The sequence below is a fragment of the Hibiscus syriacus genome, unplaced genomic scaffold (genome assembly GCF_006381635.1).
Source record: "Hibiscus syriacus cultivar Baekdansim isolate YM2019G1 unplaced genomic scaffold, ASM638163v2 tig00112289_pilon, whole genome shotgun sequence".
NCBI lineage: Eukaryota > Viridiplantae > Streptophyta > Magnoliopsida > Malvales > Malvaceae > Hibiscus > Hibiscus syriacus.
This window is the reverse complement of record NW_024063295.1, coordinates 1,978,174-2,050,262: the sequence shown is the minus strand read 5'-3', so window position 1 is coordinate 2,050,262 and position 72,089 is coordinate 1,978,174. Positions and strand designations below refer to the sequence as shown.

At 33.3% G+C, this 72,089-nt stretch overlaps 3 protein-coding genes, 3 long non-coding RNA genes and 1 pseudogene across 7 annotated transcripts; 5 read left to right on the top strand and 2 right to left on the bottom strand.

Moving 5' to 3' along the window:
- The first annotated feature begins 5,986 nt into the window (after positions 1–5,986).
- Positions 5,987–8,475, top strand: LOC120177524. The gene is made up of 6 exons (XR_005521420.1): positions 5,987–6,035; positions 6,283–6,354; positions 6,464–6,535; positions 7,088–7,159; positions 7,263–7,334; positions 8,400–8,475. It is a non-coding gene; the product is annotated as an uncharacterized LOC120177524 (long non-coding RNA).
- A 665-nt stretch (positions 8,476–9,140) lies between these two features.
- Positions 9,141–10,089, top strand: LOC120177525. Its single transcript, XR_005521421.1, has 2 exons — positions 9,141–9,610; positions 9,903–10,089. It is a non-coding gene; the product is annotated as an uncharacterized LOC120177525 (long non-coding RNA).
- Positions 10,090–10,388: 299 nt separating this feature from the next.
- LOC120177523 lies at positions 10,389–13,999 on the bottom strand (annotated as a pseudogene).
- A 5,236-nt stretch (positions 14,000–19,235) lies between these two features.
- Positions 19,236–32,258, top strand: LOC120177478 (protein OS-9 homolog). 2 transcript variants are annotated; one of them, XM_039183614.1, is made up of 8 exons: positions 19,236–19,349; positions 20,434–20,510; positions 21,280–21,483; positions 21,622–21,693; positions 31,152–31,258; positions 31,432–31,498; positions 31,582–31,684; positions 31,982–32,258. In XM_039183614.1, the coding sequence occupies exons 3-8, from the start codon at positions 21,304–21,306 to the stop codon at positions 31,990–31,992; spliced, it is 540 nt and encodes a 179-aa protein (XP_039039545.1). In that variant the 5' UTR covers positions 19,236–19,349; positions 20,434–20,510; positions 21,280–21,303; the 3' UTR covers positions 31,993–32,258. The 2 variants fall into 2 exon arrangements, with proteins under 2 accessions (XP_039039545.1, XP_039039544.1); XM_039183613.1 differs by having other exon boundaries at positions 31,582–32,258.
- A 5,183-nt stretch (positions 32,259–37,441) lies between these two features.
- Positions 37,442–38,191, top strand: LOC120177442. Its single transcript, XM_039183590.1, has one exon. It carries the CDS (start codon positions 37,442–37,444, stop codon positions 38,189–38,191), a length of 750 nt encoding a protein of 249 aa, XP_039039521.1.
- Positions 38,192–45,034: 6,843 nt separating this feature from the next.
- Positions 45,035–66,779, top strand: LOC120177490. Its single transcript, XR_005521416.1, has 3 exons — positions 45,035–45,063; positions 48,894–49,045; positions 66,768–66,779. It is a non-coding gene; the product is annotated as an uncharacterized LOC120177490 (long non-coding RNA).
- LOC120177489 lies at positions 46,331–49,129 on the bottom strand. The gene is made up of 9 exons (XM_039183619.1): positions 48,897–49,129; positions 48,599–48,801; positions 48,226–48,407; positions 47,852–48,136; positions 47,715–47,773; positions 47,595–47,631; positions 47,428–47,499; positions 46,954–47,278; positions 46,331–46,825 (listed from the first exon to the last, which is right to left on the bottom strand). The coding sequence occupies exons 1-9, from the start codon at positions 49,012–49,014 to the stop codon at positions 46,457–46,459; spliced, it is 1,650 nt and encodes a 549-aa protein (XP_039039550.1). The 5' UTR covers positions 49,015–49,129; the 3' UTR covers positions 46,331–46,456.
- Positions 66,780–72,089: the final 5,310 nt, after the last annotated feature.

Genomic DNA, 72,089 nt, shown 5'->3' with positions numbered 1-72,089 from the left:
GGGGCAATACTGATCTCTCCAGAAGAAATTCAATATCCATTTACCAGCAGACTGAACTTCGATTGTACCAATAATATGGCAGAGTATGAGGCTTGTGTCTTGGGAATTTGAGCTGCACTGGGGCAAAATGTAAAGACCTTACGGATATACAGAGATTCAACATTAGTAATCTATCAGCTCCGCGGAGAATGGGAAACCAAAGATACAAAACTGATAGAATACCGGAAGCTAATACTGGATCTTCTTGAAGATTTCGATGAAGTCACTTTCCACTATGTGCCAAGAGAAGAGAATCAAATGGCTGATGCTTTGGCTACCTTGGCAGCCGCATTCAAAGTTGGCAAGGAGTCTGATATGATGCCAATTTACATGCATTCGTATGAGTACCCGGCTCATTATTACCAGATTGAAGAAGTAAAAGACACAAAGCCTTGGTACGACGACATTTTGCAGTATATCAAACATCGAAGCTATCCAGAGGAGGCAACTGAAACCGATAAAAGAACCATTAGAAGGATGGCAGCTGGATACATCCTTGACGGAGAAGTCTTGTACAAGAAAAGCCATAATCAAGTTTTGTTAAGGTGTGTCGATGCTGAAGAGGCAAAAATGATAGTGGAAGAAGTACATGACGGAGTTTGTGGAGCACATGCAAATGGACATATGATGTCGAGACAGATAATGAGATGTGGATATTTCTGGTCCACACTGGAAAATGATTACATCAACTATGCTAGAAAGTGTCATAAATGTCAGATTTACGGAGATAAAATAAATGTTCCACCACATCCGCTTCATGTCATGACGTCACCATGGCCTTTCTCTATGTGGGGCATGGATGTAATTGGAAAAATCCATCCAAAGGCTTCGAATGGTCATCATTTCATCCTTGTAGCTATTGATTATTTCACTAAGTGGGTAGAGGCTGCTTCCTATGTCAGTGTCACTCAATCTGTTATCTGTAAGTTTTTGAAGAAAGAAATCATATGTCGGTATGGTTTACCTGAAAGGATCATTACCGATAATGCTACAAACTTGAACAATAAAATGATGAAAGTTGCTTGTGATCAATTCAACATAAAACATCACAATTCTACTACCTACATACCAAAAATGAATGGTGCAGTAGAAGCAGCAAACAAAACATTAAAAAGATAGTGGAGAAAACAACCGAGACCTACAAAGACTGGCATGAGAAGTTACATTTCGCTTTGTTCGCTTATCGAACCTCAGTACGAACCTCGACTGGGGCAACTCCATTTTCACTAGCTTATGGAATGGAAGCAGTACTGCCCATTGAAGTAGAAATTCCATCACTACGGGTCTTGACAGAAGTCAAACTAGATGACGCAGAATGGATGCAGTCCAGATACGATCAGCTTAATCTGATAGATGAAAAGAGACTGAAAGCCATTCACCATGGTCAAATCTATCAAAAATGAATGATTCGAGCACATGACAAGAAGGTACGCCCAAGAATATTCCATAAAGGAGATCTGGTGCTAAAAAGAATTTTGCCAGTTCAGAAAGATTTCCGAGGAAAATGGACGCCAAATTGGGAAGGACCCTATATCATGAAGAAGGCCTTTTCCGGAGGGGCCCTTGTCCTGGCCGAAATGGACGGACTTGACCTGCCACATCCCATCAACTCAGATGCAGTCAAAAAATACTACGCTTAGGATGAAAACTCGAAAGGGCGTCCTAAGTAAAAAAAAACATTTAGGGTGAAAACCCGAAAGGGCGCCCTAGATAAAAAAAAGAGCAAAAATATGGGTTCAAGGTGAAAACCCGCAAAGGGCGTCTTGCAACCAAGGATGGATCCAAGTTGAAAACCCGAAAGGGCGATTTGGATAATTCAAGAAACCCAAACATTTGAAACTCCCGGGCATCTGAATTTCCGTAGACTCAACGAGTCAGAGAAAGGTTGCACTCACCTGAAGATTGTCTCATTTTTCAAAGATCCTTTGGCAAAGGCTGTATTCAAGGTCACCTAACAGATTTTTAGCTCAGAAGTGCCCACATTATTGAAATCTAAGACATTCATTTATACCTCATCATGTCTTCATCTTCCAAAATGTTTGTCATGTATTATTTGTTTCTTTTTCCCTCATGAATGAAAGACAATCCTTTTCTCTACACCAATTCCTTTTGAGCATCTTAGATTCAGCTTAAACTTAACGATTTATTCATTCATGCAAAATATATTCGTATATTACTGCACAAAGATTCATTGAAAAGTACAGGTACTCGGAAGGTGATCAGGGCTCATGCATATACCTGAAATGGTCGAGAAGCATTTCTCGGATCAAGGATATAAAAACAAACATCAAATTTGAACATTTGAAGAATTCAAGACCAGGGGTCAAAATCTTCAAAATTCCATACAGGCCATCGAAGATCGAGATTTCTCTCCACATCACCATAACTTTTTCAAGTTTTAGCCAGAGTCAATTTCAACTTCGCGACGAAGGATATTGAACTCACAATTTGCTCGAGAATAGATTTCAACTTCATGACTCGAAGCCAAACATCCACGATTTTAACTCCACCATTCAACACAAGTTCAACTTCACGACGAAGGGATGACTCAGACACAAGTTCAACTTCACGACGAAGGGACCACTGGTTGTCAACAACAACTTCCCAATTTCAGAGCCAATTTCAACTTCACAACGAAGGATATTGGACTCCAGACAACACAAGTTTAACTTCACGACGAAGGGACCGCTGGTTGTCAATAACAACTTCCCAATTTTAGAGCCAATTTTAACTTCACAGCGAAGGATATTGGACTCCACACAACGTAAGTTTAACTTCACGACGAAGGGACCGCTGGTTGGAGCCAATTTCAACTTCACAGCGAAGGATATTGGACTCCATACAACGCAAGTTCAACTTCACGACGAAGGGACCGCTGGTTGTCAACAACAACTTCCCAATTTCAGAGCCAATTTCAACTTCACAGCAAAGGATATTGGACTCCAGACAACACAAGTTCAACTTCACGACGGAGGGACCGCTGGTTGTCAACAAACAAATTCTCAATTTCAGAGCCAATTTCAACTTCACAACGAAGGATATTGGACTCCAGACAACGCAAGTTCAACTTCACGACGAAGGGACCGCTGGTTGTCAACAACAACTTCCCAATTTCAGAGCCAATTTCAACTTCACAGCGAAGGATATTAGACTCCAAACAACACAAGTTCAACTTCACGACGAATGGACCACTGGTTTTCAACAACAACTTCCCAATTTCAGAGCCAATTTCAACTTCACAGCGAAGGATATTGGACTCCAGACAACGCAAGTTCAACTTCACGACGAAGGGACCGCTGGTTTTCAACAACAACTTCCCAATTTCAGAGCCAATTTTAACTTCACAGCGAAGGATATTGGACTCCAGACGACACAAGTTCAACTTCACGACGAAGGGACCGCTGGTTGTAACAACAACTTCCCAATTTCAGAGCCAATTTCAACTTCACAACGAAGGATATTGGACTCCAAACAATGCAAGTTCAACTTCACGACGAAGGGACCGCTGGTTGTTAACGAACATTTTCCCAATTTTAGAGCCAATTTCAACTTCATAACGAAGGATATTGGACTCCAGACAACACAAGATGAAGGATATTGTTCTCATAGGCTTCCAGTTCAACTCGACCTCACGACGAGGGAGTCATTCCATATTTCAATCCATATGGACAAATCAATCTTAATATCGGATTTCAACTCTACAACAGGGGATATTCGATATAAACAAAATTTGTGTCTTGTAATCTTTGCTCCATTTTTGTTACATGACAATGAGCAAAGAGGGGCAGCTGAAGACATCAAATTTTGACCTTGGATGGTCCAAATGCAAGATGACATGGCCCAACAATGGCCCAAATATAACTCAACTGGATTAGGGTTTGAACAAAAACCTAGCAAACCTTCAACTCCCACACTGCCGTTTCCTCTTCGAGTTCCACAGCCACACACCACCCACTCCGAAACATTCGTCACAAAGATCATCACCAACAACCAACAGAAGACAGAGTTGATTAGGACTCAAATTAGTTTAAACTAGCATTTTATTTTATGTATAAATAAGCTTGTAATTAGAACACACGGATGGGGGAGATGCAAAAAATACTAGGCACAAAATACTAGCAAAAATCGACCGAATCACTCGAAGCATTGTAACATTTGCGAAAGGAATAAAAAGGTAAAATTTGTTACCTTACTCGCTTCATCGCCCTTGCATGTTTGTCTTTCCGATCTGAAAACTCAAATGCCGATGAAAAGGAGGGATTTTTTTCTTCTTTCTTTCGAAATATTTTTCGTTAGATCTACAACTCCTCGAGGCACGTTTTGAAAAACAAGTGTGATTTTTTAAAACTATACGAGAAGAGCTTTCTAAAAAACTAAATGTTTTCTTATTCGTCGCCGATGAACGGCGGCCGGCAAGGTGGCGTATGGCCTGAAACTGGAAACAAGCGGCGACGTGTTCTTCTGAATGAAGAACACACGAGAGGAAATTAAGAACAGGGGGGTCTCTCTCGGTTTGAAGCATGCAAATGAAGGAAATTAAATTTTTTTTTGAAATAATGTTGGCTTTTATACTACCCGTTATGCGACCCGTGCGACCCGACCCATCAAACCTCAGATCCGAGTGTTTTCACGCGATAATAGGGTAAACTACAATTCCAGTCCCTATGATTTTAAAACGATCCTTTTGATCCCCAAAATCGATTTTTAAACTCCAATTACCTTTTAATTTGGCCACTCTGTTTTCCTTTCCTTTCAATTTAAGCCCTCTTTCGGTTCAAGATCTGGATTTAATTTTAAATTGACCATTGAATTTTTTTTCTTTTGATTTAATCCTTTATATTACCATTTTTAGTACTTGTTTTTTTTTTAAATAATACTTTGCTTATAAGTTGCTATGTATATATATATATTTTTTAAAATGACTACTATTATTAGTGTTTTGTTATTAACGTACAAACATATATATGTATATTTACTTTTTTTTCTATTTTCTATATTCCTTTTTATTATTCTTTTATTCATTTTTTATATATTTATTATTCTATTATTATTATTCCACACATTTTACATTTCATCTTATTTTTTTTATTTTATTCCATCTTCTAAACCCTTTTTCATGCATATCCATTTTTACCTAGTTATTTATTCTCTCATTTCATGTTTCTATTTTTTATGTTCGCATGTGTATGATATTAGTATTATTGTTATTTTCTTTTTATTCTCTTATTTTATTTATTTATTTTACTGTCTTTATTTTATCTATATCTTTTTACTTCTAACATTTTCATCTTTTAAAGGCATTTTCAATCGATCAGAGGTAAGTAATTTGGGTCGTTATTTTTACTTTTTAAGTTAAACTTACAATTTTCTTAATTAAAGACAACTGGAAGTTACACAGTACCGAAAGGGCAGTTCAAGGGTGCTAATCCTTCCTTGACTGTAACCGACTCCCGAATCCGACATATCTTTGGTAAGACGCAGATCATGTAAAAGATAAGGTATCCGATTAACCTATTTATTTTTAAATAAATAATCGGTGGCGACTCCAATCTACATTTTTCAAGTCGAAGCCCAATTCCGGAGCACAACCGAAAGACGGTTGCGACAGACTCCTATTCAAATTAATTCAAAATTCTAATTTTCTTAATAAAATCATAATTGTTTTTTTTTTAAATACCAAAATTTACAAAAATGGTTATGACAGTTTATATTCATTGTTCTTGGTTTCAGTTCCTAATACATGGAATGCCACATGATTAATACATCTTACCTTTTAGGTCGTAATCTTCAAGGGTCCTAGTGTTGACATCTTAATCTTCTTTCCCGTTGTGTCATGTTACTTGTTATTACGAATATTCTATTATCTTAATAAGACCAGATGATATAAAGAAATAAACATATTATGTTATGTACATTCATGGCAGGTTTGCACAAGCTTAATATGTAGAATCTGGAGGTATGTAATGTTACTGCTGCATGCTTGGATTCCATCTCTGGTATGTTCTCATTACTTACCTCCATTGATAGTATAATCGTAAATTTTGTAGCTGTTATACATTGAACATGGTTGTGCCTTCAGATGTAGTGATATGTAGTTCATGGGGGAAACTAGTAGGTGGACGTAATCTCTTAAGCTTCTTCCCTGTGAAGGGGGGATTGGAATTGTAATATGTTATTTAACTAGATACCAGAGAACATATATCATGTTCGGTTAATACTAAAAATTATTTATTCTATGTGCAGCTCTTGTCGCTTTGGCATACTTAAATCCTGGAAGATGTGGCCTAACTGATGATGGATGTGACAAGTTTTCTGGTGAGTTGTGTTTGAATTCTTTTAATCCTTTGATTCTTGAACCATTGTGTAGAACTACTACATTGCAAAGTATAGTTGGAATGTTTACAGTATTTACTACCATTTGCAGGACTTAAGAATTTGAAGGTATTGAACCTGGTATTTAACAATATAACAGATGCATGCATAGTGCACCTAAAAGGTTCTCTCTCTCTCTCTCTCTCTCTGCCCCCCCCCCCCTCTCTTCCAAGTTGCCACTACGTTGTGGTCCTTTTGTTCGACTTGTATTGGCAGGGGATCTGCAATCTCTCTTTTTCTTTTTTTTCTTTTGGCCTTGAGCAACCATTATAGTTTGTGTGAGTTAATGAAATTTTCTAGGTTGTCTTATTGAATTGCTCTGTGACTTTCCATAAAATATGGTGATTGAGACATTCCTATTGTTAAAGTTTGTTACTGTTGATTTGGCACCTAGCACACTAAGGTAAAACTATCCTATGAAACTGTAATGATGGTATTTGCAAATTTAATATTATGTTTTTGGTTTTGAAAATTACTACGCCATTGACTTGAGATCACTAGGTGATAGTTAATGATAGTGTAGTGAGATGATATATAGTTCTTTGAAAGCTTCGTTGGTAAAGTTTAAAAATCTGAAAATAAGTTCTAACTGATTTCTGGTTTATTTTATGTATGTGATTTTGGTGACTTTGAGTAAGTGTTAAGTTTGTTGATCTGGTATATCTTTTCTTTCCAGGATTAACAAATTTGGAGAGCCTGAATTTAGATTCATGTAAAGTTGGGGATTAAGGCCTTGCTCATTTGACAGGTTTACATATCATGTTTCATTTCACACTAGTTAAACTATTGGAGAATCTCCCTTTGCTTTAAAAATTTTCATGACTGAGTTTTATATTGCGATTTATTTTCAGGCCTGTCACTCCTCAAAAGTCTAGAGTTGTCCGACATTGAAGTCGGGAGCAATGGGCTACGGCACCTCTCTGGTTAATAATCTCTATCTTATCATCTTGGACCTCTGTGACATTTTTGGTTCTGAATTCTTGATGTTAGCCACAAACATCATTCGAGTTCAGTGATACATATATTTAAACATATCCTCCCATTAGGTGTGCTTCATAAGGAACATCGTTTGCAGGTTCCTTCAAGATGCTTTCTTAATTGTCTTGTCCTTTTTATGAGTTAACTAGTTCCTAATGAATGTGATTTTACGTGTTCCTTTTTTTTAATTCATTAAATAATTTATTTTTATTTCATGTAATTAATGGAAAGTAATATTATTCTGATTGCAGCACATAATTGAAATATATTAACTATTTTGATAATTAAAGTATGACAACAGTAAAATACTTCAAAGCATTTTGAATGAAAATAACAGTGGAATTCGATTTTTTATCAATTCTTTTGGTTACTAGTTGAATGAAATTGCCTAAATGTTGAATGTTAGAGCATCTATTTTATATGGTCAACGTTATATTATTAAAATATCTGTAAAAGTGTAACTCTAAATTGAAGAAGTTAAATCATAGTGCAAGTGTAATCTAAATACGGATACAAAGTGTAATTTCTGCTTTAATATTTTTTTATTATTCAAGATTTAATAATAAAAATAAAATATTTTTCTAATGTCAAGGTTATAATAAATAATAAAGGGTATTTTTTGTCAGTTCAAAATTTTATCCAAAAATATATTTTCATGCGCGTGTGTGTGTGCGTCTTAACACATTTTAAATGTTTATTTATCTGGATTTCTTTGAGATGTATTGCTCCACTACTATTGCCGTCTGCATATGATGATAATTTGAAGGAGAAATGAGATTTTTTCCCTACTTTCATTTGTTCATTTGTTGCTGGAAGTGAATTTATGGCTTACACGATGACCCTGAAAGCAAGTTGAATTTATATCAGTGGATAGAATTCATTACAGATTTTGGGGCAGTCATATCTTTGTAGTGTTTGCTTCGTGAATGATACTAAAATTACCTATTTCTGAAATATTCACTGCATTAAAATGTGAATACATGATGCTGACTTGTTTCTGCTTTTATTAGGTTTGACTCATCTGGAGACCTTGAATCTGTAATTCACTTTAGTGACTGATAGTGGTCCAAAAAAGTTGTCTGGATTAACAGCTCTTATTTATGGCTTTTGAAACTGGATTTTGTATCTTTGTTGAAGCAGAAGTCTTCTTGCTGGTTTTTATGTTGTAAACGGATGCTGAGGTTTTTTCCCCTTGATTTTTATGTTTACTAGGATGTCTACACCCTGTTTCTTGCCTTGTACTATTAGATAGCCATGTTTGGGATCATAAAATTTGCTGAGCTTTCACCTATGATCATATCCATATATATGAAAACGCCTAATCTTTAGATAAATATATTTAAATAAAGAATATAACTTCAAAGGTGTTCAAACAGATCCTTCATTATAACTTTACTTGTAAAGAATAACCAATGACCTAAAATTCCCATGGTTTCAATTCGTTCTTTTTAGTTTTAAGATGGCATAACACCATTTCATCTATGGCTCTGGGTGTATAGTTGTGCTATCATATGGAAACCAATTTAGTGGTGTCATTCTCCAGTTAGGATGGTGTATCTTTCTGTGATTCATTAAAAATGCCATACCAATTAGCTGCGCAAGGATGTCTTATTGGCTTGATTTATTTTCCCAAAACCAACTCAAAGTGGCTCCGAATTGCTGATGATCTCAATCTATAGATACTGGTGCATCTAGATCTCTTTGGGGCTAGGACTTTAGACAGTGGAACAAATTATTTGCGATGTATGCCAGAAGTATTGACATGGCTTAAGTAACTAAAAATCGAAAGTTGCATGATCATTGTAGCCGTTAACCTATGTTTCCTAGATGTCCTTATTTTTGCTAACTTGGAAAACTTGATTGTTTTGTTTTGCTCATTGGCTCATGAGGATTGATAGAGTTCAGGGGTAACTGAGAAATATAAGTTCCTTTAGATAATGTATTGAGGTGCATATCTCCAACGGTATAGAGTTCTTATGATCTCTGAGTTTCATTGTAGACTTTTCTAACAGTTTTAATGTGTTTATTTTTGTCTTCAAATATTCTTACACCTGCCATTTACATGCTAAAGCGGGCTTCAAGAACCTCCAATCCCTCGAAATATGATGCGGGGGTTTAACTGATGCTGGTGTGAAAAATATCAAAGATCTCCGCTCGTTAATACTACTGAACCTTTCACAAAACTGCAACCTGACAAACAAATCCTTGGAGTTTATTTCAGGTATATTTTGCTTCTACGTCTCAGGGTTTTGTGTTGTTCGTTTTCACCCCGTTTCTAGAACAGACATTACCGTGTTCATACAGAATCCGATACAGTGATGTATACTAAATATGTCTGAAGTCTTTAAGTATACAAGATGAATGGCAGGTCTGAAAATTGATTAATTGAGAGCTGATTTGGTACTGCTATTAGTGGCTACTGGAAGTGAAGATATTCTTGTCGTTTGCTGCGTTCTCTGATGAAGTCACCGAGCTCTTCTGCTGATCGTTCTTGCATTATGTTTTGAATGCAGGATTGACCGCATTGGTGTCGTTAAATGTTTTGAACTCCAACATAACTAATGACGGTTTATCATATTTAAAGCCTCTAAAGAATTTACGGTCGCTATCTTTGGACTCGAGCCAGGTAACCTCCGCCCAAATTAAGAAGCTTCAGTCAGCGGCCCTCCCTAACCTCGTGAGCTCTCGACCGGAATAAAAGCAGGGGGAGGAAAAGTGCAACGCATGCTGTAATTGTAGATAGCTGCTATCAGATGGGGTTAGCTTTCCGGACTACTAGATAAGTGTGTATATTGAAACGTGAAAAGCTGCTTTTGCAATACAAGAAAAAATAGGATCATCATCAACCGAATACAGAATTGTCTTCTTAAAGTTCTTAGTAAAACTACCAAGTTCTTAAAATCAAAAGAAACTTCTGAAACAAACTATAAATTACTGCAATTTAAATAATGAATCCAGCATATATTCTACACTTCTTTGAGGTTGGAGGAAACTGATGAAGGCCAAAGCAGAAACCAACAAAAACACTTGAGATCCCTGCTGCTGCTGCTTCTTCTGCTTCTGCTTCAAGTCATCCCCAAATACGTATTCATAACCTTTTCTTGAAAGGGAATCGCACAACTTCCATGAATCCAACAGTTTCCTTTGAATCTGAAAGTTTAAGGTTGATGTTTGATGTAAAAGAAATAGCAGAAAAAAGAACCCTGCACAAGGGATAATCCTATGCTATTCCTGGAAATAACCGCATACAATTTTCCGAAAACATGGTAAGGGAGGTGAATAAACATGTAATTAAATGTCACAAACCAGTTTAGCAAAGGCATAATGATAAAAAAAAATATCTCGTATTTAATTAAATAATTAAAAATAATCTTTGTTTTTTTATATGGAGTATTCTGATATCTAATGTTTTATTTTAGAGCAAAAAGGCTCTTCTGTGAAATCTGTGGAGGGAATCGTAATCTTTATTTTTTTTTCTGGGGAGTATTTTGGTCTCTAATGCTTTATTTTAGAGCAAAAAGGCTCTTTTGTGAAATCTATGGAGAGAATCATTAATCAACAAACGGTTAACGTTTCAAAATAGGAGATTTTTTGTCTTAAAATAAAACGTTGATGGTTAAAATGTCTAAAAAATAAAGATTAAAATAATTATTTAGTGAGATATTTCTTAAAATAAAATGTCAAGAGAAAATATTTTTTTTAAATAAAGTAGAAGTTGAAACATCTATTCCATTAAAGTGAAAATTTCAAGTGCATGATATGAATTGCAGCAGATTTTATCAGTCTTTTTTTTAACTACAAAAAGAATCAACTTACCTAACTATAATGCAATACTATATCTCACTTCAAATAACATGAACTTAGATGTCTTTTGACCAACTGGAATCCTGGAAGATGCCACTCAAAATCAACATGCAACTCATGCATGATAAATTTTCAAAACACGCCTTCTAAGCAACGGTTCTAGTCGACACGACCGAATCTTGTTCTTCCACTTTTTAGCTTCATACATCTCATTCCATGCCTGTATTATCTCGTCAATCTTAAACCCTAAGCCTGCAAGTGACAAGAGATGTGCTTTCAAGGTTTATGAAGATGTCAGCTATGACACAAAGTTACGAATTTCTAGCTATATTACCTTCCGGTGCGATGTTATTCGAACAATGGTTCTTTACCATAACAGTTATATCTATTGGAGAGACTCCTGCATGCTCGAATTTCTCAATAGCAACCTCCAAACATTCATGCCAGACGGGGAGCCCTAATTTGAATTCCATGATTGAACGTTCATAAAGTATGGTACCCCATAACAGGTTTATCTGAGCACTCAAGTTGATTGCCTGCTCTGCAACTTCATCTGTTGATATATCTTGGAATAAACCGTGCGATCTGGTTTTCTTCAACTGATTTTGTTCGTTGTTTGAGCCTGAAAGTTCACACAGGCGCTGCCTTTGTGACTCCTCCCACATCTGCATACCCCTCTCCATATTTTCTTCGGCGTTGTTATAGAGGTGCAGGACCTTCTCAGAAGGCCATGTTTCCCGATCAACGTTATTTGAGATTGCGAAATGCTAATAAAGTTTTGCCTGCTCAAATTGTTGTTGCCCAAGAGCTAGATGAGCTTCATAGAAATCTGGTTTGATTCTCAGCGCTTCCTCATATCTCTTACCAGCTTTGCTGTATTCTAATTGTGCATGATCATAGGTACTTTTGCTTTGCTCAAGTATGGATTCTCTCGAACCATTTTCGGTAACGTAGACCCTCTTCATAGCTCGGGACATGTGAACGTTTCCCCAGTTGAACAATGCTAATGCTGTCATCTCTTGGAATTTCTCAGCTGCCATGTCGAAAAGGTCCTGGGCCTCTTCACTTGTAACTGTGTCCTCCATGGCCTCAGAATATTGCTTTATACCAAGCTCATGAAGATTCAAGTATTCATCTAAATCAAAGCCAACATGGTTCTTGAATAGTTGAGCAAACTCGATTATCCAATCATCGATGCAACACGAGTCTTTTCCGTTTTCCATAACCGTTCTAGCATCACCGTTTTCAGCAGCCTTACCTCGTTTAATGTCAACATTGTGAACTCCATCACGATTAAATCTCTCGGAGAACGGATCCTGCTTGGAATCAACTTCCACAACATATAGCCTCACAGAACCCTGTGATCCTGCTGCTATTTCAGCCAATCTCAACTCTTCATCACTGGTGATTGTGACTAAATCACCTTCTTCATCTCTGTATTTAACAAGAACCGCTCTCGAGCTAGGAAATCGATCGCGAGTTACTTCCCTTAGTTGCACAAGGCTGCAATTAAGTGGCAACTGAGCCCATCTTATATCTTCACCCAAAATCAACTTCACACTCTTCTTTGGTACTTCCATTTTGCTGCTGATTTTCTCCTCAACAACCTGTTTATCCTCAGCTTTCTTTTGCTCTACGCTTTCATCAACCTTCTTATCCTCGATTTGATCTACAACCATGTCATCCTGAGTTTCACTGATCTTCCTCTTCTCTTTTCTCTTCGACAACTTTCGAAGTTCGTGATGCGCTTGGTGGTTCAACATATTTATCTTCAGCCTTCTTTTCCTCCACAGGCTCATCAACCTTCTTCACCTCAATTAGATCCACAACTATGTCATTCTCGGTTTTTTCTTTAACAACTTTTAAAGCCTGCAACGCGCTTGGCGGTTCAACGTATTCTTCAACCTCGCTGATCTTTTTCTCCGTTTTTTCTTTGACGAGAACCTTCGAAGAACTATGAGGCTCGATGGATTCAAGATGTAATTCAACCGGTACACCTTGTTTCTCAAGTGAACTTCTTACCCTTTCTGAAATCTCTAATGCTATGGTATTACTAGGCTCCATGTTAAGAACTGCATTAACATCTCTGAAAGCTAAATCCAGCCGATTCAGAGACTCAAAACACCTCGATCGTTTTACAAGTGCTTTACTATACTTTGGTGTTACCTCTAGGGCCAAATTACACTCATGGATTGCCTTAGGGTACTCGCTCAGCCCCATCTGCATATAACATGCTGCAATATTGGTCCTTAGATGGCATACATCTATGTGATTCTTGGGAAGCAATTTAAGGGCCTTTTCATATATCATCATTGCTCCTTCAAGGTCCCTTTTCTGAAACAGTCTGTTCCCTTCTTCCTTCAGTTCTCGAGACATGGCGATGAAAACCGCCGTGTCGGAATCATACGATTTTGAACGATTGTCTCGGACTTTGTTTTGCTTCATGTTATTATCACCTGTTTGTCCTGTCTGCTTCTTGTTCTTTCCACCATGCTTCCCCATTGCAAATCCAACAAAAAGAAAATAACTTGAACCAGAACTAGACTCGAACTAGAAACCCGCACAAACAAATCAAATGAAACAAGAAGAAGAAATCAAAACTTTTGACAACTATCACTATGAAGAAAGATTCAAAAAACCAGTTCAAACACACCAGATATGAAATAACTTGTTATACAAGTCAAAAGGTCAACCCCAAAAGCTAAAAACACAAACAACCTCTCACCAAGGATGAAATTAGTTACCAAAGAGACCTTTAACTTCGAAATTTCACCATGAAGAAAGATTAAAAAAACCAGTTCAAATGCAGCAGATATGAAATAAAAAGATATTAGGCACCTAAAACCATTAAAACCCAGATACCAAAAGGAATTACTAAAGAGAAAGTACTAAGAAATCCAAGAGAGAAACAAACAATCCTCAAGTCCTTAACTTCAGCTAAAAAAGGGAAGAACTTTCATGCACAAACAAAACTAAAGGAGAAAACTTGAAAGCGGGAGACTTATCTGGGAATATGAATTCAAGCTGTAGGAATTTTCCTGGAAATTTCAAAAAGATAATGTCTTTTTTTTCTTTTAAATGAGAGAATGGAATATGTGTGTTGCAGGGAGGATAGAGAAGAAAAAGAGAAGAGATGAAATTTGTTTTTATTAGAATTATAATGTTTTTTGAGAAAATAAGCTTGAGTTTAATCCCATTTTCCAAGAGATTCCTTCCAGGTTTATTGTCTTTGACAAAATGCCAAAGGCAGAGATTTGTTTTGACTACTGCCTGCCACCTTCATTCCTCATTACACCACCTCTCTCAGCTTCTTTTTTTTTTTTTTAATAGGGTAAAATAAAGAACATCATATCAAGGACCTCATTAAAAAATCTCCCTAATCTTAATTGGAGGAAAAAGAGTGAGCCTTGGGGTGAAAGATGACAACACACATGAAATACGAACATTAAACAGTCCAAACTCCTCCATACTACTTAACGGAGCCGATTTACTATTGACGAACATATACAACAAAGACTAGAAATGGAGAAGACGCATACAAACATAACCAATTAGCTTTTTTAAATGGATGATTTTTTTTTTTGCAATAATGCATTTGAAAAAAATATTTATTCGAATAGAACATCCGAAAGATTATTTACTCAAATGAAGTGAATGTTATAATACACATCGAAGTTACACTGAACTTTTCGCTTTTCCTTAAGGTCGCATGGAACATCACTCGACTCTCCCTCCCCTGGATCACAATGCGTCTCCCCTCACCCTACCAATTTTAGTCTTCCCAATTTGTTATATAATAATTAAAACTTAAATAAAAAATAAAATATGAAAAAAATAGGAGATGCATAGTACTCCATGCGTCTCTCTCAATTTTATATTAGAGTCGCATAGACTGCAATGCGTCTTTAGAGTGTACTGTAACAATCACCGTATTTAAAAAGAATTCCGAGAATATCTTATTCGATCAATTTTTTTCTTACTGTATTATTGCAAAAAAATAGCCTCTTTAAATTCTCACTATAAATATTAAAATATTTGAATGGTGAATTAATTACAACAAATATTCTTAGAATTATATTAAATTTTTAAAAAAATCCAATTAAACCATATTAATTTTCAGTTATTTGAAACGTTAAGTATTGATTCATATTTGATATGAAGCATATTTAAAGAAAAATATATATATATATATATATATATACACAGAATGCCTTGAAATTTGAGCCGCATAAAATAAATAAATAAATAAAAACGCGTGAATATGGGGTGGGTGAAAAAGCAACTTCCAAGGCAAACGGTAAACGGTAAACGGTAAGACGTGTTATTGGAAACTATTGGTTTCGTCGGAAGAAAGATTCCCACCCACAAAAACGTGACATTCATTATTCACTTCCTTAAATCCCAATGCCCCTCTTTCTTTTATAGCCCTCCAAAGTGATGTTGCCACCGACTTCACTAGATGATTCCCATAACCTTATTATTCGTTCATATTCGATTAGTTTATACTCTTATATATTACTTGATAAATTAATATTTATAATATCTGAGAAAATATAAATTTAAACATATGTTTAATTTAGAAATGTGAAATAATTTAGATATTATATATAAATTCAAATTCTATAATTAAATTTATGAAAAAACATTGTGAGTTTAAGTAATGTAATTAAGAATCTTAGATATTATAAATATGTCAAAAAACTTGTATTGATAAAAAGAAGAGGCCCATAAATCTCAAACAAGTCCAACTCATTTAAACCTCAAAATAAAAGAAATCAAATAATCATATGGAACCGTCGAACTAGTCATTAGTTTGGGTAATTATAATATAATATTTTGTTCAAAAAATTCTTAATTATTTAATACTAAACGCTCAAGAACTCCTACAGTCGTCGTGCTCGAATCCATGACTTTTATTCATCGATTGACGTAAAATTTTATGTTGGGGGCAAACTTCTAAACTTTTAGAAATGGATGAACTTATGAAATTTAAGGAGACGAAAATAGATTTTCAATATAAAATATATAGAAAAATCTAAAATGTATGATAATTTTAAATTTTTAGGCGGTGAATGTCCCCATTCGTCACTCCCTTGTCCATCCCTGACCTTTAGGGATAATAAATATCTTTTAACCATTAAAGTCATCTGGTTCATGCCTGTAACATAATTTTTTTAGTTAATATGGAGTAAGTACAAGGTAGTATCTTTCCAAATGTAACTTTCAACCATTTGACATTGAACGCTCATATCCCTAGTATTCTTAGTGCTTGAACTTGGGAACTCAAGAAATAACAACAATTCTTTTATCACTGAGGTTGTTAGATTCTATAATGTCCCAAATCTTGGGTTAGTAGTTTCAGGCTAATCCGAGTGGGTTTGAATAAAACCACTAACACCACTTTGGGTTAGTGCTTGAACTTGAGACCTCAAGAAATAACAACAATTCTTTTATCACTGAGGTTGTTAGATTCTATAATGTCCCAAATCTTGGGTTAATAGTTTCAGGCTAATCCGAGTGGGTTTGAATAAAACCACTAACACCAATTTGAGTTGGTTTGGACTTGAGTTGAACCAAATTATATATATATATATAATTTAGGGGCAAAACTAGAGGTGATCTATACGACTGAGAAGAGAGCAAAGTTGTCTCATCTTCTCTTTTTCTTTCACCCAAGCTTATTTTCTTCTCCCATTCAAACTTTCCTTGTTCTTTATTGTATCTTGAAATAAGGTAATAGCTTTGTAGTTGTGTATGTCTGGCATGTGAATCTCAAAGTAAGAGTTGTAATCCTCTTATTCTAAGCTTCCTTTCAAGCTCTTAAACTCAAGCTTTGATCATGGTGGTCATAGGTAGGAATTTAGAAACCCTTGCTTAATTAGCTCATTTTTTATAGGTTAGAGATTTAGGAAAACCTTCTTAGATTCGTATGTGAGTTAGTAACCCATTTCATTGATTATTGTCTAGTGAAATAAGTTGGAGAAAATTTCAAGATCAAAGGCAATAAAAAGCTGGTACTTGACTAAGTGGTGATTGTTTTGCAACAATTTAAAACTAAGGTAACACATTTATAAGTTTTGTATATCACTTTTGAGTCATTAGTTGTGCTTGGTAGTTTGTATGAGTTTATTAAGCAAGTAAGTGCATCTCGTGGTAGGTTACGGTTTATGATGCTATACAACATAAAACAATGACTTATTATGACCCCTTTCGGCTTATATAAGACTTAAATAACGTTTAAGAGACTTAAATAGGAAAACGAGTAAAGTTTGGTGTTATTTTTTTGAGAAAATAAAGTATTTATGAGCTTGAGTATCGATACTAGATGAATAATATCAATATTGTTCTTCAGATAGCCAAAATAAGGGGGTTTTAGCAGAGTAGTATAGTACCATCTTCATATGATATCGATATTATTCTTTGAGTGTCGATACCCAAGGGTGGGGTATCGATACCAATATCGAGTTTTAAATTTTAGTAGCAAAATTTGGTATCGATACTCTAGTAAAGGGGTATCAATAGTCCAAATAGGGGTATCGATACTACAAGACTTTCTCATATTTCAGTAAGAAGATTTGGTATCGGTACCAAGGGTGAGTACTGATATTGAAGGGCCACTATCAATACCAAAGGGCTTAGTATCATTTCCATCACATAATTTTGGACAAGAAGCCTCACCTTGAGAGAAAGGTTCAGGAAAGGGGTCCACGAAAATAAATACTTCTCTAATAAACTTCCAAGTTAGAAGAACTAATAAGTACAGAAAAGCATAAGAATGCTTATGAAATAATATGTCATAAAACTAGCCTTTGAGTGACACTTGGGAAACAACAAGGACACTCGAGTTACTTTAGTTAGTATGATGATCGTCTTGTTTGATTAGAATATACGAATATATCTTAGCTAGTGTCTAGGTACTTTAGTTGCTAGTCGGGCACAGATACCCCAAGTACACAATGAGTAACTTGGTCGGGTATACGTTTCCGATATAGAAATTTTGGATCTCACCTTAAATACCTGAGGATACTGTAAGTAAGATATAGGGGTATGAGTCCTGAGATGTAGCAAACCCTCTGACCACACCATGATGTCTACCTCAACATGAGTGATTAGTGAACTTGTATGCTTATGTCTTTACTTGTTAGCATGACCATGTGATGAACGCGTGTAGTATAACATAATTATTAGTGTGACATTGAGTTTGTGAGCTTAGAGCTCAGAATTTATTTCCATGCGTAGATTCTTAGGAGGATCATCGAGGAGTTTATTGCACAACTCTCATTCCAGATCTTTCAAAACAGTGGAGTACGTCTTGAGTTTATTTATTGGGTGTATACTATTAATAGACCTTCATGTATTTAAGTTTTAACTCTATTTTTGAAATACTTTTTATTTATTATTTTGAAATGTATTAGGAGCTCCCCACTTTTGTAAACTTAAATACTTATATTTTCATGTATTGTTTCAAATGATGTTATCTTAATGAGTATTACCATGTGATTTAAAAAGAAAATTTAAGTTAGCTACTTTGGTGATTTCTTGTAATGTTTTAATCTTTTGATCTGCGGGTCATATTCAATTAGGGTGTTACATGTTCATGCTAGAGTGACATAATTTAGATGATCTATTTAATTTTTTAAAAAGAATTTACAAGTATAAATGTAAGCTTTTATAAACTTTGAAAGATTTATTTTTTTAAAAAAAAAATTTAGAGATTTAGCTAAAATTTTAAAACTTTTGAAACTTAATAATTTTTTTAAATTAAGAGGATAATTAATTAAAAATATTTATTTTTAAAATATAATTAGCATTTATTTTTTAAAAGAATTAAATAATTTGAAAAAAATACAAAACTAAATATTAATTTTCTAAAATTTTGAAATACAGGGCCCTTACGGTTCGCCCATGTTAGTGGTCGTGGACAAGCCCATCTCAGCCACCGTCACACCTTTACGTGACGTGGCGTGATCCCATTGCTGGATCTGCGTAGACTTATGTCATCTTCATCAGCTTTGGGGTACATCTTCTCCTTTGCACTAACAAAACGTTTCTTCAGAAAGAAAAACCAAGTGTGAGATTGTTTCTTAGTTTTGTAGCACTTTTTTACAGATTGGGCACCAATGGCTTAGCCGATTAGATTTTCCCCTCTCAAGTGGGTAAGCCCATATTTCATACATACATATATAAATATATATAATTCATCTACTTTTTTTAGTTCTGGGTTCTCTTTGATTATTGCTTTCATGTGTGAAACATAGGAGAATTGAGCTCATGAGACCTTATGATGGAATTTAGAATAACTATTCCCAATGATTCTGTTCTTTTAGATTTATGAATATTTCCTCGATTATAAGATATGCTGCATTTTATTGTTAATTAGTGCTTGAGTACTGAAATTAGAACCAAAGAAGGGAAGAAGCTTCATTAGTTTTAGGACGGGATGCAGGATTTTACTATAGTAGATTGAACTTATTAAATTTTAGGCTCGAAAATATATTATCCATAGATACTAAAAGAAATATCTAAATTATACAAAAAATTGAAAATTTTCAGGGACTGTCCCGCCAGCTCCCCTCAGTCCATTCCTGATTAGTTCCATATTCGTCAATGATAAGAAATGGATTTTTTTTTGTGGTTTTGGAATTTGATTCAATTAAGTGTCGTAATCAAATGAGGGCAACTACTTTTGGCAAATGTTTTTTTAATAGTTATGAATAAGTAGGGGCTGAGCCAAAATATCAGCTTGAGTGGGGCAAACCGGCAAAGTATAATTTTATACAAATCAAAGGCTAAACTGAGTGGGAGCAGAGTTATGCTAAGAGCTGATTGTTTGATATAATTGGATATTATGGATCATAGCTGACATGCATGGTGAACCGCTGATAATTGGCTTATGTTCTTGTAGCTTTGTGTCTATGAGTCAATGAAAGGCTATTAGTTGGTAAATATAAAAGGGTGAACTTGAAAGCCAAGTAAACCAGAGACTGAAAAAAGAAGAAGAGAAAAAACAGAATGCATGATCTTCACTAACCCCAAGCGTCATTAGAAAGAGCTGTTAATTGTTGCAACCAAATCAGTCTTTGTATGTGATGTTATCATTCACAGATTTCCCATCTAACTATATTGCAACTGATTTATTGGCTGCGTCTAGTACTTTTCTTACTTTTTAAAAAAAAAAAGTATTTGCAATATTGGTTCTACTTCTTTTTGATGCTTTTCGAATTCTTTACTGACAAACAGCCGGCACACTTGGCCGGAGCGCCCGTGAACCAAAATACAAGATTGAGTTCCATTCTGAAGACTCTCCCTACCATCCCGTAAGTAAGAGTATAATTTAAACACTTTTTGCTCTTCAATCTTAGGTTTGATGAAATCTTGATGAACACTTTGAAGTTTTTATTTCCTGCTTACACACTTTTGTTGGCAAATCTATCTCATTAAGAGTTGCTTTAAACATGTAAAAGGAATTTAAGTTAGATCTCATCCTTTTAGGATCTTAGTGCATGATGGATTTGTATAATGAACTTCTATATGAGATGTTTTCTTTTATGAAGTTCTGAAGCATCATCTGGATGTCCATTGGGGCTTTATGTTGAATAATCAACTTAAAACCAGTTGTTAATACATGTGAAACAGAATATTTAACAGATGTAGGATAACACTAAACTTTTCTTTTCACCACCGCAAATTTCCTTCAGCGATTAAAATTTATAAATGGTAAAAATCTTTTACATGTACACCTTAGTGTGAGCCGGAGTTCAAATAAACTAGATTGCTTTTTATCTAGCAGAACACTTCAGAATAATGATTCATTTTATACGTTCAAATGCTTGAGAAAGTTTGTATTTAGAAATTGGAGAAGATGTGTTCGAACTATGAGTAGATAGCAACTTGATACTGTTTCTATGAAAGATGGTTATAATGGTATAAGAACAATGAAAATCTTGGCTGTCTTAATCTTGTTATAATTTTCCATTTGCGTATAGCTTTGGCAGGCTAGTTTTCCTTTGATGTGAAACTATCAATTTCCATCTGGACTTGCCATTTTTAGTGATCTAATATTACAATGCCTGGAACATATTGCAGGATGATGATCAGGAGTCTGTTGTTATGCCTAATAAAGATGGAAAGAATTTTTTATGTTTATTGCCTAAGGTGGAGAACGCGAGGACCCTAAATTCTGTTACTCAGAAGAACACTAGTAGCATGATTGTAGAATCCGAAAAACGGGTTAAACTAAAGACACCTGATGAACTGCTGGAAGTACTGAAAGATCGATGCTTTATCAGAGTGAGCACTTGGTTCCTACACACACTGTTTGTTTGATGTTCCCTATATTGAATTGATGATGTTGCCATTGGACATTAATGCAAAGAAAAGAAAGACTTTGTCCTTCATTGGAGTTATGTGAGCTCTGTTTTTGTGCAGCAAGAAGGTTGGTGGTCCTATGAATTTTGCTATAAAAAGCAGTTGCGGCAACTACATGTTGAAGATGAAAAGGTAGATTTTTTATTGAATTTAAGGTCCTCATATTTACATTGGACGTGGGTGTTTTTCACTAGAGTGAGTTCTTTCTGTGATGTATCCTTAAGTGATGCGGAATATCATTATTTTCTGAAATGAATTGCACAAAATATAACAAACATGTTCAATAATCAGAACCCGTTATGGAGACTCAACTGATGGTTATGGTGCTTGCACCATCTTTTTGATCTGAGGAGTGATTTATGTAATAGGTGGTGGTAATATAATTAGGTTTAATGAAAAAAAACCTAACATTTGATAAATAATTATTTTTTGGCCCCTATTATTTTTTTAGAGTATTTTGGCCTTAACTTTCATTTTAAGGTAAAAAGTCTCTTAATGTTCGATTAAATAGTCACTTTAGCTCTTTTTCTTTCTGAAGCATTTTGAGCCCTAACATTTCTCAGTTTAGGATAAAAAACTCTTATTTTAGGGAGTTGACCATTTGTTAACTAACGGTTTTTAGGGGCCAAAGTGACTATTTAGTCAAACATTATGGGCTTTTTTTGTCATTATGTCAAAAAATACCCCTAAAGCTTGATTAAATAGTCGCTTTGTCCCTCTTTTTTTTTAGCATTTTGGTCACAATGTTTCATTTTGGGGCAAAAAGGCCCCACAGTGGATGAAAATCGTTAGTTAACAAACGGTTAAAGTTTTGATATAGATGCCTTTTTTCTCCCTAAAATGAAATGTTGGAATGCTCGGGAAAAAATACGAGCAAAAGTGACGATTTAGTCAAATGTTAGGGGGCCTTTTGTCCTAAAAGGAAACGTTGAGGGCCAAAATGACCCGTGTTTTAAAAAACGCGCTTGAGGCGCTTTCAGGCGCTAGGCGAGGCGAGGCGTTTAGAAGAAAGCCTCCGACCACCAAGGCGGTGGCGAGTACATGAGGCGGCGATTCAGCCGTCGGAGGCTGAGATAGGCGACGAGGCGATGCTTTTAGCAATTCACGTACAATGACCCATTTCAGATTGGGCTTTAGATTTCCTGAACATGTTTGGCTCGAACGTAAGGGCTGTTCCCAGGAGGAAGCTTGTGAAGGACGTGGTAAGGAGGCTCTTCCATCTGTTTTTTCTCTTTCATTTCTTCTGAGGAAACAGAGAAATGGAAGATTTCGGTGATGTTTAAAGGAGTTTTTAGTTTTTTCTTTCTTCTGTCAATGGCAGAAGTGGAGAGAGACGAATGAGATTTTAAACAAATGAGATGGTATGGGGAAGAAGAGATGAACCTGGACGCGTTATCCGCCAGATTCATTTTGTTTTAGGACTTGATTTGGGTTAGCCCATGTTGCGGGCTTTCTTTTAATATTTTATTAAAATATTTTATTGAATTTCAAAGATTTTGCTAAATGTCATAGTTATACAATAACTTTTAGGGTAAACTCATATTTAGTCACTCATATATTCCTGCAATTCCTTTTTAGTCACTCAACTATTTTTTTCTTTCAAAATCATATCTAACATTAGGGGTGAGCAAAAACTTGACTCGAGTCAAAAAATTATTTTTTGAATCTACTTGAATTGACTTCGAGTTGTAATTTCAAAAACACGACTTGAAAAAATTTCAACTTCAAATGGAGTTATAAAATACAACTTGAAAACCTCGAATGGTAGTTCAAATTTTTTAGTAATTAGTGGATTGATTTTCAAGTATGAGTAGAGGACGATTCAGTCGTCGGAGGTGGAGAGAGGCGACGAGGCGATGCTTTTAGCAATTCACGTACATTGACCCATTTCAGATTGGGCTTTAGATTTCCTGAACATGTTTGGCTCGAACGTAAGGGTTGTTCCCAGGAGGAAGCTTGTGAAGGACGTGGTAAGGAGGCTCTTCCATCTGTTTTTTCTCTTTCATTTCTTCTGAGGAAACTGAGAAATGGAAGATTTCGGTGATGTTTAAAGGAGTTTTTAGTTTTTTCTTTCTTCTTTCAATGGCAGAAGTGGAGAGAGACGAATGAGATTTTAAATAAATGAGATGGTATGGGGAAGAAGAGATGAACCTGCAAAGTTATCAAAGGCTCAAGGCGCATCGAGGCGCAAAGTTTCCTAGAGCCTTGAGGCGCGAAGTGCATGAAAGGCGCGAGATTCACAAAGGCGAGGCGCATGATATCCAAAAAATTGTAATACATGTATATATTAATGCAATCAAACTCAAATATCATAGATACCAATATTAGGCTTCAATAGAGTTCATTTTCAAACTCAAATACCAACCTAACGTCATAAAAGCTATCAACAAGCATAATCAAGTACTAAGTTTAACAAAAGCATCCAACATGCATAAACAATAGTCACTGATAATCATCAAACATCAAACGTGACACATGTCACTCACGTTTTTATTAACAATAGAAACCTAAAAGTGTAATGGAAGAAACATTATACACTTATTTTTAATAAAAAAATTTAAACATCAAAAATTAATTTTAAATATGATTTAGACATTTAATTTTATATTAATCATTATTTAGAAAAGGTAAAATATAGAAATGTTGTTAGACGTAAATTTTTAATTACGATTAAATTAATATAAACAAATATCCACATCAACCGGTCACAAAATGTTCCACGTCATGACTTTATCCATTCCCCACAAGTACCCGCGACAACTAAAGATTTTTCTTCCCGCCAATCAAAATACGACATGTTACCATAGCTTTTGTGTTTAAAATTACTCACTAGTCACTTCCTCCTTTTCTTCACCTTCTTATTCGTACGAAGACAAACCACCGTTCAAATCACCGACCTTTTTGTTCTTTGTAGAAAATGAACCCAAATAAGACAGCGGAGGACGAACAACACCCATCCATCGCTGCCGTGAACCGCCGTATCCAGTGGCTGTCCCTTCACCTGACCCCACTTCCACCGCTCCAACCTTCACCCCAACTCAACATGCTAACGCACGCCAAGTCGACCAATAAACTCGAGGTCGACGAAGCCTCCCTAAAGGGCTACATGAGAGGGAAAAATAGGGAAACAAAAGAGAAAATCATCGAGTTCTTCGAGTCGAATCCCGATTTGCAAACCTCGGCGGGGATTTCGATGAAGGAACACAAGGTTTTAAGCCCACATCACGCCTCGACTGAGCCTCGCGCCTCAGAGCCTTGCTGCGCCTCGCTGAGCTTAGGTGCGCCTAGGCTACGTGCCTCGCTTCAGTGTTGAAAAAGCCCCGTTCAGTGGGCCTCTGCGCTTTTGCGCCTCAGGCGCACCTTAGGCGCACTTTTTACAACTATGTGAACCTGGACGCGTTATCCGCCAGATTCATTTTGTTTTAGAACTTGATTTGGGTTAGCCCATGCTGCGGGCTTTCTTTTAATATTTTATTAAAATATTTTATTGAATTTCTAAGATTTTGCTAAATGTCAGTTATACAATAACTTTTAGGGTAAACTCATATTTAGTCACTCATATATTCCTGCAATTCCTTTTTAGTCACTCAACTATTTTTTTCTTTCAAAATCATATCTAACATTTGGGGTGAGCAAAAACTTGACTCGAGTCAAAAAATTATTTTTTGAATCTACTTGAATTGACTTCGAGTTGTAATTTCAAAAACACGACTTGAAAAAATATCAAGTTCAAATGGAGTTATAAAATACAACTTGAAAACCTCGAATGATAGTTCAAATTTTTTAGTAATTAGTGGATTGATTTTCAAGTGTGAGTCGAGGACGATTCAGCCGTCGAGGTGGAGAGAGGCGACGAGGTGATGCTTTTAGCAATTCACGTACAATGACCCATTTCAGATTGGGCTTTAGATTTCCTGAACATGTTTGGCTCGAACGTAAGGGTTGTTCCCAGGAGGAAGCTTGTGAAGGACGTGATAAGGAGGCTCTTCCATATGTTTTTCTCTTTCATTTCTTCTGAGGAAACAGAGAAATGGAAGATTTCGGTGATGTTTAAAGGAGTTTTTAGTTTTTTCTTTCTTCTTTCAATGGCAGAAGTGGAGAGAGACGAATGAGATTTTAAATAAATGAGATGGTATGGGGAAGAAGAGATGAACCTGCAAAGTTATCAAAGGCTCAAGGCGCATCGAGGCGCAAAGTTTCCTAGAGCCTTGAGGCGCGAAGCGCATGAAAGGCGCGGGATTCACAAAGGCGAGGCGCATGATATCCAAAAAATTGTAATGCATGTATATATTAATGCAATAATGTGATTTTAAGACATTTTCTGAAACCGTTATTCAATCATTGTAAAATCACATTATAAATGACATGATATTATACTATCAAAACCCAACTCATAAATATAATACCAATAAGTAAAAAAATTAATTTAAAACATGTCTTAAAAAATTCAAAATCACGTTAAACCGAATATTAATAGCAAAAGTGTAATCACTATAAAATCCAATACTTTAAAATAAGGTCCATGTCACCAAAATAAAGTCAACCTGAATGATAAAAACATTACAATCAAATATACTTCAAGAGATATGTTGACCCTCCAAGTGCTCAATCCGGGGTATCTAACCAACAGTATCTGAAAGGGGGAAAAACATTTTCGAAAGGTGAGCTAGGCTCAGTGTGTCCCAATATTACCTTAAAATCACAATAGGTACATTAAACAAATCATAGTCCAGTAAATCTCATAAATTCATAAAAGAGTTTAACTTTTGAAAATCATAGTTTAAACTCTTTTCTTGTACACCATCAGTAATTTCCAAAACTATTTTTCATGTAGCTTACTCTAAGAACACAGCAAAAAGAAAGCCATCCTAAGGATAAGCTTTAGAGCTTGTATCCTTAAGCCCGTAAGTCCAAGTCCATATAGCTTACCCTAAGCACACAGCAAGGGAAGCCAACCTAATGCATCTTGGGCCCCCAAGAGTCACACTAGGCCCATTCTGTTTATTAGCTTGATCAGAGCTATACTATTGTAATTCAATCCAAAAGTTCAATTGCACCGTGACACAAATTCCATAAATCATCACATTAAATTGGCGCATCAATAAAACAGTAACCAAAGAACTCAGTATACCTCGTATTAAAACCAATAAAACAGTTCAGTAATAATTAGGGAACACACCTCGATAATAGGTTCAAATAGTAGATATACTGATTGCTGGTTTCACCACGCTCTGCTACAGTTTTCGAACCTATTTTATAATAACACTATATTACTTATGGGTAACATAAATAAATCTCTAAAATCATAAAATTTACGGGTCTTACGGGTGAATACTGGCATACGTGGTTTAATTGATCTAGAAGAGCTGGGTCGAGCTGTCGAACGATCCGGAGAGTCTCTTGTACCTTCAAACAATAATAATTTATCAGCCCCAAATCTTACTTAATTGTTCAAAGCAAAATTCTTAAGTATATAAGCATTTTCAGGGTTTGACTATCAATTTGGAAGATTTCGGGTTTGAGTTTGGCCAAACGGATTGCGGAATCGGAATCAGGATGTCGAAAAACATAAAGTATGTCTTTTCGAAAATTTAAATTCTTGGTCAAAGTCAAAGTCAACCACTTTGACCGTCGATTTGGAGGCCTTCGGGTTCGAATTTGACGAAACGGATTTCGGAAACGGATTTCGGAAACGGATCAGACCGGTCAAACCGGTTCGAACCGGTCGAAACAGGTCAAACCGGTTTTCAGCCACTCACTCTCCCAGCGGTGGCGCGTGAAGCCTCCTCCGGGGGTCTAAAAATTACGGAAAAATTTCTAAAAATTATTTTGAGCGATTTTGAGATACTTACAAAGATCGGTTCAAATTTTTGAATGGCGGAGAGCTCGATTTCAACTCGGCCGAATCTTTGACTGCTCCACCCCCTCACGCGCCGCCGTCGACGGAGACCAAGGTTGACACCGGCGGACTCGAAACGGCACAAGGAACACGATGGTGCGGGAGGTGTCGAAAACCGATCAACGATCGGAGATGAATTTAAGATTTTCTCGGCGGTAGTGCTAAGAAAACGTCGAGACTTTGACTCGAAATTCACGTCGTTTGGCAGCGTTTCGCTATAATTGATTTACTGGGTTTTGTTCACAGGTCGAAGATGAACACGACGGTAGTTTCAATTTTACGATTGGAGGTCGAACGGTGTCGGGATCTAAGTCGGAAACCGGCGTAGGGGATGGTTTTCTGTTTGAAACAAAAAACCACGTTTATAACATAACATACCTAACTTTTTTGGGTAAATTCAGGGCTTGGTCCCTGAATTTTCTTTAACTCTAAAACAAGCTCCAAGTTTTAAAATCTTTCAATTTAGTCCCCACAATTTACCGATTTTCATAATTAAAACCTCCAATTTCAATTAAATATTATTTTGAAAATATCCGGGTTGTTACAAATCAAACTCTAATATCATAGATACCAATATTAGGCTTCAATAGAGTTCATTCTCAAACTCAAATACCAACCTAACGTCATAAAAGTTATCAACAAGTATAATCAAGTACTAAGTTTAACAAAATCATCCAACATGCATAAACAAAACATCAAATAAAGTCACTGATAATCATCAAACATCAAACGTGACACATGTCACTCACGTTTTTATTAACAGTAGAAACCTAAAAGTGTAATGGAAGAAACATTATACACTTATTTTTAATAAAAAAAATTAAACATCAAAAATTAGTTTTAAATATGATTTAGACATTTAATTTTATATTAATCATTATTTAGAAAAGGTAAAATATAGAAATGTTGTTAGACGTAAATTTTTTAATTACGATTAAATTAATATAAAAAAATATCCACATCAACCGGTCACAAAATATTCCACGTCATGACTTTATCCATTCCCCACAAGTACCCGCGACAACTAAAGATTTTTCTTCCCGCCAATCAAAATACGACATGTTACCATAGCTTTTGTGTTTAAAATTACTCACTAGTCACTTCCTCCTTTTCTTCACCTTCTTATTCGTACGAAGACAAACCACCGTTCAAATCACCGACCTTTTTGTTCTTTGTAGAAAATGAACCCAAATAAGACAGCGGAGGACGAACAACACCCATCCATCGCTGCCGTGAACCGCCGTATCCAGTGGCTGTCCCTTCACCTGACCCCACTTCCACCGCTCCAACCTTCACCCCAACTCAACATGCTAACGCACGCCAAGTCGACCAATAAACTCGAGGTCGACAAAGCCTCCCTGAAGAGCTACATGAGAGGGAAAAATAGGGAAACACAAGAGAAAATCATCGAGTTCTTCAAGTCGAGGCTTGATTTGCAAACCTCGGTGGGGATTTCGATGAAGGAACACAAGGTTTTAAGCCCACATCACGCCTCGACTGAGCCTCGCGCCTCAGAGCCTTGTTGCGCCTCGCTGAGCTTAGGTGCGCCTAGGCTACGTGCCTCGCTTCAGTGTTGAAAAAGCCCCGTTCAGTGAGCCTCTGCGCTTTTGCGCCTCAGGCGCGCTTTTTACAACTATGTGAACCTGGACGCGTTATCCGCCAGATTCATTTTGTTTTAGGACTTGATTTGGGTTAGCCCATGCTGCGGGCTTTCTTTTAATATTTTATTGAATTTCAAAGATTTTGCTAAATGTCATAGTTATACAATAATTTTTAGGGTAAACTCATATTTAGTCACTCATATATTCCTGCAATTCCTTTTTAGTCACTCAACTATTTTTTTCTTTCAAAATCATATCTAACATTAGGGGTGAGCAAAAACTTGACTCTAGTCAAAAAATTATTTTTTGAATATTCTTGAATTGGCTTCGGGTTGTAATTTCAAAAACACGACTTGAAAAAATTTCAAGTTCAAATGGAGTTATAAAATACAACTTGAAAACCTCGAATGGTAGTTCAAATTTTTTAGTAATTAGTGGATTGATTTTCAAGTATGAGTCGAGGACGATTCAGTCGTACAATGACCCATTTCAGATTGGGCTTTAGATTTCCTGAACATGTTTGGCTCGAACGTAAGGGTTGTTTCCAAGAGGAAGCTTGTGAAGGACGTGGTAAGGAGGCTCTTTCATCTGTTTTTTCTCTTTCATTTCTTCTGAGGTTACAGAGAAATGGAAGATTTCGGTGATGTTTAAAGGAGTTTTTAGTTTTTTCTTTCTTCTTTCGATGGAAGAAGTGGAGAGAGACGAATGAGATTTTAAATAAATGAGATGGTATGGTGAAGAAGAGATGAACCTGGACGCGTTATCCGCCAGATTCATTTTGTTTTAGGACTTGATTTGGGTTAGCCCATGCTGCGGGCTTTCTTTTAATATTTTATTAAAATATTTTATTGAATTTCAAAGATTTTGCTAAATGTCATAGTTATACAATAACTTTTAGGGTAAACTCATATTTAGTCACTCATATATTCCTGCAATTCCTTTTTAGACACTCAACTATTTTTTTCTTTCAAAATCATATCTAACATTAGGGGTGAGCAAAAACTTGACTCGAGTCAAAAAATTATTTTTTGAATCTACTTGAATTGACTTCGAGTTGTAATTTCAAAAACACGACTTGAAAAAATTTCAAGTTCAAATGGAGTTATAAAATATAACTTGAAAACCTCGAATGGTAGTTCAAATTTTTTAGTAATTAGTGGATTGATTTTCAAGTATGAGTCGAGTCCCTCGACTATGTATGATATATGTATATCACATATAAAAAATATGAAGAAATATATATATATTGTAAATGAGTATAAAAAAACCATTTAAATTGATTATGAATATTTACTATTAAATTTAAATAGAAACTCAAAAACTCGATTCGACTCGATAAAAAATTAAGTCAAGTTCGAGTTATAAAATAGAATTCATCAACTCGAATAACTTAAAAAAAAATTCTTAACTCGACTCGATCGAACGTGTAACCCTATCTAATGCTACTTTTGAGTTTTCGACAGAGGATTCTTCAACCAAAGCACCCACCACTCCAAACATCACCAAAGCATAGCTAACCAGTAGCCATCAAAACCACCTATGCAATATTGTCTCATAAAAGTAGCAGCCAATAGCGGAATCATCACACTGACGATGTGATACAATATGACATTTTGATTATTGATGATGTTTTTTTTTGTCTTTTTGAGATACAATATGACATGCTACTTGGTGTTTTTGCTTATTAAGTTAATTATTAAGTTGTTTTGTGTTTGAGGTATGGTTATAAAATATTTACAAATGTTTTGTAAAATTAAGCGTCTCGCGTACTTGAATCCCTCGCCTCAAAGCGCCTCAAAAATTGAGGCTCTCGGGTAGCTAATCGCCTTGGAGCGCCTCGCGCCTTTTAAAACACAGAAAATGACTATTTAATCAAACATTAAGTGTACTTTTTGTTATTATGCCTATAATTATAGTTATAAAAGCAGCTGCATCAGCATCAGCATCATTTGCCATCTTAAAAAATAATTTGGAGTACTACTGCTATGTTCTACTTAATACCTTAATGAATACAGTAAGCTCCCACCAGCAGTTTTCATAATCTATTAACGTACATTTTTTATGATTATGAATTATTGCTGGTGGTTCAGGAATTTGTCTTGGGTGTATATGATGAAGAGGCAAGTGCTGCTTTCAACCAGAATCTCTCCGACTTCTCCACATTAAAAGATCCTCGCTCGAACTATGCGTCGCAAAGGTGAGACTTTGCATGGTTTAAAATTTAGGTTGCACCTAAACTTTGTCATCTTCTTTATAATTACTCAACTTTTACCTAAAAAAATAAGTTAAGTGGTGTCAAGCACAAGGGCATACTGAATAAAGAAGCAAAAGAAAGAAAAAGACTATATAACGATGCCATGTCTCATGCAGGTATCATGCTCATCAATATACTAGTGGAACCCTATGTGATCTTACTAATCAGCCCCGAGAAACCAAGGTATGAAGAATGAAGTTATAGTACTATGATATGGTTTTTAGATACTTTCTCATCGTTTTATGCTTTGTTATTTCTGTTTGTAGGTGAGATTCGTCTGCTCGGAGCCGAGGGCAATAATTAGTTCAATCATGGAGTTATCTACATGCAAATATGCACTTACTATTCAAGTATGCTATGCAAACACCCGTGAGTCTCCCTCTCTGTAGCTCCAAATCCTGTGTCTAAAACCAAAGACAGATGCATGATTTTATGTTAGGGGATGCCAACTTCAGAAGTTATAATAGAAATTTAGGAGGTGCAAAATTATAAAATTTCAGGGGGTGTGAAATTAGATCATCAATAGAAAATACAAATAAGATACCTGGTCCATCCCTGTTCAGAACAATTGATGCTAGTTTCTTACAGCCGATTGTGCCTCTTGGAAAAATCAAAGATATGCCAACATGAGAAAAAGGATTGTTGCATAATCTTTTTCTATTATAGGTTATTCCTAGAGGAGAGACCTGTGTGGCACACGATTAACTGCAATGCCCTTCCAAAGGTTTACAAGGACACCATTACCAAGGTTGAGGACACACACATTAGTATGATCATGGACTCGGAAGATCAATCGAATAATTATGATTCGAGCGAATGAATTCCATCGATCTTCATAGATTTTAGCCTTGACAAAGTACAATCAATGTATCAAATTGAAGGATTGCCAATACTCTATTTTCTCTTCTCTTCCCAAAACACATTCTTTGTATTTGTTCAGAATTTCCTCAGCTAATTGACAATGAATACATATACTTTGTAGATGTAATTGTTAGAACTTGAACCTCTAAAGAAAACAACACTCTTTTTTACCACTGAAATCGTTGAATGGGTTCAAAAGATATGGATCCTCTTGTGCAAGAGAGTTTCCAATTTCGTTTTGTCACAACTACATCCTCCAAAATAGGCAATAAGGTTGAAGTACATTTTCCGACAAACTGAATTGAATTTGTAGTTTAGGGTTTCATTACTTTGATGAAATCACAAATCTAAATTCACTAAGATGATGTTTAGTTTATGGTTCTTCATATTTCTATTCAAAACTACTAAGCACAAAGGCTTCATGTAGAATTTTTTAGGTTTTTCCGTCTAAAATTCTGTGTCCATGGCGTGTGAAGAGAGTTGAAGAAGGTAAAGGAAACTTTTAGTGGAATTAGCCAGCAGATTCGGTGGAGAAGAGTTAAGAACATGGTGGTTGAGTTTTCGTCATTAATAATATTAATATACATAAAAATATAAAACACACATATATATATATAGCACGAATACAAGGTAGTATGTTTAAAGACTTTTAACTAATTGGCAATAAACACTTGTACCGTTGTTGATGTCGGTGTTCAAACCCGAGACCTCTAAAGATAATAATAAATCTTTTACATATATTTTAATATAAACTTGACTGATAATGATATTTAAATAATTTTTTATACATATAAATACCCGCCTCGTCAATCAGAAAAATGAAGTAATAATTAAATTTATATCGACATTATAAGATTTCTATTTGCATGTGAGGCGAGTATGGCATTGCAATTCCGTCATTGAATACTCCTCTCAATATCGTCTCAATATGCACGTTCATGCTAAAAAAAATGCAGCTTGCATGTCAATGTGGTAGGGAAACCCTATTTATTGGTGTTGTGTTTTTTTGCTCTATTTATAGGTTATCTTCAACATATAGTTGTTGATGGCTAAGTGCTAAGCTCTAATTCAAATCAACGTGTTGATGATAAGCACATGCTACTTCCTAGCAGCGATGGACCGAAAGGTTTGAGAACGAAGGTCGTTTCTCTAGAAATTTATAATTTTTTTATAATTTAATTATTTGTTTTGTATTTTATATTAATGATCTAATTTTGTAGCTCAAGAAATATTATTTGTTTTGTTTTTCAATCTACTCAAATATTAAAGATCTAACTTTTTGAAAATACTTGCAAATAAAGTCCCTTATTCGGGAATCTTAAAAAATATTAGACCCTTATTTGAGTAAATTCAAAAATATGATGTCTTTATTTGACCTTTTTGTAAGGTTATACCCTTATTTAAGCATGTTAAAAAATGTTAGGATTTTGTTAATCCGTTTTAAAAGGGTAGACCCTTAGGGTGCGTTTGGTTTACGGAATGTAAGATTACCGGCGAAAAATAAGATTACTGGGAATGTTGCATTGTTGTGTTTGGTTCATTTAGCAGGAATGTAAGATTACAGTGTTTGATTAAAGGAATAAAAGATTATTTTAATATATATTTTACCAAATTGTCCTTATTATATATTTGTTTTTTTAACAATTTGAATTTTACTATAATTAATTTATATATTTTCTTTAAAAATTTTAAATTCATAAAATTTATATAATTTTTTTTACAAAATTGAAAAGATACATAGGTTTAATGAAATGGTAAAATTTTATTTTAACCCATGAACTTTATATAAAATTCTAATTATGGACTTTTTTGTAAATCTAAAATAGTTTAAGGATAAATTTGTAATTTAACCTTCATAGAATTTTTTTTATTCAACGACAGAAGAAGGATATTTTTTGAAAGGAAATTTTTGTAAGGGCATTTTAGTCCAAAAATACCGGGAATATAACAATACCTAAGGGAAGGGTAATCTTATTTCCGGTAATATACCCCCAAAATATCACTATTAGGAATAACTTATTATCAGGGGTTGGAAATGTTTGCCAATCAAATTGGGGAATGACATTCGATTCCCTCCAGTAATCCAATATAACCTGAACTAAACTCCCCCTTGTATGAATGGGGTTAGACGAACATCATGTCTATTAAAAAGGCTAAATAGATCTTTCCCCTTTGCTTAAGGCTAAATAGATTTTTTTCCCCTTAAAAGATTGAAAATGGTTGGGACATATAGTTTTCCAATACCATGTTAGGTATACCTAAATCCTCAACACAATGACTGATGGGATTACATTATTCTGAAAATACATTAACAAATCATGCAGCTCCCCTCGAAGACTGAAACTTGGGCCGAAGCTTTTGCTTTGTCCTAGCAACATCATTCCCGATACTTCAGTGGTGAACCCCAAGCCTGTATTTTTCTTTCTACTTTTATGAAACTGTATAGTATATAGTGTCAATACAGTGCTTTCGGCTCCTCAAATAACAAATAATTTTGCATTTTAAATATTGAAAATGATTCTTCTTTTGTATGCTTCACTATCCACCTTTCGATTAAAATTAGCATAATGTCAAAATCAGCCTTCAAAGTTTATTAAAATGGTAGCCCCTATTATTTTCCAAAACATTTTATACCTCGATATTTTATTTTAGGAAAAAAAAAGTTTACGATTGAATAACTATGGTTCTTATTTTCTTCAAGAGCATTATGACCTTTAATAGTTTATTTTAGGATAGAAAAGATAATTATTTTAGAGTATTTATTATTTGTTTAGGTCATTTTATCTCAAAATGACACTTTGGGGACTAAATTACTCAAAAAAATAAAAATTAAAATGGTTATTTAATTAAATATTATGGTTTTTTTACATTATGCCATTAAAAATTAGATATGAAAAGCAAAAGCAGAGCACTAAGTTTGCTGAATCCAAGGCATATTAGACACGGGAGATTGAAATTGGAACTGAGAGTGAAAAGATTACTAATTTAGTATAATTCAGATTCAGTGCACTCTAAAATTGTGTTTGTTTATTTACTTTTGAAATATTCATTTTCGATTACCCTAAACCCTAAATATATTTGTTAATATGTATGTTTAACATTTTTGGGAACATATTCGTTGCACATTCTCTTTCTATAGCTATAGAAAAATGATGAAATTAGACCACTAATCCTTAAGCTTCTTAAGTTTCATAGTTAAAATTTCAAAGTTCACCATGTGTTTAATTTAGTCTTTACCTTCACCCGTATTTAAATTGTAAAAAAATAAAAGGAAAAAGAGAATCGGGTAAATAAACTTATAAACGAGTTTTCAAATGAGCATGTTTGTGAATATAAACGAACTGAATACACATCTGTTCATTTTCTTCCGTTTATTAAATGAACATAACAATTTTATGCATACCCATGTTATACAAATAATTTAAAACAGCTCATCAAATGTTCTGTTCATTTATAACCGAGATTTAGTGTCTGGAGTATGGAAGAGGATGAAGGGAGGAGGTGAAATGCTGAAGGTTGAAGAAAGCTTTGGGGAATCTATCACTTTCTCCTCAAGTATCAGGTTTTATATACTTCATGAGTGTGCCATATCTCTGAGTGTCATGTGACAAATGCAGATTGATGGAACATAGACAAGTGGATGTCAGGATTTACCCTCAACGTTGTATTTCTTTACTATATCTATAAATAGTGAAGGATTCATTAAGATAAATATGCATCTCTTGAAATTCGAATTTTTTTTATATATTTTTATTAATTATAACTATCATGAAATATTATTTATGTTCATTATGTACAAAAAAATTATACTATTAATATACATATATTTATTCTTAAAATAATTCTAAATCCGCTTCTACCTATTACGAACATATTTCCCGGACGTGCCTCTAGAAGGGACATCAGTCCGGAAAGTTAGTAGGGAATAGGGATCCATATGCTTAGAGAGCTCAGTTTTCAAACCTCACCTTGACTTTTAGCCTCTTTTCACCGAAATTCATACATACCTGCCCACTAAAATAATTCCCACAAATCCCAGAAAGAAACATGGTTCAACTATTGATGATTGGCCCAGCATTTCTCAGTAGGTTATAGAATTAAATCACCTTTAATGTCACCATTTTTGTTGGTCCTTTTAGCTTTTAATCCCTCTACACTAATCTACTGCTATTCACCATTTCATTTCACCCTCTAACACCATGAAATAGTAAATGTTTCAACTAAATTTACCCAGAAATTTCAGCTTTCAAGGCGTTAGGTTGCAGACCAGATTTAATCAATCTTAATATAACCTATCCTGCAGAATTTTTTATGTTTTGAGCCAGGAATGGTTAACTTTTTGTACCATGTGCAGGCAAATTAGGTAGTCATAGCTAAGAGAAGAGCAGTGGGTTGAAAGTTATGGGCCTTATTTGAGCAACCGTTCATGGGAAAAAGTCGGCCTTTATCATTAACTCATTTTTGCCACTGCCATAAGTTTAACGCCAGTGTACATTTACAATAGGTAGCACATTTTTGACAAATGCTTTCAATATGTAATTCCTAATTGGTCACACTAAATATGGATATCAGTCCTTTGATTAGTTGCATTGTAATGATGAAACTTTGAGAATAATGAAATCAACAACTATCATTTACTAAAATCAAAAGATATAATTTCTAAAGTTGTCCCTAAGATTATCATTTAGTTAAGAGAATGTTGTTCTTCTTAGAGTATTGAGTTTGAGATGTGTATTTGCATTTTCATTTGTCAATGATTATGAAAGATTATCAGATACCTTATATCACCCAAGACTATTAAAAAATGCCACTAACATTTGATTGATTGAGAGTCAAAGGTTCCAATTCTAACATTGAATCAGTTAGTTAGTAGGATGAGACACTAGATCGTTTAAGTAATTTAGTTGGTTGATCTAATGGGATGAGACATTAGATCTCTTAAATAAGATAAGGGTTCGAACTCTTACATTGTGAATGGAGCAAACTGACCTTTGCAATATTCAATTCATATGAGTTGATCAGTAGATTGATAATTAAATTATATAAAAAACATTTTAAAAGAAGAAAAATCGATAAAAATGCCCAAGGGAAACTCTTCAATAGCAAACAAGGGCAATACACCCACCACATTCATTTACTCTCCACCTTCCTTATCTATTTGTTATATATATATATCCCCTGGGAAGGTTGGACCGCCCGCTCACATGAAACAGTCCAAATAACACTACAAACCTTCAATCTTTTCATCATCCTATGGTATAACCCATGGATTGGTACTCTTGGTTATCAAAAACTGCCCTTGACCCCTCCCTTATCTACCAGTACGGTCTCTCATTTTCCCGCAATGAGCTCCAAAGAGAGGACTTAGCATACTTCAACCATGAGTTTCTTCAGAGCATGGGCCTTTCAGTTGCCAAGCACAGGCTCGAGATTCTCAAGCTCGCCAGGAAAGAAGTTGGCGAACCCCCTAACAGCTTGTCCAAGCTCGTTTTGGCCATCACCAGAACCAGGAAGTGCTTCAACAAGTATGTCAACAAGTTGGTCCACCACGAGCACGTCGCGATTAAGCCGCTGCCGGAGCCGGTTCTGTGTCGAGATCAGTGGAGAGGAGGGTTGGCAAAGAAGTGCAAGAGTGAGAAAGAGGTTAACATAGAGCAGCCGGTGCCGAGAACCAGCAGGAAGGTGGCGAAATCCGGTCCCTTGGATTATAGGGTACAAGAGAAGTTGCTTGTCCCTCCTAGGAGCTTGAAATTGTCGGGGCCTTTAGACAGGAAAATGCAGGAGAAATTGGTGTTGAATTATAGGAGGCCTGTAACATTCGGCCCTATTGATATTTCAGTGGCACAAGAGAGGTTGATGCTCACAAATAGGAGCCCTAAACTATCGGCAACCCTTAACTATGTAAGACCCCCTACCCCTAAGATTCAGGGTGAGTACAAAAAGGAAAAGACAGGTAGAGACTATGGTGATCAGACATTATGGGCAGCTATGTTTCAGGACATGAAACCCACTTGAGTTGACCAGGTTTCTGTCTTAATTTTGTGTGGAAAGGTGAAGTATGGTCATTAGATGTTGTGTCCTTGTAATCAGAGGGACAAGTCCTATATGCTTTTTTTCATGTGAATCTGGTACAAGGTTTTCTATCATCAACATGGACACCATATAGTTTATCTCCATTTTCAGTGCATTTGGTCTAAATTTGCAAGAATTATATATGGTTTGAAGTGTGTCGTTTGTTAGGATATTATTGAGTTTTAAAATCCTTGAAAAGACAGGCAATCTTCTTGGCCCCTGAAAAGAGAAAAGAAAAATAATGATATATTTTCAAAAGTGCCCCTAATGTGATTGAATATTCATTTTGGTCCATTTTTTAATACTTTAGCCCTTAACATTTTATTTTAAGATAAAATGGTCCCTAATGAGATGAAAATTTGACTAATGGTCAGCACTTGTTGATGATGTGAGACTGCAATGTCATCACTTTTATTATATGGCATGATATGTGTCATACCATCAATTATGACATGTGATATGTTTTACATCATCACTTTTGACACATAATATGTGCAATTAATGACATCACTTTTGACACAAGACATGTATCACGTCATCACTTTCTACGTGTGACATATGTCACATCATCACTTTGCATATGTACACGTGTCACGTCATAACTTTGCACATGTACACGTGTCACGTCGTAACTTTAGACACATGCCATGTAATAGTCTCACATTCACTACAGCAAAAATAGTTTTTAGCGGTGGATGTAGCGGCGTTTTTACAGCAAACGCCAGTAATTTTTTACATGTAGCAGCGGTTTTGGATAAACGTCGCGATATTTGAATATATAGTGGCATTTTTTGGAAAACGCCTCTAAAAACGCGTACGTTAGTGGCGTTTATGTAAAAAATGCCGCGATAGCCCAAATATATAGTGGCATTTTTATAAAAGTGCCGCTAAAATCTACAATTGTTCTGGCGTTTAATTAAAAATGTCGCTATAAATGCATATGTTAGTGGCGTTTTAGAATAAACGTTGCTATATAACGACAAAATGTGGCGTTTTTTGCAAAATGAAGCTATAAAGTTGTGCAATAGTGGCGTTTTTAATTAAAAGCCATAAAATCATGTACATTAGTGGCTTTTTTTGTGTAAACGTCGCGAAATGACAATTATATCTCCCCCTTTCTCCTGCCCGATCCCTAATTCATTTTCCCTATCTTCCCTCTTCTCTAGTACAACATCTTCTTCTCCACATGCCATCATTCTTGTCGTTAATATTCTCAACCCTCCGTATTCTACCTCAAATCTATTTCACTAACTCTCTTTAGTTCAAAAGGTAATTTCTCAATCCTTCTTGGTTCTCCTTAATTTTGCCAATTCGAAATCTTATAAGGTTCAGATTGGGTTGATATCCAGGGCTAGTCGGCATATCTAAGAGGTTTCATTTGCCTCTTTTTTTTATGATTCTTCTATGACTTTTGTTTATAAGATGATACATACCTCTAAATGTTGATGCCATGTAGGTTGGTAATGCCACGAAAGCTCTTGATGCTACAAATGGAACAACTCTTGAGAAGAATGGGCAGATCTTAAGAGTAGCATATGCGAAGAGCATTCTAGGCCCAAGATCAGGGACACTGGGAGCTTCACAGTCAAGTAGTCTCGCAGCTAATGCGATTGAGGCATCAACTTTTTCTCAACAGGTATTTGAAGATATCTTTAGTTGTAATGATGTCTGCAAATATTTTTTTGATCTGAGTGCAAAAATGTTTTTAATAGCGAAAGTATGAAAGTTTCTGATATTAAATACATTTCTATTTTTATTACCAAGTGTATAGGCTGGAAAACCTTGTCAGCTTAGGTAAGATTAAAACCTAATAAAGAATGTTCAAAACCAGGTATGTGAATAACTATGGTCTAATTTTCCTGATTAAGTGTGAGAGAAAAGTGTATAAAAACCAAGAACAAAATCATTAGCACCAGCTCTATTCTGCAGTTTACTTCCAGATCACCTCTATCACCCACAAAATCATTAGATCAATGATCATGATGTTTGCATTTCAATAAAGTAGCTTGGTCCTAGAACTGACTGAAAGAAGATTTTGGAGCACTTACTAACAAGAAAGTTACTAATATGAATCCAAAAAAAAGGATTGGAAGACATAAAAAAGCTTAAAATGTTGTGTATGTGGAATTGAAAGAAAGAAGGCTCTATATTTGAACATCTCCTTAACCGAAGTGATAAGAATAAAGTAACAATGAGAAATACAAAGCTATAATTAGTTGTAAAAATGTTGATAATCATGCCACTATAAGGTGTCACTGAAAAGTCAATTGTGTTCCAGTATCTTCTAAAATCCAATGGCATAACAAACCTACATGGAATCAACATTCAGAGGTATGGAACATTCAGATGTAAGTGAAGGTGCGCGCATTTCGTAGGCGAATTGATTTTTAGACGTTTATTGATTGCATTTTCCTTGTTTCTTTGGTTAAATTCATTGTTTTGCTTAATAATATGTTGTTTTGTTTGTTTGTTTTGAGTTTCATTTTCGTATAGTTATTTCCATGTTTGTTATTGAAGTTGGCTAACTTTATAATCGTAGTTGCTTTTGAGCATTCGATTCATGCTTTCGAGTATTCGATTCATGGTTATTGTTGGCATGTGTGTATAGTAATCATACACACTTAATACAAAAATTCCATCATACATATTTTATTTTTCTTTATAAGATATATATATGGTCAGTACCATGTTTGTGTCCCATGTTTCAATCATGAAACACTTGCAATTTTACACTACAACTATCTATTCAATTTCTTCAATCTTCCTTTCATGCATCATAATGTGCCACTTTGCTAATAACTCCTTATGGGGATTATAGTGCTACTAATATCCAATACTCATAGATTACATTGCTTTCACATCACAAATTTTCTCCATTTCAGTCTATCTTAAATAAGATGGGGTGTTTTCTAACTAAGCTTTATTCATTGTACTCAAATTTTGCCATAGAGATAATCTTTAACATAGGTTAAAATATGTTTAAAAAATTCAGCTTTGGGAGACAAATTTGGAATGCCATTATAGGAATGTAATTAGCTTCACCAAATCACCAATGTTCGATTGTTATACATAAAGAACAAATCTTCGATTTCCCTTGCACCCGAAAACTATTTATGCTTTAATTATTTCTAGAGAGAAAGACACTTGACATAGAGAAAGACATGCATTAAGTAACTTGATCACCCATATGTATGGACAGAGTAAGAGAAATTATCGTCAGAATGTCCACGTGGCGTATTTGCTCTGACGAATAATCAAATTTTCGTTGGGAGGCTTTCAGTCCGTTCTTACCGTCGAAACCCGATGATGACCCAAAAGGAACTCCTTTTTCTCCATACCCTTCCATGGTCGATCTCCTACTTCAAGGTAATAATCTCTGAATCTTTTCGCCGCTATATTTTTTTATACTCTCAAATTTCATAGATCGTACGCAGGATGTTCGAAACTTATTGAGAATGATGATAGAGGAGTGGATAAATACCCGATGTTTAGAACCGAATTTGGGAAATCTATGGTGTTGAAAGAATCTTCAATTGCAAAAGCATTATCTATCCTCGATGAAGACGATGTTGCCTCTATTGTTACTCCAAGTAAATGCTTCTCTCTTTTACTTTAATTTTTTTGTTTAATGTTTGATTCAGTTCCCAAACCACCTCCAATCAAGTTTCATATTGTAGGTGAAAGGTCGTTATCTGTTTCAAGTGAAGCACTGAAGTGCGCAAGGAGTCTTCTTGGTGAAACCGGGGCTAGGGGATTTATTTGGTGAAATGGATGAAGAGCTTCTCCATATACAGTTTACACGGAGGAAAAACTTAACGATGCTTCATCAAACAAGGAAAATGTTTTTTTACTTCCTTTTCCCACGAAGGAGCAATGAAGACTAAATTCTAGTGAACAATATTTTTTTAATTGAAAGTGAAAGAACCTAGACTAAATTCTAGAGAAAAATGTCCAACTATATTACATTTAATTTTAATGTTTATAAATTTTAATTTATTTTGTTATTAAATATTTTTCTGCATAACTTGTGTCTTAATTAAAATGTATGGTTGTTGTTAATTAGATAAAGTTACATGATATTAAATTTAGGTGATGTAGAGCATAAATGAAATATGTAAAATCAATTAATCTTAGCTAAAGAAAGGTAATTAGCGGCGTTTGTATAAAAAAACGCCGCTATAGATCTGACCTTTTGTGGCCGCTATAAATCTCGACCTTTTGCGACGTTTGTTCCAAAAATGCCGCTATAGATTTGATATTTTGTGGCATTTGTTCCAAAAATACCGCTATAGATCTCGACCTTTTGCTGCGTTTTTTTTCAAAAGCGCTGCTATAGATCTCAACCTTTTGCGGTGTTTGTTAAAAAATGCCACTATAGATCTTGACCTATTGCGGAGTTTTTTATTCTCAAACGCCGCTAACTTTAGCGGCGCTGGTATGATCGACGCTTCTTGCGGCGTTTTTTCTATCGACGTAAGTGCTTTTAGCGGCGCTGAAAAACGCTGCTATAGGACTAAAAAAAAGGCCGCTAAAGCTCTGTTTTTCTGTAGTGATTGTCGCTATTTTTTATCATTAGTCAATTAATGATTTCCATCCAACTATGAGTATTTTGTCTCAAAATGAAACATTAGAATGATTAAAATACTTAATCGAATTCTTTAAAGCCTATTCATTTACATTGTTTTAAATTCTTGTCGAGAAATAGAAATATAACTCTGTGTTCATTTAAACAAAAGGGCCATACCCTACAGGAAAATTACAAGATAAAAGAAGAACCATCAATGCATTGCATTTACAAGTATATTATATTTCCAGAGCTGCTTCCAGAAACACAGTAGAGACCTACTGCCAAAGTCATTTATTAACAATAATACAAGTTATCTTCTCATCAATGCAATTGTACACTTATTTTCTAGCAATGGATGTGTGAGTAAACATACATGCATCTAAACATTAACTGCTATATGTAGATTTTGTGAAGCACAAACTTGCTAAAGTAGAAATACTTAGCTTATCTTAATTAGTTAATAATATCAAAACGAAGCTTATCTTAATTAGTTAATAATATCAAAACGATTTTTCTTAAAAAGAACAAATTTAATTTTTAAAATCTGATTTTTTAAAACATCTTGTATCGAATAATTGGGTAACCTTTTTAATCACAAAACGTGATTCGAAGAGTCGCCACCAATCTTTGATTCGGGTGTGATTGGGCACCCAAAAACATATTTTTCATTTTAATAAAAATATTAATTTTAATTAAAACAACAAATTTGTGATATTCGTTACCTAAAATTTGAGTTCGGGAGTCGGTTATTCGTGGGGAATGATTAGCACCCCCACAGAGCCCTAAATCGGTACCTAGTCAATTAATTAGTTGTCTTTGCAATGAAATTTACGAATTCGATTTTAATTTAATTTAAGATCTCATACAAATAATATTCTTTGAATTTTAGAACAAAACATAATAATATTTAATTATTTCCTATCGAGAAGAATCAACCTCACATGCCTTAAAACAGTTGATTCTTACTCCAATCGAAATAAAGAAATATTACAATTCCATTCTAAAGCTCATTATTGATTCGGATGTTATTTATTTCAAAATCCTATGAAAAATACATACAAAAATCAAATTATAAAGAAAGAGGAATTGAAGAACAAAATGGTAATTGGCAAGGAATAATTAAATTTGTTATGGTTATATATAATCCACGTGGATGGAAAAGAGGAAAGATCAACATTCCAGAGTTCTCTTCTTCTCCTTTCTTCTTTGTGCGTGAAGACCCCAAAACAAAGAGATAGAACGTAATCCCGTTCCGGATCAATCGAAGAATAAGAAACGGTTGAGAGAGAGATAAAGATCTAAAATCGATTCAAGTTAAGCAAGGCCAAGGTGAGTGCATTCTATAGATACAGTTCAATGGAAATAAGACTTGTGATAAGTCTATTAACTATATTTGATGTTATGGTTTCCTTTTCATATACCTGCATATGTATGATTATAATAAGTATTTTCATACCTTTTAAATGCTTTAATATAATATATTATAAATGTATGCCATTACAAGAGAACAAATACATGTATGAGTAATAAGCAAAGTGATTATATGTGTTCATGTGAAGTGAATGGTATGTTATATGAGAAGTGGTACAAGAGATATGAAAAGGGGAAATGTATTCATAATTAAGTCCATGTTATATGATATGAGAGTTGTAGGTATAATTGGCATGCCAAGAGTCGAGGGATTATCAGTGGTCTCTCGGGACATAGTGGTCTCTCGGGACATAATGGTCTTTCAGGACATAGTGGTCCTTCGGGATAAATATTCAGTGCCCCTAGTGGGAATTTATTGAGTTGTGGTGACAGCATTCGTGCACAACCTCAGTGTACTCACGTACCTCCTGTTCTCAATAATGTACATGGGCATCCAAAGATAAATGGAATGAAAACTCTTATAAGAGGTTATAGTTCATTTGTGCATATCATAATTATATATGTCATTTTAGTGGATAAATGTACATTGCAATGTCATGATGGATTGATAGTAATGTATGGTCATGAATTATTGTTATATGTTCAGTTTATGCCTCACTAAGTGTGTGACTTAGCGTGTAAGTGATTTACACGTAGGTACCGAAAAACAAGAAGATCAGAATTAGGAGTGGCAAGGACAACATCACTACTAGAAGATCAGATCAAAAGTAATTGGCAAAGTATGTGTTTTGTTGTATTTAGTGTGTTGGCATGTAACCAATTTGTTAATTACGAATGCTCTGATCGATTTTGTATTGTTCTGATCAAACTTTTGTAAGTTAACAACTTTTATTTTAATGAAAGTTCAAAATTTCCTTGATTTTCTTTAAGAGTCAAAGTTTGAAAAGTCAATGTGACTCCTCGGACTCGTATCCGGGTCGGGTACAGGTTGGGGGTGTTATAGATTGAATCGAGGTAGACTTGTTGCACTACTTCTTCAGGGAAGATCAAATCTGAAAAAAGGGGATCTGCTCCACTGCTTCTTCAGGGTAGATTAGATATGGAAACATTGATTTATTTCACTGTTCTTCAGGGAAGATTGAATTGAGGCAGACTTGTTCCACTACTTCTTCAAGGAAGATCAAATCTGAAAAAAGGGGATTTGTTCCGTTGCTTCTTTAGGGTAGGTCATATCTGGAAAGTTCCAACATATTCATTCCACTATTCTTTTGAAACTCAGTATTTTGTATTATTTTGCGGATGTATTTTGGGAGCTTCCTATTATTTGTAAACCCTATTTATCATTATGTTTTTATATTACATTATGAATGTCTAAATTTCAGAGATTTACAAACAATTTTAAAAGAAAATTTTGGGTCACTATTTCGGTAGTCCCGTGTAACATTGTAATCCATGGATCTTCTCTAACTGGATTTGGGTGTTACAAAAATAAAATCTCCAATCCTCTAATCATTGTCTTTGTTTGTTTTTATACGTGTGATGTCGCTCTGCTGCTAAAAATTGCCTCTCCGTCCGCCTCTACCATTGTCGGGCCATCCGTGTGGCTTGGAAAATGACTCCTACTCAGATGTTGGAAAATCTGCTACTAGTTGAAGGACTCAACAAAGCAACACCCTATAGTCGAAAGATCGTTTGTGTACTTTACCCTTATATTTAATACTTAGGTCAACTACGTCGCATGCATAACAAAGGGCCAATCAAATTTGCATGGTCAGAGATATATAGCATAAAAAATGTATGATTGTTTTTTAAGGAAAAAAAATACAAATCCAAAAGAACCGGTGGCTTAGGTTTAGGTGATATTCACCCCTAGCACGAACTAATTTATCTTAAAAATTAAGAAAATTGTTTTTCATAAAAGTCACATGTTTAAACGTTATCAAATAGTTAAGAATATTTATAACATATAAAACCTTTACAATCACCTTAGTAAAAAACATATATATTCTCCCCTAGGATTATAATGAAAAATATCCAAATATACCCGCTTACTTATAAAATTAGAACGGTAATAGATGAAACAGCCAAGGGCACACCATAAAGTAGAGAGATGTATAATGCTTCGAGAATATGAAGTCATCCCCTTCAAGAACAGGCTTTCAAACCCTAATTAGGCTTCTCCGACAACAAACATAATGTACAAATTTTTGTAATGCATGTTACTCGAAATACACGAGAAAATTAAGACCGTAATCGTTAGGGTCGGAGTCCTATCGACCATTGTATTGGCCTTCGTATCTAGCATCGTACTGTTTGGTGTAAACACGGTGCCTTCTCTCTCTTGCGTAGGTGACCCAGAAGATCAACGACAACATGACGGCGGCCGAGACGATTACTAATCCGATGTAGATCCATTGACTATATCGACGCAGACTGGGACAATGTTCATGACTGATATCCGTGAATGCATCACGCACGAAAGTGCAGTCTTGCAAGTTAACAAGGAATGGACCGTAACGATACAGACCGTAACTGACGTTCACTGCTGCCGACATCTGAGTGTAAAATTGAGGGGTCAATCGCCCGGGTGTAGAACAAATACCAGAGGATGAAACCAGGCATACATAGTTCTTCCAAACCTGTTTAACACGGATACAGTTGAACAAAATAAGAACGGATTCGAAGAAGAGCCACACGATTTACGAGAGAGCAGCACGGTTGACACACTTGATGCGGATTTTACGTATAGAAAAGAAATCGTTATTACCTCTGAAGAATTGTGCAAACTCACTTCACCAACCGCACACTCTCGATTTGTTAGATTAGAATAAAACGGATTGCAGAGAGCCGGCAACAATGGACCAGACTGATTGTAATATAAAGGTGCCATTTGCGGCGGGAAATTTCGGTTGAATACATTGGTGATGACGCCATTCACGACGTTCACAAGTTGATGAGTGACGTTCTTGGTTCGTAACAAGGTCTCTTGGGCTGTTGCATTGTCGACGCATGGCAGAATATCATCCAACGCTGTATGAGCAGTGGGATTCTGGACCCATTGATCCATTGCAACACACGCATCACCGGCAACACTGCATCAGGGAAAACAATTTTTAATTTAGAGCTCATATCATATCGAAGAAAGTAGCACGGAAGCAAGTTCAGCCAAAAATCTTTCAAATGCAAAGAAAAAACTATATGAGTTCGATACAGGAAACAAGGGAAATCGAGCAGAACATACTTGTGGAGGAGGTGAAATACTCCACAAAAAATAAATGTACCGGTAACAAGGATCCACCCGACGATCACTAGCCTGCATTCATTAATTGTAGAAGTGATCGCTAAAGGAAGTTCGAGTTAGTAACATAGGGAAATTGATCTAAAATACATTAATGATACTTCACTTACGTGTAAACCAGGCACTGCAATCCAAGAATGGAAAATACTGCAGCCAGTTATCAAAACAATAGCATTAAGTTTAGATGGTATCGAGATAATCAAATCACTTAGAATCTCAATATGACTTACGGAATCCAAGAAATGCCAAAAAGAGCATCACAGCAGCAAGAACGATAAGAGCCAATCTCCTGCAGTATTTACCATGAGATAAATTCGATGATCAGTTACAAGGTTATTTGAATTTCATCCTAAAATCTTCAACTTACACACTGTCTAAGCCATGCTGGATCTTTTCTTTATTATCGGCTGTTTGACGGGAAAGAGTTGAAGCCGAAGAGTTTATCTTCTTTTCAATGTCATCGATGCTTCTTTGGACATCTGCCGGCAAAATAGTCGCATCCACGCTAATTTTCTTAGCTGCAGAAAGATAATCTGACACATTCCTGAGGTTCTCAGCAGTAAGGTCTGCCTTACTAACAACATAATCCAGTGTATCCGTTGTACTGCCATGGAACTTTCCCTGACCGGTATACAACACAACACACCCGACACTGCAACACGATGTCAAGCATTCAAGTTAGTAATTATACATTCATTTAGAACATACATATCTTCAAACGAGAGAAAGGGATTGAGTTACATTGCAGCAATGGTGAAGAGTATGAGGAAAATAAGGGACAAAGCATACGCCGTCCGAGAGTAGCCATACGAATTCAGTTGACAACAGCAATGACGGATACATATGACGAACAAAATTAATGCGAAAATCACAAACCAGACACCGGCAACGACAAAGAAAGGAGCCGCCGTGAAACCAACAGACTGCATTAACAGAAACAGGAACTGTACTCAAAGTTTGTTCGATTCAAATGACAATTATTTTCAACTGATATCAGATCATCAAAAACAAGAAAACCCCTAACAGGACTAGATTCAAAGCATCAAAAAAAGCAATCAAAACCAAATACAAGACAAGAACATCAGCTAAAATGTTGAGAAGTGAAGAAAATTACAGCCCAATAGTGTTGATTGCTGATGTTCCAACCGCCGGTGTACTTTAGAAAATCATTAAGAGGGTCTCTCCTATAAGTCCTCTTTTGTGCCAAAATCAAAGACGAGTTGTCCTCTGCAAGGTTCCTCCTTTCTAGGCCTATCTTCCTCCATTGAAACACTTCACTGTGCTCTCTCTCCCCAACCACAAAACTTGTATAATATCCTGAAATCCAAGAGAAAATATAAACAGTTAAACCAACAAAATCCCAGAAATAAAAACCAAAACTTTCTATTTAGAAAAGAAAAAAAGATCAGTACCTGGAAGATGCAAAGTCTGGACATTTGAGGCATTAGAAACTGTTTCATGTCCGAAAAGAAACGAAGAGAAGAAGAAAATAAGGAACAATGCATAAGGGTTTGATCTGAAACATAACATGATGTTTATGTCTCTCTTTGTGTTTCTTAATGTCTTTACATAGAGAGAGAGAGAGAGAGAGAGAGAGAGGATGATAAATGAGTGCTAATTGCAATATTAAGAGGTTGATGAAAATCTATTACATGATGCTAACTTTACGGTTAGGCAAAAGTTATATTTTTTCCCCTTCAATTTTGTCTGTATTTTTTGTTTTTTCTTTACCAAAATACCCATCATATATTCTGCTACTGAATGATTTACTCTTTTATTTTCTTAAATTTGATTTAAAAAGTATTGATTGTGAAGCCTGAAGTTGCTATTTTTTTTTCTTTTTTTTATAAGTTAATTAAAGGTGCTCTTTTTTTTCTCTGACGACACGCTTTTCTTTGCTTTTTACTGCAAGCTTGTTGTTTTGTTTTTGGATATTATTTAATTGTTAAATAAGTTATCTAATTTTAGGGTGTTCAAACGAATAATTCAGTTAATCGATCAAATCGAATTACCTAAATTTTATTAATCAAAATTTTTTTATTAACCGTTAACTGAACCAATTTTTTTCTAAAAAAGTTAACAGAACTAAACTAAGTTCGGTTAATTGATCGGTTAACCGAATTAATCAAAATTTATAAATAATATATAAATAATATTTATTATATATTAAATATTTAATAATTTTTTGTTTATTTGGTTAATTTGATCGGTTAATTCGATTAAAACCGAGTTCAAACACTCCTAAAGCTAAATAATATATATAATATATTAAATATTTAATAATTTCAGTTAATTCGGTTAATTAACCGATTTCAAACTAAACTAATCAAAATCGAAATTTGAAAAAAAAAAATCATTAACCGTTAATAGTCTGAACTCAAAATTAACTGACCGAAATTTTGGTTCGGTCAATTAATTTAATTTTAACCGAAGAGTGAATACTCCTATCTACTCCTATTATGGAATTGCGTTGTTGTTTTTTAAAAAAAAATTAAAGTTATTGGTTTATGTTTTTTAATTTTAAAATTAAATTAAATCTTAATTTATTCTAATTTTTAAAATTTAATTAATTTTAAGTTCTTTTAATTTTAAAATTGGATGATTTAGATTTCTTCTCATTTTCTTGGTACAATTGTTTTTTAGATCCTCTAGTTAGGGGTGAGTGTCGAATCGAGTCAAAATATTTTGAGTTATTCAAGTTGATGAACCCTATTTTATAACTCGGATTTGATTTGAAATTTTTTCGAGTCGAGTCAATTTTATAAAATTCGAGTCGAGTCAAATTTTTGAGTTTCTATTTAAATTTAATTATAAATATTTATAATATTATCAAATTATTTAATTTAAATTTAAATGATATTTTATAATCATATACAATATATATACATATATTCATATGTAATTTACATATAACATATAAAGTCAAGGGACTCAACTCAAACTTCGACTTACACTTGAAAATCAATCTACTAATTACTAAACAATTCGAGTTATTCGAATTATTCAAGTTGTATTTTACAACTTGATTTGAATTTGAATTTTTTTTCGAGTCGAGTAGTGTTTATGAAATTACAATTCGAACTCAATTCGAGTCGAGAAAAAAATAATTTTTTAAGTTGAGTCGAGTTTTGTTCACCCCTACTCCTAGGTGTGAAAGTAGGTAAACTAACTCTTAGTCAAGTTTTTTCAGTTAATTTTTTTATAATTAAATAAAATAGATTTTTAATTTTAATTTTAAATTGATAACTTAAAAATTATACTATATTCATCATTTTATTCATATTTACTTCTCTAAATTTTTATTTTGACCTCACTCAAAAATTAATATGATTTTTCAATAATATATTGTTAAACTTATATTTGGGATTATTCTCTAAATATTTGGGATTTTCAAAAATTGAATGCATTAACTGGTATAAGTGATAAAAGAGAATATAGTTATTCATAAAGATTTTGAGTTCGAATAACTACGTATACAGGGTGTGTATATTGTCAATAAATTAATAATAAAATAAACATTTACTACCTTATAGTCATCTCAGATTATTTTAAAAATGAATAAAAACTCAAAAATGTTAATAATAAGTAGACTAATGATAGTATACATATATACACATGACGGTCAATAAAATTGGATTCAAGGGTTAAGGCGATCATCGCAGTCCAATTTGTTCCATTTACATTGTTATGATTGGAATCTCTCAATTTAATTAAAAAAATTAAGTGTATCATCTTACTAAATGTATTTATTGATATTTTATATAATTATTAGTTATAATTACTCTATCCGATATGGGTTTTCCCTACTTTTTTTTATTTTTTATTAATGATACTCAATTTTAAGGTAAATGATATATACCATCAATAAAGAATTATGTTTGTTGTTTGGTTTAGTGATTAAGCATTTAAGTTTAAATGTTTCAAATTCGTGCTTAAGTCCCCTAATGTCATATTCCACATTTTTAATTTTAAACTAATTAGATAATGCCATATGTATTAGTTTGATTATTTGAAATTAATTTAACCAAATTAACCATATATATGATAAAAAAATGTTGACATAGTATTTTATCATATCATCACTTCGTCACATATAAACATGTGACATTAATTTTTATCATATCATCATTTTATCACGCATAAACATGCTATATTAATTTTTTATCATATCATCATTTTGTCACATATAAACATGTCAAATAAACGTTAATTAGAAGATAATATTAAAACTAACATTGGAAGAAGAAGAAAATTGTACTACAAGAGTAAATAAAAAAAATACCTACTGATTTTATTAGAAAAAATAAAAATTTAATAAACAAAATAACATAAAAACTTAAATATGCAAAATAAAAAAGAATTAAAGGAGTTAAAGAAGACAAAAAGAAAAAAAAATATCACAATAAAAAGACATAAATAAGCAAAGTGAAAAAAAGGACATGGTTAATCCCTATTTAAAACATTCTACAATCTTAATCATATGCTCATTAATTCTGTTAAAGCTTAAATTAAGCTAGAACATGTGTACCTCGATATACATTTTAAGCTTAAGAAAGTGCACTTCACGCTTCAAAGCAAACGCTTATATATAATTATACCAATTAATTTAGGACGACAGTTAGTGCTATATGTTTTAAAGACTTAAAACTAAAATGTAAAATTAATGATGATTTAAAATAAATAGTTGGGGTGATCGAAATAGAATTAAAACGATAATTGTGTGATTAAATATGTAATTTCATAAACTTGATTTTGACTCGAAAAAATTTCAAGTTTAAGTCGAGTTATAGAATACAACTCGAGTAACTCGAATAACTCAAAACTTTTAGTAATTAGTAGATTGATTTTCAAGTTTGAGTCGAGTCGCTCGACTCTGTATGATATATGTATATTGTATATGAAAAATATAAAGAAATATATATGGCATGATTATAAAAAATCATATAAATCGGAATCAAATAATATCATAATATTATAAATAATTATAATTAAATTTAAACAGAAACTTGAAAACTCGACTCGAATTTTATAAACTTGATTCAACTAAAACAATTCAAATCAAATTTAAGTTATAAAATAAGACTCGTCATTGAATAACTTGAATTTTTTTTAACTTGTCATGATCGAATACTCACCCAGCATACCAAATATAATTGTGTTTATTATAAATTTTTAGATATTAAATAAACGTAGCTTGTAAGCATATGGCGTTTGCAGAACGCATTTGTGGGACTTTTAAGCTAGCCAAGTTGCCACTTTCCTTTTCACTTACTACTATGGCTTTTTGCAGGTGCAAAATGGAGTGATTTCATAATGTACATGAATAGAGGTTTGTTGTGATTTGGAAAACAATAGTGATAGAATCTATTGAATGATTAGGGTAATTTATTCTATAAAATAACTTGGGTACAAATAGTAGTTTATGAATAGAGGTTTGTTGTGATTTGGAAAACAATAGTGATAGAATCTACTGAATGATTAGGGTAATTTATTCTATAAAATAACTTGGGTACAAATAGTAGTTTATGTAAGGAATAGGGATCCGTATGGGTGGATTTGGGTTGGGTTTCGGGTGAATGAACCCTAATTTAATAAGTAATTTTCACATGAAATTCGACTCGACTTGAAACTTAATTTATTTTTTGAGACAAAATTCATATATGATTCAATACATATTTGTATATAATTCTTAATTTTATTCGATAAAATAAAGATTTAATTGAAAAAATAATATAAATATTTATATTATTGTAATTATCTTTAAATATATAATGTATAATAACATTTTTAGGTCGAATCGAATATTTTTCACCATGAACCCAAACATTACCCAATCTAAACTTATCCTCTAAAATGATTAGCCCAATCTGTCCCAAATCCTATTTTATGGGGGAAAACATGACCCGTTAGAGTTAGATTCTGATCGAAAATTTTAAATTCGAGTCTTCACCTTCCTAATAAGGATTAGTCGAAATTTGAACAACTTAGGATACTAAAAAATCAACAAGGATATTTGTTGTCGGTTATCCGTAAATTATACTTCTGTTATTCTCTTCACTTGGTTGCAATTTTTTTATATGATTCTTGTAGATTATATTATCAGTTAAATTTATTATTTGACAATCACATTTGCACATATGTCGATCCATCAGTAGCTATCAATTGTAGGACCAGTGACGATCAATAAATATATTTTAGGGTGTATACATATATGTTAATAATATAAATATTTTGAATGAGGTATATATAAATAAAATTTTAGGTGGACACAATCAATAAAATAGGTGATTAATCGAAGAAAATTTAAAATTTTAGATAGACACATAAAATTTTACGATGAAACCATTAATAAAATAAAGAATTAATAGAATAAAATTCAAATTTTAAGATAGACACTTTACTCCTGAATGAATTCGCTACTTTGTATGATTGACGCCAATCTCGCTATTTCCTGATTTTAAAGATATATATACACATTTTCAATATATATATATATATATCCGCATAAGTAAAATTAAAAAAAAAATTAACACTCTACGTTTTGTTTATAATTTTTTTTTACTTTTCTTTCTTTCTCCAGATTATCATCAATTATAATATTTTATTTAATCTTAAAAATGTGAACCATTTAAATTCATGTTGATTATCATTTTTTTTACTTTTCTTTCTGACCATCAATAATATCATAGGATCTATTCATTCATACATAGGGATGGAATGAGAGATAGATGAGACAGTCTCCCTTTCTCAAAATTTAAAATTATAATATATTTTAGAATTATTTTATGTATTTTTTTATTAAAATTTTATTTTCACTATTGAATTTTATGTTCGTCCTCCTAAAATTTAAAAAAATTTAAATTCACCTTTCTTAACGTAAAATCATATGTCTGTCTCTACTTATGTAATGAAAACATATGCATCAACTCTGTAAAGTTTGAAGGACATTTTTTTTAAATGTTGTTTCTATTTAATTGTAGTAATTTATTCTGAACTTGGTTTTTTAGTAATTACAAGAATCTGTAGGGCGTAGCACACAATAATGGACCAGAGTGAGGCAAACTCAGAACTTGCTGCACTTTAAGGGAGGTTCTGTTGTGAGGCAGACTAATACATGGTTAATATACGGTGTGATTAATTAAATATGTGATCGGTTAAAAGCGTTACAAGAAATGTTATATGTTTTCACCGAAAATGTTATTTGTGTTGATAATAATAATGGTAATAACCGGGAATATTATCTTCGTATGTAAAATGCACCAAAAAACATTGACTTTAACATAACCAGTTGACACCTGTTTTTTACCAGACTTAAAAAAGGATTATTATTATATTTATTATTATTATTATTATATCATTTTATTTACATATTTGGCAGGCTTAATGTGCAGCCCAAATTACAAATCAAAAGCCAACAGTCCATTACAAGTCCAACACTAAGATGCTGACCCAAACCCAGTTCTAGACCCGTTCAAGTAACCCAGATGCAGATTAGGGTTTACCCTAATTATCTTCAGCCGCCTCCAACAGTGACCAGTTCACTGCCCACGCCGTCGCATGCTCCAGCCGGACGCCACGATGACCAAACCACTACTGAGTCATCACCGAGTCACCAATCACCAATGGTCATGTTCGTCATCGCCTACATCAGCAACCACAAAACCATGTCAGCTGAATCAACCATCCATCAAAAACATCCACTAAAAATTTTTTAAACCAAATTAAATCCCGAAATTTAGGTATTATCACCTAATATACCCTACCACTATTTCGTATATCAGTGCAACATCCATTAAGCAACAACAAAATTTCAGTATAAAAGGAGGTAACCATTCGAAGGAGGGGAAAAAACTGTGAGGCCATATTCGAACAGGGGGCTTTCAAACAGAAAAAAGAAAAAAAACAAAGAGAGAGGGATAGAACTCTTACCTTGATCGAAGAAGTATCAAAAAGTCATCGGAGTGATGTTTTTCGAAAGGTATTATTCTAGATCTAGACTTGTAGGGTTGTTTATAGGCCGAATTAAGGGGATAATCGGGAAGTAGGGAGCGAGAGGAATCTTTTGGAACCATTTGGTCCCTAAGACCACCGTAAGTCCGCCGTACGCCGCCGTCGGCGGCGGGTGTTCCTCTCCTCTCCGACGAATAAGTGGAGAGAATTTCCTTTCTCAGTTTTGAAAGTGAGTAAAATGAAGTGTTTAACCAATTTTTGGCTTTGTTTTAGAGTTATATACAATTGTTAAAACGACGTAGTTTAACAAGGGACTTGTTTGTAATTTTATTGTGGGTTAATTATACTTAAACGACTTCCTTGTTTTGTATATTCATGATATGGTTACCTATTATATTTTATTTATATTATATTCCATGTGTCACATTTGTAAATATTATATTTTGATCACTTGAATATTACTACATGAATTTCGTATATATTATAAATTATTCTCTTGGTTTATGAAACTTGTATTTTAGTCATTATTTTGTATTTTAGGATAAATCTTAAATTAAGCTATATGTTTTAATTTCATCATTTTAGTCCCTAATTAATAGTTTGTGAGTTTACAATTTTGTCTTTTTATTTTATGTTCATTTAATTTTAGTCTAAATGTTAATTTATTTAATTTTTGTTGTTTAGACATTAGGATTCTATATTTCTGCATGTTTCTTTTTAGTCCTAATTTATTTATTTTATAATTTTTATTAATATTCGAATTTAGATACTATATTAGTAAATAATTCATTTTAGTCAATATCTAGCATTAGGTTTAATTATTATTTAATCCTTGTAATTTTTTTGTTTATTTTATTCTAAGGATTTTTATTCTTGGATTATTTTTACTTTTAGTATAGGTATTATTTAATATTTTGATTTAAGAAATTTGCAATAGATTAATTGATTTCAATTTCAAAAGAAAATTATAAACGAAGTATATAGTTTATGCGGTCCATAAGCTTTAATAATTATTTTATTAGTTTATAATATTAGAATATTATAAAAGTAAGAGAAAAAAAGTATGAATAAAAAAAAGTATGAATAAAATAAGCTTTAATGCCATATAATATAAATAATTAATTAATTAAACATTATTTAATAATAGCATATAAGTTAGACCCCATAAATTAATGTTTGTTACAAGGTTTTGTATTCATATTGGATGTGTTTTCCTTATAAAGAAGAACGGATGCAATTATTGAAAATAAGTGGGGGGCTTGTTTGATATATTAGATTACATGATAGAAACTCTTTTATTTATATTTGTGGTTCTATTCTACGAATTTTTATTTTTTTCTATTTTTGTCATTTAAATGTATGTTTTTGCTATTTAATCCCTTAAATTTTCGTTTATGTTTTTAATCCTTTAAGTTCATGTTTTTAAGATTTCTTATTCGAGTAAAATGATTTTTTTAAATTAATTAATTTGAAGCAAGTTAATCTTGATATTGATTAAATTTCCACTATTTACGACAACGTGTAAGAGAAACAGTACCATTTTGGTTTATGTTTAAACGTGTAACCGACTATTAATGAATTTTTGGTAAACACATACCAGTTTTTGTCTTAAAATGATTTTTCTTAAAATTATTTTTAAAAGACATTTTTAGGTGTTCGACCTACGTAACCCAAAGGTCGATGGCGACTCTTTTCAATTCTATCCAAATTAATTCAAAACTACCATATTTTTCCAAAATTAAAGTCGAAACTATTTTTTAAACATTAAACGATTGTTCCGCCGAAAAAACGGTTACGACAGCTTGACGACTCTGTTGGGGACTTTTTAGAGAGTCAGTCTGTAAGTCGCTTACTCATTGTTGTTGTGGTGAAAATTATGAGTTCAAGTCTTTAGTTAACTTATGATTCATTTATTGAAGTTTTTTAATTTCTTCATTTTTTATTGTCATACTAACATTTGATTTTTTTCTTTCATATTTGTCCAAATTTTTATCGAGTGGTGTCGTTTTTCTTTTGAGTCAAAGGATTGAATGTTCCTTCTCACACACGTCACGAGCATTTGCATAACATAAGCTCTATACCCGAGCTCCGAACCTTTCTAAGTGGGGGCGAAAGCGACGCCTTCGTGAGAATTTATTCTCCGTGCAGGCCTAGCAAGTAACCTTTGTGATTCATATACCTTATGTTTTCGTGTGAATTTATTCTCTGCATAGACATAAGGGAATGTATCGTCTTGAATTGAACTCGATCCGTTTAAGCCTATAATGGGTGAGGATTGAGAGTTTGGTAGCTCAAGGGGGCACTAACATCAAGGACAATTAGAGTACCTTTTCCCTTATAGAGCTGAAACCATGCATTTAATGAACCGTAGAACGGTCACCCTAGATATAACTATACTGAACCTCTGTCTGTTAGTAGGTACTCAAAATTAAGTGTACATATAGGAGGAGTGTTTCTAAACCTTTTTTCTTTAAATTCGTAGAATATATTTTTCCTTTCGAATAAATGCATGCGAATTAAATATCATGCGGTTAGGTTTTTTGTAAATGACAAAACATGGGGGTAGATATCATGTTGGGTAGGATCTATTAAAGCATGATTGGGTAGTCAGCATGTGAGAGTAGGTTTTATTATTTTGTTTATATTATGTGTACTAACCTATTTTGGTTTTATGGATTCATTGCATTTGCATCTTCATGTCATCCAAAGGTGTTAATTCGCAAGTGATTGACTAATAAGAAGGTTGGTCATAATGAGACAAGAAATTCTTAACCATGTAGTCAAAATCGGGAGATCTAAAATTGTTCAAATGATCCATGAAGAAGGTCATCCGATGAATGAATAAATCTAAAGCTGATTGAAGACTTCCTTTAAAGGTGCAAAGGTTGAGATGCTCCCTCAAGAGACAGATACAGTCATACCAAGGACGAGAAGACCTTTCACAAAGACATGAAGACTACTTCGCATTGGAAGTAAAAATGGAGATTTCAAGATTCAATTTAAGGACATCAGACTTCGTCAAATATGATAAAGTACACCGAAAACTTTGGATGCAATGTTAGATTCCATGAAGAGTACGACTCAAGGAAATGAAAAGTTGCGATTGTATTTTGACTTTATGGTGTAATAAAATCTTGTTGTCTAAATGAAGGTTGTTCTATGGTGGTCACTTTTGGGATTAACACCTTGTGCATTTGCATTAGCATTTGCATTCTCGTTTTGCATTAGCTTAATAATTTATTTTTTTTTGTTATTTGCTCCTATAATAATTCTTGTCATCTTATTCTCATTTTTTGTACTAACTAATTTATATGTTGTTTTTTCTTTTTTTTTTTTGCTTGCATCATATGTTCATGACATAAAAGGTGTCAATTCTGAGTAGTCACCAATTAAAATGTTTTCACAATGTACAAGGGGTTTCATAATCAGGTAAACCGTGATATAACCAAGAAATGGCATTCGAAAGAAGTTCCAATAAAAGCAGGGAATTGTACATCCGAGGATCACATGTCTGAAGAAGAACAAAGAGAACTGCAACAAATGAGGGAAAAAATGTCCAAGATGATGGATAGAATAAATATGATGGCCAAAGGAAAAGAGGTTGATGTGCAATTAGAGAAGAACTCGACAAAAATGAAACTGTAACACAAGAGGCTACTTATGAACAAAGTGACCCAAGTAAACTTAAGGAGCCTCGTGCAATCATTGCCCGCATCAACAAGTTATCAGGAGGTACAAAAGAAACAGTGACAACTATAAAATTTCAAGGAAATATAGAGGAAGAAAAAACATATAATCACTTCAAACGAGAGACGCACCTCATGAATGACCGAGATGTAGGAGGGAGTGAACCTGACTTTGATCTTATTCCTATCGCATATGGAGATTTGTATATTAAGTTGCTAGAAGCACGAGAAGTATTTGTTTATTAATTATGTTGACTAACCTATTTGGCATATTTGTTCTTCATGGCTATATTCTATATCTTGTTTATTCTTCATTGAATCTTTTTGATTTAACAAAAATGGGGATAAATGTTAAAGTAAGGGGGAGTATTTGTTTAAGAAAATCTTAAAATTTTTAAAATGTTTTGTTATATCAAAAAGGGAGAGATTGTTGAAAACACTTTGATATTTTGATATACCAAACAAATTGTTAATTAGTTTTTACGAATTTAAAGATTATATTCGATTTAGTCATTCGAATATATAAAATTATTCTTTAAAGTTAAAATGTCAATTTTACTCCTCAATGTACTGAAAATTGTTTAAAATGATTTTTAAGCATAGTAATACCGATACTACTAGAACATACCGATACCATTCAAGAAATATCGATGCAGATATCGATGTTGAAGCCCAAAACAATGAAGTAGTATCGATACTGCTAAGATAGTACCGATGCTGTCAAAACAGAATGCTAAAATGGTACCGATACTATATATAGTATCGATACTACTTAGTGTAGTAGTACCGATACTCTTAGTGGTGGTACCGATACTATTTTTTTGTTTTGAGTCCGTCAAATTCCAGTATACTAAAATAGTACAGATACTATGTACAATATCGATATTACTGAATATAGTAGTACTAATACTCTTGTGATAGTATCGAAATCGAGTTTTCCAACGGTCAAATTTTTGTATTTAATGTAGTGAGTATTGATACTAATATACGGAGTACCGATATTACAAGCTTCTGAGCAACATTTAATGCGGGAAACTGCCCCCCAACGGCTCTAATCACTTTCACAACAACTCAAACGGTTGGAATTGATTGAGGAAGTATATAAACAAGATCCCAAGTCATTTGTGAAGAACAAACAAAAGAGAAAACCATAAACAACAAATTTGAGCCAAATCAAATCATCATTCTTCAATATTATTTTTGTTTTCAAAGAACACTTCTTGTACTCATTTGTATTCATTTCTCAAGTGTTCTTATTTGTCCTTGAATTGTGCAAACACATTCCTAGTGAAGATTTTATAAGTTTGCAATTTGTAATTTTCTCTTTGAGTGAGTGTCTCAAGAATTTGGGGTATAATTCTTGAGGGAGTTGTAATGTTACACCTTATCCTCAAATGTAGATACAAATTAGTGAATTTATGGAAATCCTTAGTGTGGATAGCTAAGGTAGTGGATGTAGACTTTGGTTGATAAAGTCGAACCACTCTAAATTCTTGTGTTCATTTGTTTATTTTTTTTCTCTTAAGCTTCTACCAAATTTTTAATTGCCAATTCACCCCCTTTCGGCTATTTCATCCTTTCGATTGACTCAACAGTAATCAAATTTCAAGTTCTTAAATACTTTAATCCAATTACCATTAATTACACATATACATTGATACTTACTAGAAGTATATGTATCCACCCAGTGGTTGATTTCGATTTTCTTCATTGTTGATACTCTCAGGCTCCATTTCAATGTCATCTTCGCGTACAACAATTGCAAGATGCGTTGACTTTATTTTCCCTTCATATAACAGTTTATGAACATTCAAGCATTAAATTAAATTAAAAAATTAAATTAATTCAAATACAAGTTACATATAATTTATTTAATATACAAGTTACTTGTAGTCTCTACTACAAGTATCGATACCTTTATACAACCTACAATAACAATTTCTACCTATAACATTATATAAAAGTATCACTATTTATTTTCTACCTAGAATATCACTTTCTACCTATAATCGGTCTCAAATCTTTCTTTACTTTGAAAACCCCAAACCTAACCCCAAATTATCGAATACTACAATACTAAAAAACTAGGGTTTCGACAACATACCTTTCGATTTGATTGCAGCAACAAACAAAAAACTACGCTTTCAAAAACACATTGCTTCTATTTCGCGGTTCCCCTTCAAATTCTCTGTCAGCAATGCCTTTGATATTTTAACCGATTATGTTATTTATATTTAATCGATACCATTCTCAAGTGTCAATACTTTTGTGAAAGGTATCGATACTTTCGAGAAGTTTTCCTTTTTTCATTTATTTTCAATTCCTAAAGTACCGATACTATGGTACATATACTTATAAAAGTATCGATACTTTCAATAATTACGGTAACGCTTTACTGGTTTTGTCAAATTGAAATCGATTTTGTCAAATTTCAACATGTTATATTGTCATGTATCGATACCAGTGTCTAAGGTATCAATACTTTATAGGTGCTATTATTCTTTCAATTCCTACAGGACTGATACTTTGGTACATATACTTATAAAAGTATCGATATTGTCAACAATTCCGGTACCTCTTTATCGATTTTGTCAAATTGAAACTGGTTTTATCAAATTTCAACCTGTTATATTGTCATGTGTCGATACATGTGCGTAAGGTATCGATACTATTTAGCAGCTATTATTGTAATTCTTTTAAATTCCTACAGTATCGATACTTTGGTACACATACTTATAAAAGTATCGATTATGTCAACAATTCCGGTAGCTCTTTACCGATTTTGTCAAATTAAAACCGATTTTGTCAACATACCAACCAATTTTGTCAAATTTGTTACCTCCTTTGTCAATTTGAAACCAGATTTGTCAAATTTCAACCTGTTATATTGTCGTGCATCGATACATGTGTAAGGTATCGATATTTTATAGGCGCTTTTGTTGCAATTCTTTTAAATTAGTAAAGTACCGATACTTTTATACATATATTTATAAATGTATCGATACATGTCTACTTTTAACCAGTTTTCTTCACTTTCGTATATGTTACTATATATATCAATACTTCTGTGCAAGATATCGATACCTACCGATAAGCAAAGTTTCTCGATTGCCAAATTTTTTAATATTTTTTCATGTTTTTCACCTACGACATTATTATTAATCAATATTTCTGGTAGTGCTTAACCGACTTTATCAAATATATTCTGAAATTTTAGGTCACGCCGTGTGTAGAATTTTCTTTTTGTCGCTGGCTTTTTCTTTATTAATTTTCTACATTTAAAAAAAATTGGAGATTGGGCCTTTAGACATTCTTTGGATTAATATATTCTATTTCAATGTTCACAATATTCCAATAACACTTGCGATATTTTATATGCGATTCTTTCTTTAAAGAAGTTACCTGTTTAATTTCAATGAAGTTTTTAGCTATACGGAATCGAATATCATTGTCAAATTGTACATTGCTTAAACAATTTTTTTGGGTTAAAAATTTGAAGGTAAAGTACATAAATGATCCTGACTGTGGAAATTTGTTTGTTAAGTTCTCTAACTATTAAAAATTATGAAATAGTTCATTGACTATAAGATATTATTTTGTTGAATTCCTCGACTATCAAAAGTTATAAAATGATCACTCAACTATTCATATATTCCAAACTCATTTTTTCTATTAAAAAATTGACGAACTTTTGAGTTGAATGTGAACTTGATGACCAAAGATATGATAAAATATAATCTCAAAATTTCAAATGACTATCAAAATTGTACTAAACATGTAATTTATCCTATTTTTAAAGTAATATGGTATATAGTTTATGTACTAAACATATAATTTATCCTATTTTTAAAGTAATATGGTATATAGTTTTTTATAATATAAGATAAATATAAATTAGTATCTATTAAAAATAATTCTAAATCTTTTGACAATAAATGCTCATATCTCTTGTATCTATGGTATTAAGAGAATTGTCAAAATTTGAACAAACGCATATAACATAAACGCGGTACTCTTTATTTAAAAATATTAGTGTGTGGGTACAATAAAATAATTTTAAGAAAGTAAAATTATTAGGATAATAATTAAATTATGTTAAAACTATAAGGGATTTCAGTTTTTTCTTAAATAAGTTTAATCGGTAAATTAGGTTGGAAATGATATTTTGAGATATTTTCAATGGGTAAAGATAAGATTTGAATCATAAAATTATGGTTTTATATTTTATTTTATAAGACCTTTACAATAATATATCATATGCTCAAAATAATTGAGTAATAAATAAAATATTCATGTTCAAAGTAAACTACTTGTGAATTGGATTGAGAATACCAAGTGTTTATATATATATATATATATAATTCTCATTCTTATTTGGTAAAATAAGGACCTCATTAGAAATATATAAAAATAAATGTCATTGCACTTGTCTCTAAATATATAAGAGAATTATAATATTATCTCAGATCGGATAAGAGATTTTTACAATAAACCCGAAGTCAACCTAATTCAAATTTATCTTTTAATAAAATTGACTTGATTTTAATCTGATATTAAAAAACAATTTTATAAAATGAAATCGATATTTATCGAAATCGGATCTTATCCCTAAGCCTATATGAGAAGATAAAAGAACAACACAAATTATCTAGTAAAATCAATCGAATAGGGTGTTGGAAAAAATTGACTCGTATAGAATGGTGGGAGAACTATTTTCTGAGATGGGTGATTATTACAATGTCCAGAGGAAGAAGTCCAACCACATTCTAGGGACTATTTTTTTCCAACACCCCATTTGATGGATTTAGTCAAGTTATCTGCACTCTGAAAATACATACCAATGAAGATCTCAAAGTACATGGTGCCCATGAGATAAAACTACAATTGTATTTCTTCTTGGAGTCTCACAAGGAACAAACTCAGAGCAAAGAAAAAGTTGACATTTTAGATCAATCAAGGAGTCCCAACTGCCACTATTCTGTAAGGCCACAATTTTACCTAAAAATTACCATAACAGTTAAATATTATATGTCAGACACCATTTCTCCAAATATTACCAATCTATTACCCTTTCTGACATAGCGCATATCATAAGACGTGCCTTCTCATGGTTTTTTCCGAGCTACCACCACAGTGGAAAAGCGCATATCATAATTCGCGTCTTCGAGGGGTTCTATCCGAGCTGACATCATGGTGGTAAAGCGCGGATCATGAAACTCGTATTTGCTTTAAATCCCAACCGCCCCGCCTTAAATACCGATGAATCCCCTGTCCCCTCCCCTATAAATACCCCCTCATCCAACACTCATACCACACAAAAAAAACTCTATTTCTTTTTTCTATATATCGTTCTATCAAGTTTTAAGTAAGTATAGTTATCGTTTTTAGAAGATAACTTTTTATTATATTATAATCATTTAATATTTTATTATTTTATTATATTTTATTGTACTAATTTTTATTACTTTTTGCAATTACAAAATAGCAGGCGGGTTGCTACGTTTAGATGAGATCATATATCGAGTCATTTTGTCGATACGGTAATAATTATAAATTATGTTATTTTATTTATTGGGAATGTTTTATTCATTTATTTTTTAGTATTAATTTATATTTTAATTTGTATACTATTTATTTAATTAGGTGAATGATTGTATATTAGATCCATTTATTCGTAACACTAAATTAGAGATATCGAGTCGTGTCTGGTCGTATTTAGCTGATGTTGGATTCGGTTACATAGCGAAATATTAAGGGCACTGTAACCTTGAATCCAACCTTATTTCTGCATTGATTAATAGGTGGAGACTAGAGACACACACATTCCATCTTTCGTATAGGGAGTGCACTATTACGCTGGAGGATGTTTCCTTACATTTGAGGCTTCTAGTAAATGGGGATGTTATTTTTGGTGTGGCGGATGATCATTGGCATTCCTTGTGCGAGCAGTATCTTGGAGGTATCTCGCCTAATTTCAACGGTGGTCGAATATTGTTATCATAGGTGGATAAAAAAATTTGACGGTTGAGCTACGACTGTTCCGAGGAACAGGTTCAAATATTTGACTGGGCTTGCATATTGCAACTCATAGGAGGGATCTTGATGTCCAATAAATCTCGCAACCAAGTTCATTGTATGTGGCTGAGTCATCTTGCATATTTTCGAGTTGTCGGATCATTCAGTTGGGGCTCTGCGTGTAATACCCAAATTTTGTCTAGTGACCAAAATGTAAATTTTGAAAGTTAATGACCAAAGTATAAACTTTGGAAAAGTTTAGGGACCAAAGTATAGTTTTAAAAAGTTATGCAATCCGATCCCGTAAATGAATAGTTCACCCCCCAAGAATGACGTTTCCTTAGGATTCATATTTTTTGTACGGATTTTGTATTAAAAGCTATAAAGCGATAAAATTATGGAAAATTTTGGGTAATTGGATCAAATCGAATTTTTAGGAAATTTTGAAGGATGATAAATTAATCTTAGAAATATTATTTCCATATTTTAAAATGGTGGAAAATAATATGGAGCATTGAATTTGAGAATTTATTTTATGTTCAATTTGAATCGTTGGATGAAAAATGGCGAGATTGAAATTTTTGGAAAATAGCAAGGGCAAAGTTATAAAGGGCAAAATATTTTGTCCATCTTTGACTTTGGAATATGATAAGGTTTATGTGGCTTGGTATTAAGGTAAATATCATGTTTAATTAAGGGTAAATTAGTAAAGATATTTCAATTTTAAAAGTAAATTGGTAATTTAGCATTTAATGAATTTTTAAATCATTATTTAATAAAGAAAGATGAAGAATTTTCAAGAGAAATGGTTCATCTTTCTCAAGTTGGTTGTGAACCCCATGAAAAGGTTAGAAAGAATTTTATTTTTCTTTTTTAGCAAATTCCTTAGGTTTTTGGATTGAAGTGTGAAATAGAGAATTAATCTACATGAAATTCTTTATCATTTGGTACCATGTGTTCATGTTTTCCATGCTTGAAAACCTAAGTTCATGAAGTAGATGGATGAAGGGGATGTTGGATCTTAATGAATTAAAGCTTGATTATGATGTTGTGGATGATGTAGAATCATTGGGGATGTTGGATCTTAATGAATTAAAGCTTGATTATGATGTTGTGGATGATGTAGAATCATTTTCCAAGCATGAAAGTTGATTGAAAACTATTAGAAATGGTATATGTGTGATTCGGTCAAACTAAGGTTTTGGGAGAATTGTTTGTTTGATTTGTTTTTTGTATGGAATTGATAGTAGATGATTATAAATAATGTTTGAAGGTTGAATCCATGTTTGAATCAAGTTGGAAAACAAGCCTAGAGTGTGATGGTTGAATTTGAATGGATTAGGAAATAAGGGAATAAATTTGTAATTATACAAATGTGAAGGTATTGAATTGAATATATATATATACAATGATGGAATGTTTGATATTGATTTGAATAAATTAAAAATGATTAAGGATTAAGATGCAAGTTGTAAGAATCGATGAAGAAACTAAGGATGCAAAATAATGAAAACAATTTAGATTTTTGAATTTGGCAGTGAGTTTGAAAAATCACAATAAATTATATAAAAATTATTCGGAGTATATTTTTTTGTTTTTATATCAATATAGTTTTGTTTAAAACAAACCGAGATTGATTTTGAATTGTATAATGAAAGATATGAATTTTTTATTGATGATGGGTTAGAAAACAGGGCTACAAATTCTGCTCAAAACATATTGTGGAAATTGGATTAGAAAATTCACTATAAATTGTACAAGTTGAATTAGAATGAGTAATTTATATGGTTAAATTCATATTCGAGTCTAGTTTTCAATGTAAGAAATGGAATTAAATTAAAGTGTGTATATCAATACAAAATAATGATTCTTTAAAGGTATTGTGAGTTGTCTGAATATGGAAATTTTAGAATTGAAGTGGAAATGGATTAGAAGATGAACAATAATGTTTAAATATTTGATTAGAATGTTTGAGTATATTTTTGGATGCTTGGAATTGAAGTTAAATGGAAAGATACCATTTTGAATAAATTGGAAATTTTAAGAAGAATTCTAAAAGAATTCATTTTAATGGTTAGATGGTGGAATTTGAAAGACTAAATTGAGTTATGAGTTGACATGAATGTTAAGAGGATTGAAGTTATATTTTAAGTATTATGGTTAGAATAGACGTGTTGAAATGGGTTTAATATCAAATAAGTATCGATAGAATTTTTTTGAATTACTAGATTGTGCTCATGTTAGTAAAATACTAATATATGCTATGGAATGTATGTGATGTATAAATGACAACGTGAAGATCGAGATCAAAGAAAGCTTAAAGGTAAAGAAAAAGTTCAAGAGTAAAGCTAGGAACGCTAAGTAAGATTACTAGTGAGGCAATACCAGGTGAGTACAGTTTATTTATTTATTTAATTATTTTGATCGATGACGAGTAGAGGATAAGTCAACCTCACCTTGTTTATTTTAAAGATATGAATTATGTTTTGATTACTGAATTATATCTGTAATATTTTAATAAGTTTAATAAATGATTTTGGGTATGAACTACCCATGTCATGTTTTACGAATGTGAATTAAATATATTTCTGATTCTAATATGATTTTTTTAAATGATTACGAAATGAACTGAAAGCCCACTGTATGTTATATTGAGAGTCAAATATACAATTGGCATGCCATGAGGTGGAGTGATTATCTGTTCCAATTCTGATATATTGTGGTGTATCAGAGTGTACACTAGTATGTATATTCTGATATGAATACACTTTGTGTGCATATTATTATTTCCGATGTGATAGCAAAGTGTGTGCTTATCTGTTCCGACTCTGATGATCTGATATATGTATTGCGTACACTCGTCTGACTCACGTACCTTATATTCTCTTAAAATATACTTTGGACTATAAAATGAAATATAAAAGTTCTGAAAAATGTTCGACTATAAAGCAATGTTGGCTGATTATTCTGTTTGATCTGACTTATTATGATTTTGTGAAAATCATCAGATGATTCTTTTCAAGTTTCTGATAAATGAACAACTTGAGATATCTGGTTTGAATATTCTGAAAGTTCTATCTGTTTTATTTTAAATAATTTCTTATTTTTCAATATTTTATTTATTTGTTTTCACCTTGAATATTACTGTCTCACAAAGTTATACTTAGGGCATGATGAATTTCATGCATAGGGTCTAATTGAGATACATACGTTTTGTGAGCCTCCCAAGCATCATGTGCAGATCGTATATAACAATATCAGTAAGACATCGTTGATGTTTCTTTTGACTAGTAGTGGCATGTATATTTATGTTATTAGTTTGTTTTATCAGTTTTGACTAAATGGTCAGTAATAGTAAATTAGGGCTATTTGATTTGACTAGTTTTATTTATCAATATTTGATATGCTTAAATTATATATATATTTTAAAATGGTACAGAAGTTCAAGTAGATATAAATAGATTTAAAAGTTAAAAATATGAATGTTTTAAAAGAAACTAAATTTTAAGCAAATGTGAATAGTGGATATTAGTCAGTTTGAGGTGACATCTATGACTCGTATTCTTAGATGTTTACGGGCCTGTGGTTTTGGCATCTCTGTATAGAGAAATGTGTTGAGTAACTGATTATAAAAAAATGCTATCGGCATATATTTCATTCTTCTGCAATCATGGGTGTGGTATAGCATGCCTTTTTTATGTCCAGTCGTGAAAAACCCGTTAGTCTTCTCATTATTGTTGAGGTAATTTCAATATTGTTTTTTATATAAATATTTTTTTGAGTATATAATGATTTTTTTACACTAAATAGGTGATCATCTATAAGGAAAGATCTCCATGATATACTAGACGAATTGGAATAAATTCGTCTGTTCATCGATCAAAAGGCTGGTACAGAGGTATGTTTTTAAATTTTATTATTTACCTTTTGTTATCTTTATATAATTAGAATATTATTTTGATAAGAATTATATATATTTGTTTTAGTTTCAATGGGCTCTTTATTCTACTAAAGAAATGAGGCGTTGCATCCCACCTCACTTGAGTGACCCATTAGATGCATGGATGGCGGTGGTCCCTCTGATACGTTATGCTATTATCGAGTGATATCCTATTGATTGTGTGCTCCGCCAATTAGGTTTCATACAATCTATTCCTGAAGCACCTAGGAATCTTGACAATATGCATAAAATCGATATACATGTAAAAAAGAAGTCAATTAGCTGATGAAACACAACGAGTGGGTAATGATCTGGGAGGATCGACGTGGATGCATTCCCCGTAGGGAGCTGATTTATGTGAATCATTATTTAGTTTAGATGACTATTATCAATGGTTCAATATGAATTGGAAGTTGTTCTTACTTTTCAAGGAAGCACGAGGCATGAGCATTCATTGGCATCGAGAAAAACGTCTACCGTCACAACATCATTGTCCCCCAACTCATGGACGGAGAGAAGGTACTTCCATATCGTCTTCAGCTGCAGTACTTGAACCATCACAACATCCACCAGTTTATATTCCGCAACTATTTCATATGCCACCACAACCATTTCAGATGACACCACAACCATTTCAGATGACACCGTAGCCCTTTCCGATGCCACCACAACCATTTCAGATGCCACCACCGTAGGGTTTTATGACACCTTATGGCGATATACTCCCATGCTTATAGATCCAACATGGTCTTCATATACTATTTATTTGGTGGGTGATATTTCACCAGAGACAGAGACCTCCGACTCAATTTTCGCATTCATCGATGTTGATGCTTTTGTAGTTTTATAGTTTTCTATGAGCGATGTGAGTTAGTCATACACCTCCAGAGTATTTATTATATGGTGTTACATTCTCATATGTCCCTCGTAAAAAAATGTAGTTCCTACTGTTGATGATGATGATGATGAGAGTGAGGAGGAAGAACAATTTATACGAAGAAATCATCATCGAAATAGACAACCACCGCCCTGCGAAACATATTCAAGACACAGACATCAATAGACTTGTTTTTATTTATTTTGTTTCTTATTGTTTTTATTATTTATGCACTCTTTATTTATTTTGTGTCTTAATGTTTTTATTTAATTATGGACTTTTTTATTTATTTTGTTTCTTAATGTTTTTATTTAGTTATGAACTTTCTATTTTTTTGTTTCTTAATGTTTTATTATTATATAGCTTTTTTTACTCATTTTGTTTCTTAATGTTTTATTATTTAATTGTTTAAATCGTAACGTTTGTATTTAATGTTTTCATTTAATTGTTTTAATTGTTTTTATTATTTAGTTTGTAATATTTTTATTTAATTTTCACTTGAGTAACCCATCACTTGAGTAGCACATTAATTACAAGTAAACGAAAATGAAATAGCACAAACGAGGCTTCATAAACAATTACATCGTCACAGCATCAACGGTTTACGTGATGATAAAATAGATGAACATTTTTTTCCTATTATGGGCATAGGTTTCTACAATGGCCACATCTTTTGTTTTCTTTGGATGTCTCTCGAATATCCATCACAATGAACTTGAGTGGATTTGGACGAAATGCCTCCCTTAATAAGGGCGGATCTGGTACAATCGGAAGTCAATTTAAACCTCATATGGGTCTTTCTCATTACATATGGGGGGAATCAAATTCATATCCCTTAAATACTTCTGAAAGTCGGTATACAGGATCCAAAAACGATTATAGTCTTGACGGCTATAAGAGCAAACTGCTATGAAATAGAGCATGGATACTCTAAAGCTTAAAAAACCCACAGTCACCACCTGTCTTGTAGATTAACTTTGAACGAGTTTAGTTTCAATCCCTTGAAGAGGTCATGGCATTTCTGTGACACGAAATAATTCATGGGACTGAGAGAAGCTTGTTACAGACATTCCATTTGATATATCAATTCTTTTTTGTAGATCTGCAACTAATCTTGGGTGATAAGTATGTCCATTTTGCATCCAAGTTAGAGCTTGTGCCCCGAGCTTTGCAAAAGTTCTCATATGTTATTTTAACCATAGTTGTTTCTAGTAAATGGTACACCCCCTTTATGGTTGAATTGATAGCCTCAACCAAGTTGGTCGTCATGTTTCCATATCGATATTCATCATCGTATGCCTTTGTCCACATTTGTTTTTTGATGACGCTGATGTAATTATACCCTTGCTCATTTTTTTCTCGCAAATCTTAAAGTATGGACTTAAACGTTTGAGGTAATAGTTCGTAACATATGTGTCAAATGTAGTACTTACTCTTAAGTTCCCATAAAAATGAAAATGATTGAGAAATGAAATATACATTATGACATACCATGCATACAAGTAATTGGCGCTCATCATTCTTCTTGAACTTTCCAATATAATTTGTAGCAATATGTTGGATATAGTACCGATGTTGGACATAGGGTGGTCTTAGATTAGACCTAAAGATTTTATTGCTGCTTTGATCCCAACTCTGTGATATAAAATAACACAGAGTTTTTCCCTCATGACAACATATAAAGTAAGTTTTTATGAAAAAAGCTCAAGAATCTATATATTCTCCTTTAAAATGGCAAAAGCAACTGGAAGAATGCTGCGATTACCATATTGGACAACTGCTAATAGCAAAACTTCTTATATTTTCCATACAAGAATGTCCCATCAATTTGAACCATGGGATTACATTATTTCACAACATTAATGCACTATAGGAAAATAAAAAATAGTAGAATTTGCATCGATTGCATCATCGATCATTGTGGTATGCATGGCAAGTTTCGAAGTCCATTATTGTCCCAGTATTCATCTGCGCGCTACCGTAAACCAATTTGGTAGTTTCGTTGTAATATGAATCCCACTAGCCATGAAGTTTTTTTATGGCATTCTACATTACCTTCCATGTTTTCCTGTAGGAGACGATATACCTATTGAGACTGTATAGCTGAAATCAACATTGCAATAGCTATATGGGAGCT

Bases quoted from the DNA above. Each gene is read 5' to 3' on its own strand.
- LOC120177489 (XM_039183619.1), bottom strand. From the start codon at position 49,014: ATGTTATGTTTCAGATCAAACCCTTATGCATTGTTCCTTATTTTCTTC. The intron at 48,137-48,225 runs GTAACTCAATCC...ATCGTGTTGCAG, and splicing joins CTCTTCACCATTGCTGCAAT to TGTCGGGTGTGTTGTGTTGT. The intron at 47,279-47,427 runs GTATGTTCTGCT...TCCCTGATGCAG, and splicing joins GTATTTCACCTCCTCCACAA to TGTTGCCGGTGATGCGTGTG.
- LOC120177478 (XM_039183613.1), top strand. From the start codon at position 21,304: ATGCCTAATAAAGATGGAAAGAATTTTTTATGTTTATTGCCTAAGGTG. The intron at 21,484-21,621 runs GTGAGCACTTGG...GTTTTTGTGCAG, and splicing joins AAGATCGATGCTTTATCAGA to CAAGAAGGTTGGTGGTCCTA. The intron at 21,694-31,151 runs GTAGATTTTTTA...CTGGTGGTTCAG, and splicing joins TACATGTTGAAGATGAAAAG to GAATTTGTCTTGGGTGTATA.
- LOC120177442 (XM_039183590.1), top strand. From the start codon at position 37,442: ATGGATTGGTACTCTTGGTTATCAAAAACTGCCCTTGACCCCTCCCTT.